This window comes from Cannabis sativa, chromosome X, assembly GCF_029168945.1.
Source record: "Cannabis sativa cultivar Pink pepper isolate KNU-18-1 chromosome X, ASM2916894v1, whole genome shotgun sequence".
NCBI classification, from domain to species: domain Eukaryota; kingdom Viridiplantae; phylum Streptophyta; class Magnoliopsida; order Rosales; family Cannabaceae; genus Cannabis; species Cannabis sativa.
Window position 1 is genome coordinate 80,635,506 of NC_083610.1, and position 60,310 is coordinate 80,695,815.

The window sequence follows — 60,310 nt, forward strand, 5'->3', positions numbered from 1 at the left end:
TTCGTGTGAACCAATCTAATTGTGAGTGATTTGTTTTTGTAACGCCCTAATCTATAGGGACGTCGTGTGTGTAATTTTATAAACTAGTTTAATACTCATAGAATAATTAATTATTAAAAACCGTGATAATATTAAAAACTTGACTAAAATAAAACACTAAAAACGGACATTATAACGGTATAAAAAGTGTGTTCCGGGAATCCCTGTTATAAAAATTGTTGCTAAAGAAATATATACGACAACTATTTAAATATAAAATTAAAATATACAGCAGATACAACCAGTCCAAAACAACTCCTGGCAACTCGGCACGCAGGACGGTGAGGTCAATATGTACATTGCTGGAGAAGACTGCCACCTCATGGTTGATCTAGCTTTTCTTTGCCTTTACCTGCACCACATAACACCCGTGAGTCACAAGGACTCAGCAAGAAAAGTAATAATAACAATCATATAGTTTATTATTTGAATATTGTCATTCATACACCATAAGAATCAAACCATCGCACATTGTTCATAAGATGAAATCCAAATCACTACTGGTATTTGCCACGAATAAACATCAGTATACAGATATTTGGTAATACAAAACCATTATACCAATAATAGAATTCATATTCATTTAATCATATAAATAATATATATGTTACCTTATAAAGCAACCATCTTCATAACATCACGTTGCCTAATCAGGCAAGTAGATGCTTTAATCTGATAATCTTGTATTGCATCGCCTAATCAAGCAAGCTTGTGCCATAGCCTAGCACCCACATGTCTCATAACTGCATCACCTAATCAGGTGAGCATGTGCCAAAAACCTGCACCCATATATCATATAATTGCATCACCTAATCAGGTGAGCCCATGCCACAATATGGCACCAATATATCGCATCGTCTAATCAAACGAGCCCGTACCTACGCCCGGTACTTATCATATGTCACTGACGCTTGTACTTACAACCAGTACGTCGCCAGGAAAATCGCATCACCTAATCAGGTGAGCCCGTACCTACACTCGGTACTCATCATGTATCACTAACGCCTGTACTTACGCCCAGTACGTTGCCAGGAAAATAGCATCACCTAATCAGGTGAGTCCGTATATCACATGCATAATATTATCACATTATCAATACTCAACCAATCAATCTTTTCAATATATAACAATATTAACTATATCTCAATATTAATCAATTCATAAAAATACTAATTGTATTACATACAACGTACTATGCAGTACAATATACTTTTCAATATATAACAGTATTAACTATATCTCAATATTAATCAATTCATAACAATACTAATTGTATTAACGTACTATGCAGTACAATATACTTTTCTTACCTTTAATTCAGGTTCATACATTTCGGCCAACCCAAGTAGAGACCTATCCCCAATGATCTTGGCCCTATGTCACAACAACGATAAACCAATAAGTGTTTATCCCAAAACACTGCTTATATTCACATAAGACAATTTAGGGTTTCCTACCAAACCCCGCGGTATAAATACACTAAAACAAAACTTATATCTTTGCTCTAAAACATACACCATATTTTAGAGCTCATTGCAAGCTTCGAAACGGTATATAGAATGTCCAAAACGGACACCCGAGTCAAAAGTTATGACAAAAATACGATTTCTAATCTCTTAAAAATTTCTAAAAACTATAAAACTCGAAAATCCCAATTTTGCACTTACCGAAACACTACCAAAACTTATCCAAATCACTCCAAACTTCACAAGGTGCATACCATAAATACTACCATCCTTACGTAACAGAAATAAAAATCGACCCCTTAAATGAAAAATGCCATTAACGTTCGGACTAAGCTTTAAAAAGTTCCAAACTCGATTTCTAACTCAAAATCACTTCAATTCAACAAGAAAATATCAGAACTAGTCCCATGACTACCCGAGAACAATTCTATAAGGTCAGAGCCTTCATAACTATTCTAATTCACAAAACCCCTATATGAAACTAATTGTTTTTAAACTTAAAACGAAATTAAACCATACCTTAAGGTTTCCCTTTTTAAGGATTTGCTATCCTACTACCGGAGATTAAATCGCTAAGTTTCGGATTGAAAATTGAAGAAATTAGATATAAAGGGAGAAGGTTTTGAGGAAAGAGAAAGAACAAGGATTTATTCTTCGTTCTTCTCTGATATATCTTAAAACTTAATATATATATATATCAAAACTAACGAAACTTATCGTTTCGTTATATAATATAATAATAATAATAATAATAATAATAATATTAATAAAAATTTTATTATTAATAGTTATCTTATCATTTCTTAGCCATTAAGAAATTTCTATTTTTAGGGTATTTGGCCAACTTCGAGTATCCTAAAATACCTCAATATTTCTAAAATTAACTTATCCCAATAATTCCATCAATATTTCTAACTAACACTGTTGTGACATTTTTGGCTTCCAATCGGGTCTCCAGGGTCGTCGAACCTGAAAATATTTTTATTTCACAAATAACTCGTATTATATTCACGTATTTCAAATAAATCTCAGTAATTAACAAATTACGCTTATTTATCCACTAATCAGGTCTTCAGGGTTACCGAACCTGAAAATAATTTATTCCACATATAGCTCATATTATTACATTCACACATTCTATATAAATCTCCGTAATTTATAAATTATGCTTATTTACTCACTTATAGCAAAATTTAAATTTTATACTGAAATAAATCAGTAGGATCATAATCCCACTTATTACATGATTAACACATAATATAAATATAAACCCTAATTAATTACTATTAGACTTATCGGGATATTACAATTTTGGTGTGGGATGGACTTAGAATTGGTTAAGCGTTTATCTGAAGTTTTACATTTGGATGAAGAGGATGGACCAGTCTTACAATTGAGTACAGAAGGCGTGACTGAAGGGAAGAAAACAATGGAGTTGAGTTTAGTAGGCAAGGTTCTTGGACCACGACTTGCCAATAAAGATGAAATTGAAAGGGCTATGAAGGGGATTTAGAAGATTAGTCACCGTTTCTAAGTGAAGGAATTGAGTTCTCAGAACGTTTTTCATTTTTCCTTTGGTAGTAAAGAAGATCGACAAAGGGTCTATGGTGGGGGTCCATAGTCTTTTGATAAACAACTTATTTGTTTCATTAAGCCTACGGGAGAGGAATCTTTTGAGCACTTATTTTTTTTCTTGTGAAGTGGCGTTTCACTTGTGACGGTCCTCTCCATAGGGTATTTATCCTATTTGCAATACATGCATTTGTATTTGGGATTGGGTGAAATTCATCTGGGATCTGAAGCACAAGGGTATTAATGTTGAGGATGTTTTTCTTTATGCTTCGATCGTGGTTGAAACCATCTGGCAGACCCATAATGATAAGGTACACACTAACTATCCGGTTGATATGAAGAAGTGTATTGACTCTATTTGTACTTCTTTTGCATATTTACATGCTTCTCTTTTCTCTCCTCCTACCCCATGCTGCATGGAGGCCTGGAGTCCCCCTCCTCAAGACTGGATTAAGCTGAACTGTGATATCATAGTGGAGTTAGATAACATCTGTTTTGCAGTTGTGGCTAGGGATCACCTGGGCAGAGTAATCCAGATTCATACAGATCGGTTGGATTTTTCTGATGCGTTGTGTGGAGAAGCGACGACCTACTGCTTGGCTGTTATGGTGGTGCTGGACATCGGTGCCAAGTTTGTTATTGTGGAGAATGACTTGAGTGTGGTGATCATTGCACTTAGTGGGAAGGATCCTCATTGGGCCCTTGAGAACTATCACTCCTTTTGTAATAGATCTTCTCCCTCATTTTTTAGTTGTATTTTTTTGAATGTTAGTAGAACATGTAATTTTGCAGCCCATAATGTGGCCAAGTGGGCGTTTGCTCACCTGAGATTTGGTGATATCCCGGTCTTATATTATGGGGAACCTTTCATGTAATGACCATGAGGTCTAACTATTTATTATCTTATAACAAATACGCTTTTCTTCCAAAAAAAAAGCCTACGGGTTTTTGTGAAATATCTAAAAAAAAAAATTCAGTATTCATCTTTATGGATTTCAATCAATAAATGTCTGATTTCTTTGCTAGAGAATGGGGTGCAGGCATTGGCAATGTTGAAGACATCAAAATACAGAATGGAGTCATGAAAGTTAAAGTCCGAATCAACATCATAGAACCTCTCAAAAGGGGGTTCAGGGCAGCGATTGATGACAATAGGACTGAGGTCACGCTTATCCTCTAATATGAACATCTACTGGAGTTTTGCTATGACTGTGGGATTATTGGACACAAATCTCTGGACTGTCCATTAAGAGATGTTGAAGGTGGTGATGCGGTTGATGCAAGACAAGATCGTTATGGACCTTGGTTGAGTGCCTCGAGTTTGCCTCCCCGTGATTGAGTTCGCTTCAGTTGAAAAATGGTGGTTCTACAACTGCCCCATTATGAGCATGGGAGAGGCCTCTTGAATTATTGAATCAGTTGAACGTGCTCGCAATAGATACTCAGGCCTGATAGAGGAGGAACTAGCCACGACATTAGTTCTGAAAGCCAGGGAACGCGAGGAAGAAGATAAAGAGCAGGTCCTGCGTTCTTCTGCTGATATTGCCCCTTCTAATACTCTTAAAAATCCATCTCTGGTAGCAAGCACTGGGGGTGTTATGACAGAGACGGTTTTCGATGACCTGCACCAGGTGGCCACGGCCAATACGGTTATCCTAGATTTGAGAAATTCGATAGTTAGTGGAGATGTTGTTGTGGAGGCTCCTACTTTGGAAGGTCAGGTAGTTAGTATGTTGACTGCCAATGCTGACTCAGCTAGATTATTCACTGCACGTGATACTTTAGTGAAGACGAATGAGACAATGATTGATAAAGGAAAAATGATTATTAATAGCACATGTGTGGAGGAAATCTCATTTGGTCAGATGCTTAAACAAACATTTGAACCATTGATCAAAGCACATTCAAAGAAGACCTGGAAAAGAAATAAAAATATAGTGGCTCGTAGAGTGGGGGGTAGCTCAAATCCCCTTAGTCCTAAACTTTTTCACCGGTTGTTGGCTCATACTTCAAAAAAGCTAAGTCCCGAAACTGGCAGTGGTAAGCGAAAAATTAAACCTGAAAAAATACAAACAGTGAATAAGAAAAACAAATCAGTTAGTCAAGTGGTTGATCATTCAGCTATGGTTGATGTTGTATTGGCGAAGTGTGCGGAGCAGACTGTTGGAATATATTTTACCAGGACCTAGATTTACTAACAAGTATGTTTTTAACATCCTAAATATGAACTTCTAAAACGATATAAAATAAACACATAAAAGGTATGAGAAACCTTACATTGGTTGCAGCAGAATTAAATGACTCATTTCGCTCAGATCTCTAACCCTTGTATCCTTTTTGTAACAGAGTATCACCAAGATCTGAGCTTGACACTCCTTTAGTTGTTTGGATTTTTCACAGTCTTACACACTATAATTAAGGACTAACTTGCTATGGGTGGGCATGCACTCAATCACTAAGGCTCAAATTTTTGATTGCGAAGAAGACTAAGGAATCGAATTAGAAGAGAGAAAAGAAGAAGAAGAAGAAGCCTCAAAACACTAGTTGTCTGTCAGAATGAAAACTAAGTTTAAAGCTATAGAAGCATTAGTTGGATAGTGAGACCTTACTCTTCTTTTTATACTAATTCTACTAGGGGTTAGGATTGAATTATTTAGAATAAAAAAATGATAAAAATAGAGCAAAAATAGCACCTAGTGGCCGACCCCTATGTAGGTCCATTACTAGTTAGATTTTTTCCACTTTTCAAAATCATTTATCTATTTTTCACAAATACTACTTTTTGCACTTTCATTCCTATAAATGCCAAAATTATTTATTTAATAATTAAATTAATTATCAAATAAAATTGTCATTTATATTATTTATTAATTAGACTCCATAAAGTCTCTTAATTAACAAATAAACCCTAAAATTTTATTTCTTCACAATAAAGCTATATCTTAGTGAAAAATTCATAAACTAGACATAGTCTAATTTTAGAATTATAATTGATTAATTAAAATTAATTAGCTGAGTCTTACAAGCAGTTTGTCTTAACTAGTAAGGGGACCATGGGCCTATATAACCGAGCTTCTAATAAGAAGACCTAGCATTTACCAAGTAAATTCTCTAACTTATTAATTCCTCCTTGCACCACTATAGATTTGGAATTGCACTCTCAATTATATAGAACGCTCTATATGTTCCACGATATAGATACACTATGAGATTATCTATTTGTTATTTTCCTAATAATCAATGATCCTATATAGATGATTTACATTGACTAGGGATTAATTTACCGTTACACCCTTCAATGTATTTTATCCTTAAAACACTTAGCTACCTATAAATGATATTCCATTAAGCTAATATAATCACTGAAATGAGTACTCAACCATTTATCTATGTTAAGCCAAGCTCGAAAGAAATCATCGTTTAACTTCTATATTCGGATAGAAGCTATAGATTTCGTATCTATGATTAGCGCTCACACTCAATTGAACTACCATGTCCTTAACCTATATGTCACAAGAAGAACCATTTGGTCGACTTTAACGAACAGATTTAAGAACACAAATAATGCAACTGAACTAGAACCTAACCATCTCAGGATTGAGATCACTTGATCTAGGATCAACTAAGTAATATTGAATTAAATAGATATTACGGTAAGTTTATCATATCTAGTTCAAGTTCAATATCAGTCCCTTCCAATGCATACTCCATGCATCCAACCCAAGCTTACTTTAACCAATGCACTGGAAAAAGGACATAACACTTATCCAAAGTGCAAGTAAATTACATTATAGATTATCCTATCAGTTAAACCATGTGTACTGATAAATCATAGGAATACATTTAATCACACGATGTTGATTACTTTCCACTGTGCTGACGACACAATAAACAAGAATATCAATGTGATAAGGATTTGGATGAATTTATAAATCAAATAAACACATAAATGATCACATGAACCAAATAACACATTAAATAAATAATAAAAATAAATCTGTTTCTTTATTGATAATTGAATAGAAAAAGATTACATTGAAATAGAACTTTATTTAGGGCACAAAGCCCAACACAGACTTGCCAAGAGCAATAAGTCTCCTTCGTTGCAATGCTTGGGGATTGGGAAACCCCGGTGCGTTGTCTGCCTTACGAGCAGTGGTTCGTAAGTATTCTCTAAGTTCGGTCTTTCTATCTGAGACTAAACTTTATGGTAGTTAGGCAGAAGGTGTGAAGAGACAGATTAATTTTCTTAATAATTTTCATGTTGATTGTAGTTGTAAAAGTAGTGGTTTGCTGCTATTATGGATGGATGATTTGGATGTGTCGATTAAATCATTTACTAATGGTCATATTGATGCACTGGTGAAGAGCCTAGTGATTGAGTTATGGAGATTCATGGGGTTTTATGGAAACCCAAATTCTCAGCTTCGTAATGAATCATGGAGGCTGCTTGAGAGGCTTAATGATATGTTTACTTTGCTTTATGGTGGGGATTTTAATGAGATTCTTGTTCTGGGGGAAAATAAGGGAGGCATTGTGTAACGTCCCCGCTTCAAGCCTCCATTGGGCCCTTACACCCACGGAATAATGGCTCTTATACACGAGTACGTCACTCTGGCTGCTTCATGGACTGATGACTGACCCTACAGACCAACACGAGTGTTTCTAGCGTGCTTTGTCCTCACTCGCACGCAACCTGGGAAAACTTCCCAAGAGGTCACCCATCCTGAAATTGCCCCAGGTTAAGCAAGCTTAACTGTGGAGTTCTTTCGAGATGGGCTACCGAAAAACAAGATGCACCTTGTTGATATAGGTAGTACCAATCGATCCATTTAACCTCTCTTCAACTATGTAGTCTGATACCTACATAGCCTTAGAATCATCACACTTGACATTCCCCAGGCGATGTGGGATTGCACAGCTTACCCGATATTTCCCCTTACGGATCACGGGACTACTGACTGTCACAATCACCCCCTTACGGGGTCTGACGTTCTCGTCGACCACACTTCCAGCTGGGTCAAGGCTCTAATACCATTTTGTAACGTCCCCACTTCAAGCCTCTATTGGGTCCTTACACCCACGGAATAATGGCTCTTATACACGAGTACGCCACTCTGGCTGCTTCATGGACTGACGACTGGCCCTACAGACCAACACGAGTGTTTCCAGCGTGCTTTGTCCTCACTCACACGCTTCCTGGAAAACTTCCTAGGAGCTCACCCATCCTGAAATTGTCCCAGGTCAAGCACGCTTAATGTGGAGTTCTTTCGTGATGGGCTACCGGAAAACAAGATGCACCTTGCTGATATAGGTAGTACCAATCAATCTATTTAAGCTCTCTTCAACTATGTAGTCTGATACCTACATAGCCTCAGAATCATCACACTTGACATTCCCCAGGCAATGTAGGATTGCACAGTTTACACGATATTTCCCCTTACGGATCACGGGACTACTGACTTAATGAGATAAATCCTTAATGGATTTTCACCATTAGACATACATAATAGTGTTAGATCTTGAAAGATAAATATTGTATATGCAGCATCTAGCTGTTCATCAATGGATGACATCTTAGACTAGTATTTTTACAATATGAAACAAGAAGATTGTATAAATAAGATTACTTTGACTCTCGCTAATCGAAACATCGTTGGATTCTTATTTATAAACGAAATTATCCTAATTCCTCTTAGCTTATTCATTTCGAATTAGCTCAATAACATATCATTGGATGAATGGTCTATATATCATTTAATGTCATTCTATTTTCTCTCTTCAGAAATTAAATGACGCATATGATTATAATCCTGAAATTCTATTCCCAATTGATATAAATCCTCAATCTTAGAAATCTCCTACTTGTATGGGAAAATCTAACTTAGAGTTTAAATTAGTAGTGGTGGTCCAAGAAAGAATTACTCATTATATTTGGTATAAATTTAAGTCTTTGACTTTAATTTTAGATTCCAAACAGAAATTTTCTTATATTTCTAATTCCAGAATACAATACAGTTACACTTTCACAAGTGTTTAATAACCATTTTCTTTCAATGGATTCAAACTGTATGGAATATGAGTTTAGTATTCTGTGACCAGGATCCACTTGCACTATTCTAAGAACTCTTTGATGTAACTAAACCCAAGTCATCAAAAAGACACAACCACACATTTTTTAATCTATGGCATTTGTATCTTGATCATAGTGGTATTGACAAGATCAATCTCTGCAAAGAGTTAATATGCCTATATCCACTGAAAGTAAGTTCATCTCATTCGCAGATGGATGCACATTCAAGGGTGGATATGAGTTTTCCGTTGTATTCTTAAAACGATCACTCTAGATTATACCTTATGCAAAGAAATTTGAAATGTTTGAAAAAATTCATAAATTTCTAGCAATGGTTAAAACCATTAAGGTAAGTGGTTAAAGATCTTGCGAACTGATAGGGGTGGAGAAATAGTTAGTAGATATGCAGTTCAAAGATCATTAATTTGATTTTTGAACTATATCCAAACTTACCTCCCCAGAAATTTCGATTTGCATATTGATGATTAGTTACTAGTCGTTGCCTAAATCCTTCTATGGTAATACAATTTCAGAATGATGTAATGGTTGTATACTTAATGTAAATCATTACTAGATTCATTGATGACCTAATCAAAATCTTAAGAAAAGCTAGAACTATTAACCATGGTTTGTTAGGTATTCTAAGTGATTAGGGGTGGACCATCCCATAGTCAATAGATAAGAAAGTGTTTGTTTAAACAAATACTACTTTTCTAAGAAAATGACTAAGTCTGAAAAGTAGCAAATAAAGGGGATATTTTTTTTTCTTGATTCCAAAAATGTTCTATCATCTTATTCCATATGATGATCCCACTGTCTCTGTTGTTTTGACACAACCGAAGAGGTCAATACCATTTAGTTTTCTTAGACATAATTCACGGTACCTGATCGTAGTGGGAGAGTTTCTAGAAACTCACCTTCTTATGACTTGGAAGACACTAGTGATTAAAATCCATTGTGAGTTTAAACAAGTAATGGATTGTCAAGATAAGAAACTAAGAAGAAAAGCCAATAGAACTATGGTTTAATTCATTTACATGGAGTAACCTAAACTTTCTATTACAAGGACATAAAAGGAAATTTCGTGTATAAGTCTATTCAATGGACTTAACAAGACTTCCTGTTCCTAGTATTATAGGTTTGAATTTATCTAAACCTATGGCTTGTGGTATACCTGGTAATTACTTACTCTGATGCAAGCAACTTACTTTAGTAAGATGCTGAAGCATTTTCTTTCTAATGGCAATCTATAGAAGCTTCTCGACTTCTAGGCATAGATTTTATTTATCTAAGGAAAAGTCTCAACTATTCCAGAAAAGATAAAGCCATGAAAGAATTTCTTAAATCAACAGTGAGAGGTCTCAGATATGCTTTAGTATGCCTTAGACCAGATACCTGCTGTTGAGTGGGAGTAATGAGTAGGTATCAGATTAATCCAGGAGAAGAACATTGGAAGACAATCAAGTAAATCTTAAGATTAAGAAGAGGAACTATATGTTAGTCAATAAGGGTGTATTTAAAACTCTTAGACTACACCACATCAGATTTTGAGACTTGCCTTTGTTCTAGAAAGTCTGCTGATAAGATGGTGATTACTCTGGGGGTGGAATAATGATTTTGGAGAAGTGTAAAAACCTATCTGAAGTCTCTAGGTCTACCAGAAAGGGACTGAATGTTAAAGTTGCAGGAAAGGTACTTATTCAGTCTAAGGAAAGTTCTATACATTTTTGACACCATTCCAAATTGCCTTAACTACTAGTGTTGATTTCCTGATTAACTAAAAGTAGTTGCCAAAGGTATAGAATCCAGTATCCCAAAAAGAGTAGACATATAGAGAGGAATTTCACATTATCAATGATTTTGTGATTAAGGAAGAGTAATGGTGGATAAAAGGTTGTGTTTAATTCAACCTTTCAGATCCTATTACGAGGAGTTTACTACTACTACACTTGATTTGTATATCAAGGTGTTGAGATTATTTGAAATGCACTTTTTGTTTTATATTAGTGCAAGTGGGAGTTTGTTGGGTTTTATGCCCTAAATAAAACTCATTTCAATATAATCAAATTTACTTATTAATATAGATCAGAAATAATATTTAATGTTGCATGGTTCACATGATTTATTTAATGATTATATGTACATAATGTATGAATTCATCTGAAACCCTTTTCACATACTTGATCCTGTTTATTGTGCTGTCAACATATTGGAAAGTAAACATGACTATGTGAATAAAGTTTCCTAGATTTATCAGACACAGGGTTTTACTGATATGATAATCTACAACAGAGTTTACTTGCATTTGGAGAAATGCTATGTTCTTTCCAGAGCATTGGTTAAAGTAAAGCTCAGGTTGGATGCATGGAGTATGCATCGGAAGGGACCGATATTGAACTTTGACTTAGATTTATTAAACTTACCGTAATATCTATTCAAGTCAATATTGCCTAGTTGATCCTAGATCAAATGATCTTAATCCTGTTATGATTAGGCTCGATCTCAAGAGGCTATTCGTGTTCTTTGATTTGTTAGTTAAGCCTACTTTTAGGTCAGGGTGATACGTACATTTTGGGAACACGGTAGTGCAATTGAGTGGGAGCGCTAACATAAACATGGAATCTATAGCTTCTATCTGGCGAATAGTAAGTAAAGGATGATCTCCTTCGAGCTTGACCAAACGAAAATAAATGGTGGAGTACTCATTTCACATAAGCTGAAATATCATTTATACGGGGTTAAGTGTTTTAAGGATAAAATACATTGTAGGGTGTAACGGTAATCTAATCCCTTTACAGTGTAGATCATTCATATAGAGGATCATTGATCAAATTAGGATTATAACAATGGATAACTAATGATGTGTCTATATGGTGGAACATATAGAGCATTCTATATAATGAGAGTGCAATTTTAAGTTCTATGCGTGGATTCAACGAAGAATTAATAAGTAAGTGAATTTAGGTTATAAATTCTTGATCTTCTTATTGGAAGCTCGGTTATATAGACTCATGGTCCCCCCACTAGTTGAGATAATATTGCTTGTAAGACTCATATAATTGGTTTTGATTAATCAATTATAATTCTCAATTTAGGCTATGTCTATTTGTGAATTTTTCACTAAGTAAGGGCGAAATTGTAAAGAAAGAGTTTTAGGGGCATATTTATTAATTATGATACTTTGTATGGTTCAATTAATAAATATGATAAATGACAATATTATTTAATAATTATTTATAGTTATTAAATAGTTAGAATTGGCATTTAAATGGTTGAATTTGAAAATTGGCGTTTTTGAGAAAATGAGTTGCAGAAATGATAAAACTGCAAAATTGCAAAAAGTGAGGCCCAAATCCATACTGTATAGGGCCGGCCACTTTTATAGGTTTTTTCATCTGATATTTTCATTATTTTAATGCCAAATAATTCAAACCTAACCCTAGTGGAATGCTATAAATAGATAGTGAAAGCTTCAGGAAATTTACACTTAACTTTCACACTTTCCTTCAGAGAAAAACCTGAGCCTTCTCTCTCTATACCTAGCCGCCACTTCTTCTCTTTCTTCTTCCTTGAAATTTCGAACCTATTAGTGATTAGAGTAGTGCCCACACACAGCAAGTGATACCTGAAACATAGTGAGGAAGATCGTGAAGAAAGACATTCAACAAGAAGGAGTTTCAGCACTAAAGAAGGAGAGAAAGAGATCCAGATTCAGATATTGATAATGCTCTGCTACAGAAAGGAATCAAGGGCTAGATATCTGAACGGAAAGAGTCATTATATTCCGCTGCACCCAATGTAAGGTTTACTAAACTTTATATGTGTTTATTTCGTAATCGTTTTAGAAGTTCATATTTAGGATGTTAATCAACATACTTGTGAGTAGATCTAAGATCCTGGTAAAATAATTTCCAACATGACTGTCACACATTGAGCGTGGGTTCAATGCAATGACAACTTTCCAACAAGTACTTGATAAATGCTTGGTCGAGGATTTGGGCTATGAAGGCAAGCGATTCACTTGGATGAATAAGAGGAATGGGGGTGCACATGTACAAGAGCGACTAGATCGCTTTGTTTGTAACTAACAATGGTGTGATTTATTTCCCATAGTAAAAATGCTTAATGATGATTGTAATTACTCGGACCACAGACCTATAGTTACTACTGTTCTTGAAAATGTGGTGCTGAGCAACCATCAATCTCAAAAGCCTTTTCGATTCGAGCCCCATTAGCTGAAAGATGATGAGTGTCATCAAATTGTACTCAATTCTTGGGTTCTGCTTATTGCTGTGTGTTGTGAAAATTGCGTACGCTACGCAGTCAAACAAGTAATAAAGTGATAAGTAAGATCGTCTCCATAGGGATTGCAAACAAAATTTGATGTAAAACTAACTAATTACAACTGAAAGTAAGAGGAAATAACATGAAAATGGTTGAGCAATGATTCAAAATTAAAAATGACAGTAATTAAACTTGCTAAAATTAATACTATTGTTGCTAAAAAAATTGCTTGTAAGAAAAAAATGTAATATGGTAAAAATGGCTTGAATAGCTAATTCTTTCTAGTTAGGTTTTCTCCTAGGTGTTACAGCATCGGTTCAGCATTACTTCAGCATTTTGCGCAGAGATAACATAAATTCCTCTAGGCTTGTGAGAATTTTCCAACACTCACAAATTTAAGTCTACCACTTAGATCAATATATTCCTATATCAAACCAGCAAGCAGAACACTATTTAAACATCAATTTTTTAAGTTATGCAAGGTAAATGAAATATTTCTATTCCACTTACAAAGAAAAACCTAATTCTAGGTTTTCACTTGCTCCAATCAAGTTGAACTACTAGATCTAGCCCTTCCGGCACAAGATCTAGCTTAGTAAATTATTATTCATGGCAAAGGAACAACAATCAAATAAAAATGAAACTCACTTGAATGAACAAAGGCAAAAAAAAAAATGCTAAAGTAAGCTTAAAAATTAATCATACCCAACATAGAAGTTCATAACCATTCAAGCCTCAAAAGTCTAGCTCATATTCAAGTAAGAAAATAAAATCTAAAGTAAAAAATACTCATCCATGGCTGCTGCCATTTGTTTACAAGTTAACAAGTTTTAATATCTAAGTAAAAGAAACAAGAAAAGAGAAAGAGAAAGAAAACAATTAAGAGAGGGTAAAAGAAAAATCAAACACTAAAACTTGGACCTCCTTTTCTCTTCCTCATCTACTGTACTTTTTCTGCATTTACTTTTCTTCCAAAAAATGCAGCAGCTCCTTCATTACGTGATCAAGATGTGATAATGGTGTGCTTAGCTTTTTTTCTCCTTTAGTTGTTGGGTCCTTAGGGTACAAAATCACACCCTAAAATTAGAAGCCCAATCTTTTTTGCACTTTGGCCCACTAGGTTCAGTCCCCTTTTTACAAAGCTTCCAGCTGGTCTCATTTTTAGTGACAAATACACTCCTGCTGATGTGGACAAGTAAATTTCGTGTTTCCACGTCACTGCCAGAATGCTGAATTCGCTTCAGCAATCTGCCCCAATTTCAACTTTTGTTCTCACGTCTTCCTTGCTTCCTTCTCTTTTTCCTACCAATTTAATCCTTCCTTTTTCAACAACAAACAAGCACAATTAATTAGAAAAACACACCGAACAATATCAATTTTTACAAGACTTAAAAATTAGTTTACTAAATAGAAAATGAAACTAAAACTAACTAAAATTAAGCAAACAAACACATTTTCACTACTCTTCTCACAATACTTTTAGTTTAAAAGCATAAAAAAATAACTCTATACCATAGAGTTATCACTGTGTTGGATAGCCAGGAAGGAATTGATGAAGTTTTCCAGCAGTGTGCAACCCAATTAACTGCCTAGAGTAAAAATAAGTTTGGATCCATTCTAAACGAGTGGCTAAAATCATATTATGGACTAATATAATTATAGGCATAATACTATATTCACAATTATTAACTATGTGTCTGTTTTTATCAAAAACCATAATAGAATAGTTAATAGTTACTAAATATATTTGAGGCACATGAAAGCACTCTTATACTATAATTGACCCATAGTTAGGGTCGGCCCAAACTTTGGACAGCTTGAGCCATTGCACAATACCTCCCATTTTTAAAAACCCATTTTTTAGAAATGTTTATTATTATTATTATTATTATTATTATTATTATTATTATTATTATAAATATATTAAAAAAATTATATTTAAAAGTTTAGAATATATCTTTAACAAAAGAAAAAAAGTAAAAAACTAGCAATGGAGGTTTTAATATATAAAATTTTTTTTTTTTTTTTTATAAAAGTCTAATTTTAATCTTTTGCACAAAGTCTCCAAAATGATTGGGCCGGCCATGCCCATAATACACCTGTAATAATGTATATTAGCCCAATAAATTTAATAACCATAGGATTAGATAGTGATATATGTATATATAAAGGGTTAATGGATTTTTAGTAAGATGAATAGTAACTGGTGAATAGAAAAGATGGATTGCTCCACAATTGTCTTTCTTTCTCTCTCTTGCATTTTACACTCAAATCTTGCTCTTGCCAGTATGCTGGTTTTAGATATTTTGCAATAGCTCAATGTGTTGGAATAAATAATATAAGAGGTATATTTTCTTAATCATTAATGCTTTAAATAAATATTTGATCTTGGTTTGTATACTCATAAGCATTATTGATGATTATTACTTGATTATTGAGGTATATAATGTTTATATGTGTTAAGTTTTATCAACAATACACACTATTATTAATGAGTGGTCTGGTCCCCTACTTTCAATCATATTTATTTTCTTCTATGCATGAAAATGATACTAAACAGACAGTTCTATATATACTATACATAACATATCCAAGCTTATTGTATTTGCCATTTCCATATGTGACACGTTATTTTTGGGCTAGAGACTTCATCATTTACACCTTCACCTACTATTTTCATCTAACTCTAAACTTTTGTGGTCCTCTCACCAATGAGCCTTGACCCAATTTTGAAAATTAAGAAAAAGAAAGAAATTAAAGAAAAAAGTATTAGCCATGTATTCCAACATCTAATAAGTTGAAAATGAAGCACATTGAGATGATGCTCATGTCCATATCAAGACCACCAACCATTGCAAAATGTTATTAATTACAAAAATTAACAACAATTACAAAATGTTATTATTCGATTGTAAAATTAGTTCAATCATTACAATAAAAATAAATAAATAAAACGAGTCAAAGCTAGCTTGAATGTTAATAACATTGAGATTAGTACGTATTAGAATTTGAAAAATTATTTTCATTTTTTTTCTAGTCTTCTTATTTCTAAAAACACTACCATTTTTGGTATTGTTATTGGTGATTGTAAGTGTGTTCTTAATGACTTGAAAAATATTGACTCGTACGTTTTGTTAAACGGTCAATTAATATGCATGGTAGCTCATAATCTTGCTAGAGTTTCTATTTTATATTTTTAATTTGGGTGATGTCCCAACTGAGATACTTCTTTATTTGGTAGCTGAATTTGCTAGTTAATAAAATTAATTTTCCATTAAAAAAAACACTAGAATCATGATTAATTGAAAAAGATTCTTCTCAATTGAAGGGCCCCAAACATTTGAAAAATAGAGAGTGTGTAGATCATTAGTTTTGACAAAATCATGTGTAGAATAATACTAATGTTGAAGAAGAGGAGTAAAAGGACACTTATCTTATGTTCTACTTTGGCATTTTTTTTAGAAATGTTCTACTTTTTATCTTCTTATAATAAAGGCCTCTGATCTTGCAAGGGATACACATGTATTGTACCCTATAAAACTCAATCTAACCTAACCATGTTATTTAGTTTTCATTTAATTAATCACAATATTTTGTCATGCATACCCACTACATTTCCCTCTTTTAATTCTAATTAATATCATTATTATAAATACATACCCACCAATTACTAAATTATAAAAAGTCATTCTTATTGTTTTTAATTAGGGTTTAATTCTCCACCAACTAACATAAAAATACAAGTAAACCCTATTGTTAGTGAGATACAAAACTTTAGCCTAATTAGTCAACTTAGTCTTTTGGCATTTTCTTCTAAACTAATTGAATTTCTCTAAGGTTTTCCCTTCTTACTTTATATGAAGGAAATAATTGATTAATCATGGCAATAATAAGATATGATTAAGACTTGAGCTTCACTTACATTAAATATAATCTTTAGGAACATATAAGTATTTTCAGTATATTTTTTTTACATGACAGTGTATAATATAGTTATAGCTATAAGAGCATCTCTAATAGATAATTATAAATGTGGTGTATTGTTATTTTCTTAAAATATTTTGTTAAAATTTAACTTTAATGGTGATGTAAAATGTGTATCAAAATTGGTCAAAGCTAAAAATTATGCTAAATTTGGCACAAAAGATGATAACATGGGCCAAATTTTAGCCACAATAAATAACTTTTTTTAATTACCTTTTTTTCACTCATTAATATTATCATTAATAAAAAAATATTTTTATTTGTAAGATATTAAAATAATATAAATAAAATTAATTATTTTATACATTTTCAATGAGCATTAATGGTAATATTGACTTTTATAGTTAATTTTTACTCTGTGCATTGGAACACAAATACAAAAATCGTGCCAAATATAACTTTATGGTATATTTTGAACTAAATTTAATTCAAAATATACACCGTACATTAGAAATGGTCTAAGGACATATGCAATAAGTGTTTTAGTCATAATTTCAAAATGTGATCTAACTACATTATAACTATAACTTATATTAAAAATACATCTAAATTTATTGCGAGTAATTTGTAATGTTGATAACACTACCAAAAAATACTACTTTTAGTGATAATATAGAAATAATTATTTATGTTTAGTCATAATTTTTTATTACTTTAGTTATAAATTTTATTGTGACTAAAATTATTTATTTTTTTTTTTTGTAGTTTATTGAAGTTGAAACCCATTGTTGTTGTAGTACATGATCAAGCTGTAAGCCTGTAAAACAGTTGTGGCATAGATAATTAAAATCGAAAAATAAAAGGTCATACCATAGTCCCCACTCCACAAGAATCTGTTTGCTAATATTTTAACAAAGGGGAAGAAAAAGTCACCTCCTTTGCTAAAAACTAAACAAGAATTAGCCCCACACCTCACATTCACTCAAATGAGAGTATGAAGGAATATCAACCCTTTTTTTAAATTATTTTTTACTATGTAAATAAGTTTAATTTTTTAGAAAGAAAAAGAAAATAATTATAAGTGAGAGCTTTATAAGTCGTGTCCAAATAAGAAAAGAAGAAAATGTAACATAACAGTTATTAAAGTAGTTTTCTTTTATGGTCCATCACTCCTTTGGGGATCCAACTAAGAAAGAAGCTGTTACTTTCACCCATTTGTTGTTCTGCTTAAAGAACCATCAATTATTCTATGCCACTTCCCAACACATCATGCAGCATTATTATAAAATAATCCTCTCTCAAAGAAAAAAAAAAAAGGAAGGGTGGGGGTGTTGTGTCAAACTTATCTTAGATTTTTTATGGTTACACACATTTTGGTATCCATTTCCCACTTTGACAATTCTAAAGATTAATTGCCAATAGTGATGTAAAATTTTGTTGAAGTGTCTTATAGACCAAAGTTCAAAAAAAAAAAAATAGTTGGGAGGCTTCTTCGAAAACTGTCCCAACCGCCCTAAGGCAATGATCATTCACACTGAGACAGACATGGCCTTGTGGAGGTAGAAGGCTTACGGGTCATGAACTACATCAACTAACTTTGTGTCAATTGTTGCGGTAATACAAATGATACAAGCGTTATACAAAATGATTGGGTGCAAAGTATCTCTCTCTGGGTGGCTTTTTAAGCCCACCGTCATAAAATCCCAATGCGGCCATCGGTAGAATTCGAACCTTTGACCAAAAACAAGAAAAATTGCTAATAGAGACATTTCTCCCATTACTCTGAGGTTAATTAGTAGAGAAATGCTAAAAGATATTAGTGGTGCCTAACACTTTTCTATGTGTTAATATCGTTATTGGTCTAACTAAGTATCGAGTCCCATATAATTTAATATAATAATTTTTAAGGAATATCATTAGTCAATCGCAAGGCAACATATCTAAAGGTGTTAGGTACCACTGGTGTCCAATATGGTTACATCCAACATAAAAGTATACATCATTTATGGATTTGATTGATGATATATGAAAAAGCAGAGAATTTTTATGACCAATACCTACCTACCAACATTACTTTTAGTTTTTACCAACCGTGTATGATAGATAATAATAATATGTAAGCCTTCTTCACTCATTCCCACAAACACTAATTCCAAATCTCACTACGTTTTTTGCCATTTACATTACACAATTACAAACAAGTAACCAAATGAGAGTATGTAGTAAGTGTCACCTTCCAACAAAAAACGCCAAAACCTGCGTTTTGTGACTGAATTCAGTGTCAAATAATTCGCTTAAATCAAATATGGACCACATATATAATTCAATAAATAGTAAAACCAAACAAATGAAAGGCAAAAAAAATCACAAGTTCATTGTAATATTTTGTTATTTATCACCAAAAGAGCAAAACGATTTCAAAGTTGGCTCTTTTACAAAGATACCTCAACTAAGAAAGCAGAAAAATGAAAACTAACAAATGAAAATGATGACCCCCAATTCCAATTTTTGCATGAAATGGTGTAACTTCTTCTTTGAATAAAAACTTCTGGTTCCTTCAGTATCAAAATTGACTTTTGGCTCATGTACATACACAGCATTTAAACTCAAGGTTGTAGCATTATGTAAAAAGTCAACAAAACTCTGAACAGTTCATGTTTTTATCAATTACATTATTATTATTATTATAACCACGTAGAGAGAGAGATGACAAAAACCAACCCATCGAGAGAGATTATAATTTAGAATATTACTTTAATGAATCTGCCCCACAAATGAAAATTATGTTTTTTTTAATAAAAGAAAAAAAATATATGTATATATACCTCGTGGGGGCGAGATGTCAATATCTAATCTATAATATATCACCATTGACGAAACAGCTAAGCAAAACAGTACTCCAAACTAGACTTGACCTTACTTATTGAGATCTGTAAATTATTAATATGGGGAAATTTCATTTCACTATATAACAATTTCATATTTAACATTATAATACAAGAGAGATAGGTACTGAAAATGAAAATTATTAAACTAATCAAGTGAAGATAAGAGAGAAGTTTAGGAGTAATTAAAAAGATCCATTTATTCTCACTCCCTAAACAACATTTAATATCCAAAGTTGAAAAACATACAGAGAGAGAGAGAGAGAGAGAGAGAGAGAGAGAAAGAGAAAAGATTCCCTCAGATGGAGAATACAGTAGGCATGAGAAAATGACCGACACCCCTTTCAACCGATTGTGTTAAAAAAATGTGAAGAAGAAGGAATTTGGGGGGTATGGCCAAGGAATGGACACAATGTAATAAAGGGTTTGAAAAGTGAGCAACAACAACTATATATAATTATACATATGGACTAAAACATCCCTATGATTTTCTAAATTTGCATCTCATACCACTAGAAACTTTGTTTATAAATAAATTTCGAGCTAAATTTATAATGGCAGGCACAGAACAATATAACAACTATAATTTTATATTAACTTTTGATAAACAAGGATATAACTATTTCATACACTAACAAAAAAGTAAAGGTAGAAAAAGACTATTAGAAGCTTGATTAATAATACTAAGTACATGAAAAGAGAAAACTAACTTCAGATACTCTTCTTATCAATCTTCAGGTTGAGTTACTCAGAATGGCAAGCTCTTAGAAGTTGAACTCGATGTGAGTGACTTGAAGTGAGTAGGAACTAGATCTTGTGGTAAATTGGCCCTCTTCACTATCTTCCTCATGTTGTTTTGCAAGCTCTGTTGAACTAATTGCTTCACTGCTTTCTTCTCTTCACTCATCATATCCTCCAATTCCATACACTCTGCAGAACCCATGTTTGGATTCGCCGAAGAGGATGAAGAGCCACAGATTGGTGCAGAAACTGTAGAGCCACCCAAATTCCCACAAAAACTTTCTGAAACTTGCTTTCCTTTGTCCACTCTTAGACAAGCCAAAATCCTAGAAGCCCTCTTTTGAGCCAATGTACTACCCAAGAGTGTTAATTCAAGCAAAGCCGAAACGATTCCAGCTTCAATCATGGCTTGCCTATCCCCATAAGTTTTATGAGCCAAAACCATCAAAATGTAGGATGCCTTCTCTTGACATGCAGGGGAATCATTCCAATTCAACACATCAACCAAAATAGGGAAAGCATCACGAACAACACCGATTGCTTTCCGGCCTTCAGGGGTTGAAACTACATTGCCCAGAATTGAAAGAATTCTCTCACTCACTTCCATATCTCCCAATGAACTAAACATAAATGGGATCAAATCAGTTTCCAGAATAAATGAAACATTTGATGGGAAGATTGAAAGATTGTAAAGGGCTCTCAAAGCATCTTGCTTTGCTTGTGAGCTAGTGCTATTCTCTAAATCTTTGAGAGTTTTAATTAAGAAAGGAATAGCACCAGAAGATCCAATGATGGGTTTGTTAGAATCTAATGCACTTAAACCTAGAAAATTTGCTACTATAGCTTCTGAAACTGATGGGTTTAGAGAATTCGGTGATTCTATAAGCTTCAACATTTTGTGAACTGCCCCTGCTTTGACAATAGCCCCTTTGTTCCTGAAATGTTTGAATAAAATCACTCAAGATTGAAAAAATGGATTGGAATGGGTAAAACATGGATTGAATCTAAATTTGAAGAAAGAAAAAGAAAAATCACAGCAAAACCCCCCCAAACAGAAAATAACAAAAACAATGAAACTGAAATATCTGAATAAAATTACTAAGATTGAAAATCGATTGACACATAACATACAATGAATCTAAATTCAAAGAAAGAAAAATAACAGCAAAAACACAAACAGAAAACAACAAAACATGGAATGTGCATGAAAACGAAAACAGAAATTTCCCAAAACAATGAAAACTGCAAAAACTCACACGTCGTTTCCGATTCCAAGATTGAGCAAAGCATAGAGAGAAGCGATCTGAGTATCATCGTCTTCGAAATCGAGCATTCCAACAAGTGGAGGGATCGCTCCAAGCATAGCAAGAGTCCCTCTCGCTTCCAAATCTTCCTTCGCAAGCAACCTAACTTCACGCGCCGCTTCTAATTTCCTCTCAACCTGCAAATCCCTAACCACGCGCTTCAGTTTCTCCAACGCATCAACTTTCTTCTTCGTCGTAGCAGCGTCAGCTTCACTCTCCGACCACTCAGCCAAGTTGAGAAGATCCAATAACTTCTCTGATTTCCCATTACTACCTTTACTCTTCACCTTAGCTTTCTCCACCACCACTACCTTCTCCGATTTCGAGCTCTCAACGACCACTGATCGTTCACTCTCCTTAATCGGAGAAGCTTCATGCTCATCGTTGTGGTGACGATAGCGAGAGCTACCACCGCAACTGACAGCGTCAAATATTTTTCTTCGGAATGAGGCTGCTGAAAATGTAGACCATAACCGGAAGTGTTGTCCGCCGGAGGAAACTGGTGCGGCGGCGGGTCGGTCGAGAATCAAAGAACCCACATCGTTTCGGTGACACCTAGCCATTTTTCACTACTGCATGCTACATTTCCCAGAAATCTACTTCGCAATTGAGTGACTGATACATGTGTGTGTATTATATATATATATATAGAGAGAGAGAGAGAGAGAGAGAGAGAGAGAGAGAGAGAGAGAGTAACTGAGTCGAGGAGACAAAGAAAGAGAAAGACTGAAGGAAGGTAAGGTAGTGAAATTAAGGCCATGTTTGTATCCGTTACTTTTATTTATTTATTTTTATTGTTGTTAGTACAAATTATATAAAAACAATTTTTATATATTTTAAAGTTTAAATTTCCTATAAATTTTAATTCTTTGTTTTTAATAAAATATGTATTTTTAATTTAATTGAAAGAAACAATAAAAAAATTCACGAATTTACTAATGTTGCTCCTAAATTCGCCCAATATACGTGGACCAGTCAAGAGGGGACACGTGGATCAAATTACTTGAGAAGAACTGCTAAGTCTTTGTATGACACCAGGAAGCATTATTTGCATGGGTCCCGGAAGATGTACCCGGAGTACAAGGTACTCCCGGAAGCGAGCATAGCTTGAAGGCACTCCGGGATGTGTCAGGTCTCTCCCGAGAAATCAAGTCGCATTTAATGCCGCATGGGAGGAAGCGTGTTGGGACCGTAACACGCAATAAAGTCCGACGGCACAACCCCCAAACAAGAAGGCGCTACGGTAATGATCATTTAAGTCTGGGCCGACGGCTACTGCGAAGAGTCACGTCAATCATAAGACAAAAAGGACATTCTCCATAAAAACCCTGACAAGACTTGTGGATTTGACCATGCATCACCCATGGTATATTCATCGGAAATGCCCAACTTTATGGATACTTACAGACACATATGTAAGAACAATTCTAGGGGTTACCCCACCAAAACACTATAAATACCCCCTCAAAGCTCATTTAATGGGGTCGGAGAATCTTGGTTGCTAGAGAGCAAAGAGAAAAAACTCACCAAGAACATTCTTTGTATTAAAGAGAGAAACATTCTCCCAAGTGTAAAATCTGTATTAAAGATATCCATTAATAGCAGTGGCTCGTGGACTAAGGCTCATTAACGCCCCAACCACGTAAAAAGTCTTCATCTCGCTTTCTTACAGCTCATTATTATAATCATATTTTACGAGTTGCCGAAAACCTCGGTCAACAACTAAAATATTGAAGTAAATAGTTTTGAATAAGTTAGATATTTTGGTATATTCTCTATTTATTCTTGTATATTTGAGAGTCTCTTTTAATTTTATTTTTGGTAAATTATTTTTAGTGTTTTTAAATAAGTATGACGTACATAATAATTTTTTTTATAAAAAATTAATCTTATTTTTGGTAATTTTTGTAAGAATTTTTTGAAAATGTTCAAGTAATATTAAATAAGTATAATGTAAATAATTATTTTTAAAAAATAGACTAAAATTTTATTAGAAATTTTTGTAGTAGAACCCCTAAAAGGTCGATCTAGTAGATCCTCTATCTTTTTCGGTATCTAAGAAAATATTTTAGTTAAAAAATTTTCATGGTCGCATACATTATAATTATTTAAAATTACTTGTAAATTTTCAAAAAATTCTGAATATTTTAAAGTACCAAAAATAAGTTTTAAAAAGTTACTTATCAAGTATAAAAAAAATATAGTCGTGAGTGCAACAAAATATGTAAATTTTACTTTTGACAATGTAAACTACTTTTTTTTTTTGAGTGAACAATGTAAACTACTTATTTTTTGATAAATTTACAAATAATCATAAATAGCTACAACATATACAATAATAAAAAAATTAGACTTAAATTTTTTTTAAATGGTAAAAGTTTATTGAAACATTTTTTATGTTTTATTTTTTAAGTACATGTTTACTATATTTCAACAAAAAGTGCATGTTTTCTATAAATTATTTCAACAATTTTCACAAAAATAAACTTTATTATTATTATTATTATTATTATACCAAGATTAATTAAGAATTTTATCTCTTGAACTTTAATATGTACTAAATCATACTTTTTGAATTTTGAAGACTGTTATAAATTTCTCTTGAACTATTGAAATTATTAAATTTAAAGACTTTTGTCTAATTTTAATAATAAAATCTACCATTAATAAAAATTTAAAAGTATGATTTATGAATATAGTTAATTCACAGAACATAATTTAATAATTTAGTCATGAAACATCCTAATTAATCTTATACCAATATCCAAACACGTTATAAGTTTTTTTATTTTTCTTAACCGAAAGCAGAAACAAACAGAATCTGTTATTTTTATTTTATTTAAAAGAAAAAAGAAAACATTTGTCTTAAAAAGAAAAGTAAAAAAAATAAAATAAAATAAAAGTTACATTGGAAAAATGAGAGAGAATGGAAAAATTGGCAGTGAGCAGTAGATGGAGTTGTAGAACAAGCCACGTCCCCTCATTATGTTTGCATGGGGAAGTGTGCTTCGATTTATACAGTGTACAACACTCCCACCGTTACTACCGTGTCATTTCATCTCTGTGGCCATTTAGCTCGGTAAGTTGCTTAGCGCGTGTCTCACACGCTGGGTCCATTCTGATTCTGATTGGTGGGAGTTTGGTAGGTGGGGTGGAGGAGAGCGTATGGTGCCCAGTTTGTCTGGTGTGTCAAAATGCGTGCAATGCAACCCTTCTCTAATTTCGATGTGAGAAAGGAGAGGGGTCGGCAAAATCCAAGGGTTGACTTTTGACTCTTTATTGGACTTGGACCGCTTCAAGATTTGGGCTTCTCTAACCTAAAAGCCCATACCGCTTTGTCCAATTCCATATATTGTAGATTATTATAAATTATTTATTTATTTATTTGGAGATTATTTCACAAATACATAAAAATAATAAAAAAAATACAGTTGGAGGAAATTTTAAATATTTTTATAATTTTTATGAATTCTTTTTATAAAAAATATATTTTTTTTATGATGTACTCTTATTAATTTATTGTTACTTTTTTGTTATCTGTATGTTATTTTTTAGGAAAAAAAACAAAAAAATACAAAAAAGAAAAAAAAATTACAAAAATACTATGGGCCGGCCCATTAAACATTTATACAGTCCACATACAAATATTTACAAAAATATCACATGCACTAAGCCTTCAGCTGTACAAAGCGAACGTTGAAGATGAACATACCTCGATCGTTTCAAAACCGCAAAACAACCAAAATGAAACCAAAATGAGGAAAATACAACCATTAATTCTGGTGAAATCAACTGGAAAAGAAGACCTGCAATGGTCTAAACAGAAAATGACGAAAAAAAATCAGAAAAACTGTGAAGAAACTGAAATTACACATTTGTTTTCTGTTTTATTCGATCAAAACAACTCCCCCTAATATCGAAATCTAGATTCATAAAATGTAGATCTGTAACAAACAGATCTGGAGCTCCCACCAAACCCAAAACAATGTATGATGTGAAAATTTTTAAAAAAACCTCATGAATAATACATCTACGTTATATACAGTTGCATTTTGATTGATTACTGGTTTCCAATATAAATATATTCTTTAAAAACAGAATAAGAAGAGTAAAATCGAATTAAGGTACAACTAGTTACGTATAAGTCTGTTTATTTTTTGTTTTGGTTGCCTTATAGTTGGATTATCGTTTTATGATAGTTTATATATTATGCAAGTAGCAAAACCATAATAAAACTAAAAAACAATTGTAAACAAACTAAAATACAGAAAAAACTCTTTGAACATCAACATCCATGATAAATCAAATTGTTACCCATTTATGATATAAAAATGGACAGAAAATAACTAGACAAAAACATATTAAAAAAAACACATACAGAACGTGTTTACACTATTAAAAAACTATGAAAAAACTAATACAAACTGAGAATAGATCAAATGAAGAAACTAAAATGAAAAACAATAAAACATCTGGAAAAACAAAAATAGAAAGAAAAAAAAAAGACAACAAAATGAAACAGAAATTAAGACTAAACAAACGAAAATGAAAAACCTATAAAAAGAACAAATAAATTAAACTAAAAAAAATAGAAGCCCTAAAAAACCAAACAAAACCAAACGAAATGCTAAATTGAAAAACCTAGAATAGTACAAGCGAAAAACACAAGACACACAAATGGCAAATACAAACAAATTTTAAATAAGGACGAAACCAAAAAGAAACTAAAATCAAACCTTATACCGAAGACCAACTCCATCTTGATTATTTTTTTGAGCATCATCTTGAGGAATTTTTTCATGGGCAGCCACCTTTGATTTCTTCTTTGGAGGAGCTCGCCCATGTTTCGACAATGGAGGAGCGAAACCAGAGTCATCCTCCTCAACAACAGTTCGTTTACCCTTGTTCCTATTAGCTAAAGATTTCAACTCCATTTTAGAATTTTTTGTTTGAATAGGGGAAGGAGTTGATGAAGAACAAGTTACAGCCACATCTATATATGGATTAAGAGAAAAATTAAAATATGAAAAATGATTATGAGATTCAGTTAATGGGAGTTGAAAAAAAAATTGAAGAACGAAAAAAAGAGGAAAAATAGAGTTGGGATTGTGGAGAAAAAAATATTCAGCTATGGAGGTTACTATTTAAAAAAAAAATTGAAAAGAAATGGAAAAAAAATGAAAAAAAAAAGAAATGATGGATGGTTGATTGATAGGGGTCATAGGTCAGCACGTAAACCGATGCTTTGAATGAGTGTGCATGTGGTAAAATAGTAATAAAATAAAGAAAAAGAGGAAAAAAGTTGATATAACCGTGTAGTGGTATTGGTGTAATAAAGATTGCATTTTGTATTTTTGATGTAAAAATTTCTATTTTTTATTGTTGTTTTGATATTATTTTCCTATTATTTTTATGTAGTTTTCGAGTTATTTTTATAAAAAATATATATATATAAAAATTAAACATAAAAATAATTTTTTTTTAATAAAAAATAGTGTTTGATATATAATTATTTCTTTATTTCATAAGGGTGGATTGTTATAATTATAAATTAATGAAAAAATATATAATTCTTCTTTCAAAATGATCTTTTCGGTATATTTTTTTATTAGTGGAACGAACCAAGAGGTGTTTTGGTGGTGGTATTCTATTGGAGAATTCGACGGGTTCGAATCTTGGTGGGCGATTTCGCAAGCGAAGGTTTATGGACTGACCTCATCTTCGACATTTCTTTGATTGAGAATCAACGAATGAGAAAAAGATAGGAGTGAGAGAAGTAGGGCTGAACATCGGGCAAGTTTACCGGGTTTCGGGTTTACGGGTTTTGGGTTCAAAAAAATGAAACCGAAACCGAACCCGAATATATAAGGCATGTGTTGGCGGGTTTCGGTTGGCTGGATTGACTCGGTTGGCAGGTTGACCCGGTCAACTCGATCAACTCTTTAAAAAAATTAATTTTTTATTCAAATAATTATTTCTTTTATTTTTTTATTTATTAAATTAAACATATATAATGTAACAATTTGTTCATCAAATCAACTATTGAAGAAAAGAAGCATTAATCAATCCAACCAACCAACAAACAAACAACTTATTCATCAAATCAAACTTCATCTTCGCTTTTCTTTTTTTTGCTGTTTCGTTCTTTTCTTTGGTTGAGATTCTAGGCGCTTAGGGTTTCTGTTTTCAGATCTTGGGTTTGGGAGTGCTGATCGTTTTCTTGCTTAAAATTGATTTGATATGAAATGTCGATTCTATCGAAAGGTGATTCTATTCACATCAGAGAAGTATGGAATGATAATCTTGACGAAGAGTTTGCATTAATTCGTGATATTGTTGATCGGTTCAATTATATTGCTATGGACACTGAGTTTCCCAATATTGTACTTCGCCCTGTGGGAAATTTCAAGAACATTAATGACTATAATTACCAGACTCTGAAAGACAATGTTGATATGTTGAAATTGATTCAATTGGGTCTCACATTCTCTGACGAGGATGGGAACCTTCCAACTTGCGGAACTGATAAGTTTTGCATTTGGCAATTCAATTTTCGTGAGTTCGACATAAGCGAAGATGTCTTTGCTAGTGATTCGATTGAGTTCACTACTTGGTGTGTTTCAGAGATCAAATTAGCAAGGTGAATTACAAAGGGTTGCGACAAATTACTAGAAGGAGTCTAAATTTGTTTAAGTCAATTACTTTTATAAACTTTGATACTTTACTAATTGATTTTATTTCATGGGCGTGACCCCGTGGACTAGTAGTATTTCAAAGAATATTGATACCACGTACAATTCTCTTGTGTCAAGTTTTTAAATTCTGCATTATTTATTTCTGGTTTGTTTCTGCAAAACTGTGTTCTGCAGTGACAGAATTACATTTTGCTACGGCATACTGTGATAGTTAAATATTTTATTGTTTTTCTGTTATAATTGGCATTTTCAACTCAATTTTTCACGTTTGAAATGAGATTTGAGCACCGATTTAAAACCGTTGGAATGCCCTTTAAAATCATGTTTCTTTTTTGGCTTGTAACTCTTGTAAATCGTTGGAAAAAGTACAATAGTGTTTAAAATTGTTGGGAATAGTCCACTATAACCGACAATTTTAAACACTCACTTAATTTTATTAGTGATGGACTCCAAAAAAAATATTTTAAGAACCGACGAGAATAATAATTTTTGTAATAGTGTAAACAGGAGTGGGCACGTCCTACATGTAATTGATCTATTAATAACCTATTTAAAGTTAATTTAATTAAGACTTTAACAAATTATATTCGTGTTAAAGTCATTGATAATTCTTTAATGAGTTGACGTGTTTAAACAATATACATTTATGAACGAGCTACACATGTTATGTCATGCCAATTCCTTTATAAACGTGTTATGTTTGAGATTTTTGCCCCCTGAACTTTTAAGGTCATTAAAAATGTCTCCTGAACTATTGAGATTGTTGAATTTAAGGTCTTTTGTCTAATTTCATTTAATTTGACTATTTCAGTGATTGTTTATGTACTAAACCATACTCACTAGACTTTGATATCTACCAAATCATGCCTCGAACTTTGACATGTACTAAATCATACCCCCTAAACTTTCATCCATGTTAAACTTTTTTATTGAAATTGGACAAAAGTCCTTAAATCTAACAATCTCAATAGTTCAAAGGGTATTTGTAACGATCTTAAAAGTTCAGGGGGCAAAAAACCTAATTAGCCATTCATTTTTTATACGATTATTAAACGGCTAGTGTTTGGATCAAGCATATACTTGTAATACATGTGTCTCGACACAACACGAATACAACCACTGAACCCATATTGCCACCCCTTGTCTAGCCACCCATTCTAATCTGAACCAGGAAAGGTAGGCTATCTTTTAATGAAGGCTTTTTAATAAAGATTTGGTTGTGCTCATATTATAAATGTTGTCAAACATAAGAGCCAACCAAGACTCCTAATAAAGCTTTATATTCACAATTTCTTATTGGCCTAATAGATAATTTTTAATTCAACAATAAGAAAAAGAAAATTACAAATAAATTTCTAAATCCTAATAAAAATTACAGGCAGCATTGAATTTTAAAAAAAATATATATATTTTTCTGCATGGACACAACACAAAGATCTAACTCTCAAAATATTATGCTTCTTAAATTAATAACACAAAATTCTTTTGTAGGTCATGTCTAAGATTCAATCTTAAAAGATTGGTTGGTTAGGTACACATGAAAAGTACCTATCAAATTGATGTTACTAGTCGGTGCTATTTTTCCATGAATCTGAAAATTTTAAATATAGCTAAAAATAAACATATAATACCAAAACGTTCTGATAAAAATAAATAATATTAAAAAAAATTATATTTTTGCATGAGGGCTATATATATATAATATATATATATATATATATATATAACATAAAAGTATACCTAACAGCAGGATTAATATTAATAATATTTGGTTTTGTTTTGTTGTGTTTATGCTGTCAATAAATAATTATAATGTGTTTTTTCATTTTGATTTGTTTGAAGAGAAGTGTTCTATGTTATATTTATATAGGGAAATTTATGGTGATTGAGTTGCATCGATCCATTAATTTATTTTGTGTTTTTAATATTTAGATAGTTTTAATTTTAATTTTTTATATGATAATTAATTAAGAAATAATTTAAATTTCAATAAATTAAAAAAAAAATTATGTGAGAAAAATTCAAAAAAAATATTAAGTAAGATATCAACATTGTTGTCTTTTGTACTCAGTTGACAGAATCTAACTTTTATAATATTTGAATGTGTGTTAATATTTTATAATAAAATAATACAAAGATATTTTATTAAAGTTTATAACAAAAGAGATATACTCAACAATATTTACAAAAAGATTTTAAGTTATATTTTAAAAAAACAATCTGTAAAGTTTTAAATTAATTCACTTTTATTTATTTATTTATTTATTTGAGAAAGGAATTTCACTAAACAACATTACCGATTACAAGAAAATGACAAGTCTCGCTCAATTGCGTGACGAGTACAAGGTGGAGAAACCTCAATCCACATAGCACTAACTTATAAATTAAATAGTTAATTTATTATTATAAACTAATTTATAAAATCACACTGCCTTTATAAGTTAGCGCATTACAACTAAGTTACCTCTTACAACTAATGAACCAAGACCTTTTTGAGAGAAGATCAAGCATGAGTACCAGACCAAGTAGTTTAACAAAGTGGAGAGTTCCCCTGGACGGCATAACACACCCCAAGCTCCAACTCTTGTGTGGGGTACAATGCCTAGTGTCACGGGCCGCCTATTTGGACACCCCCAAGTAGGTGGAACGTGCGGCACTTGCTGGCACACCGAGCTAGCAAGTCAGCCTAAACGCGCCTGCAGGCAAACAAGTTCAAAGGTTAGGCACGATACATGTCTCGCACATGTTGAGTGCAAACAAGAAGCATGAGCAAGCAAACACAAAGCGTCCCCCAAGGACCAATCTCACACAACTCACAAGCAAACATATAGACAAATGGCACGCAATGGCCCAACAAAGGCAACAAACAGGCATCACAAAGACCATATAGAAGCATACACAAGAAGCATGGATAAACATCGTTTTATTAATATATGGCCTTGATAGGGCAAGGGAGTACACAGCTGGGCCCCTATCATGCTGGTGACAAGGTGCTTCATAAGTCACCTGGTCACCCCCCCCTAAAGAGCTTATTGGGGTTTTAAGGGATTTCCAGGAACATAGATGATTTTAGCTCTGTAGACATATGTGAAGGAAATACAAATAAAGAAAGCTAAACAACAAAAGGTTCCCAACCCCCATGAGGTGCTTGGTGCAAGACTTGACTAATGATCAAGCACCAAGGCATGCTCATGTTACAAAATGGCCCTAGTGTGGGTGTGCCATGGGGCAGCACGCCACATTCTCCCCCACTTAATTGTTCGGCGTCCTCGACGAACCTGCTGCATGATCTTCAATCTTCTGTATAAACTGCTGCAAGTCCTCCGCCTTTTCCCAGCTGATCTCGTCATCAGCAAGGCCTTTCCATTTGACCAGGTACTCTTTTCTCTTCTTTTTCTTCACACGAACAGTTCTTTCGGCAAGGATTTCTTCTGGTTCTCTGCTGCTGCGTCGTTGAATGCTGATGTCGTCCACAGTAGGCGGTTGCGCCTGGATCTTCCGGATCTTTCGCAGATACGGCTTGAGGTTGCTGACGTGCAGGACCGGGTGTATCTTCATCCATGAAGGTAGTTCGACTTTGTAGGATGCTAGGCCAATTTTGGAGATGACTGGAACAGGGCCCTCGTATTTGCGTACGAGTCTGATGTCCTTGTCCCCTCGGAATCTCAATTGTTCTGGCCGCAGTTTGATCAACACTAAGTCACCTGTCTTGAACTCCAGCGGTCGGCGTTTCTGATCTGCCCACTTCTTCATTCTTCGTGAAGCTTTCTCTAAATATGCTTGGGCAATCTCTGTGTTCTTCTTCCAGTCTTTTGTAAAATTAAAGGCCCGCGGATTCCGTCCGTGGTATTCATCCACTGTGTGGGGTAACAGTGGTTGCTGTCCGTTCACAACTTCAAAAGGGCTCTTGTTTGATGAAGAACTCTTCTGAGAGTTGAAACAAAATTGAGCTACGTCTAGTAGTTGCGGCCAATTCTTCTGGTTGGCATTGACAAAGTGCCGCAAATACTCCTCCAACATCCCATTGAATCTTTCTGTCTGCCCATCTGTCTGTGGATGGTAGCTCGAGGAGATGTTCATCTGTGACCCAAGAAGCTTGAATAATTCGGACCAGAAGGTCCCTGTGAATCTTCGATCTCGGTCACTTACTATATTCTGGGGTACTCCCCAGTACTTTACTATATGCTTGAAGAAAAGTTGAGCTGTCTCTTCTGCCGGACACTGCTTCGACACCGGGATGAAGGTTGCATACTTAGAAAATCTATCCACAATCACCAAGATTGCATTCAAGTCCCCAGTCTTCGGCAAACCTGAGATGAAATCAAGCGAGACACTCTCCCATGGCCTGCTTGGGACCGACAGAGGTTCTAACAACCCTGGCGTCTTATGCCTCTCCACTTTGTCTTGTTGGCAGACGAGACAGGTCCTTGTGTAGCCCACCACATCTTCCCGCATCTGCGGCCAATAGTACCCATGCTTCAAAAGGACATGTGTCCTATGCCACCCTTGATGACCCGCCCACAACGTGTCATGACACTCACTCAGCAGCGTCCTCCTTAGATCGCCTGCCTTTGGAACGAACAACCGCCCACCTTTGGCCCACAAGAGGTCATCCTCTACCCAAAACTGAGTTGTCTTTCCCTTTCTTGCGAGAGTCATGATGTTCTTTGCAACTGGGTCCTTCTCCAAGTTCTCCTTGATGCGCTCTTTGATTGGTGTACCCACTTGGCTAGCTGACATGCCCGCTAACACCTTTAGTGCCGCCAACTCTGCTTTACGACTAAGGGCATCAGCTGCCTGATTAAGACGTCCAGCCTTGTGCTCGAAGTAGAAGTCGAATTCTGCCAAGAATTCCTGCCATCTGGCCTGCTTGGGAGTCAGTTTTGGCTGTGTGAGGAAATGACTAACAGCAGTATTGTCCGTCTTCACCACAAACTTTGACCCCAGCAAGTAATGCCTCCACGTCCGTAAACAATGAATAACTGCCAAGAGCTCTTTCTCTTGCGCAGTGTACCGCCTCTCTGCTTCGGAAAGTTTGCGGCTCTCAAATGCCACGGGGTGGCCCTCCTGCACGAGTACCCCTCCTAAAGCATAATCTGACGCATCAGTCTGTACTTCAAAAGGCTTGCATACATCGGGCAGGGCTAATACAGGATCTTCGACCATGGCTTCTTTCAGACTTCGAAAAGCTTCTTCGCACTTCTCAGACCACGTCCATGTAACACCCTTCTTCAATAACTCTGTTAAGGGTGTCGCTCTTCTCGAATAGCCCTCCACAAATCTTCTATAGTAATTGGCTAGACCGAGAAACGAGCGAAGTTGTTTCACGTTGGTTGGGGTCGTCCACTCTTGGATCGCCCGCACCTTTTCCATGTCCATACGGATTTTCCCGTGTTCCACAATATGACCCAGGAACTTGATACTTTTCTGAGCGAAAGAACACTTCTCGCGCTTTACATACAATTGTTCCTTCCTCAACTTCTGAAACACCGTTGTCAAGTGTTCCTGATGCTCTTCTAAAGTGGCGCTGTAGACCACGATATCATCCAAGTACACCACCACGAACTTGTCTAAGACATCATGGAAGACTTCATTCATCAGTGTACAGAATGTGGCTGGCGCATTTGTCAACCCAAACGGCATGACGCGAAACTCAAACGCCCCATACCGAGTAACACAAGTGGTCTTTGGTTCATCCCTTCGGCGATTCGAACTTGATAGTATCCTGATCTCAAGTCCAACTTCGTGAAGTATTTTGCCCCACTTAGCTGGTCAAATAGATCCGCGATCAAGGGAATGGGGTATCTGTTGCGCACAGTCACCTTGTTGAGGGCGCGGTAGTCTATACACAGTCTCAAGGTCCCGTCCTTCTTCTTTTGGAACAACACGGGGGCACCAAAAGGTGCCTTTGAGGGTTTGATGAATTCTGCCTCCAGCATCTCCGTTAGCTGACTCTTCAACTCCTTAAGTTCCGGAGGAGACATTCGATATGCTGCTTTAGCTGGGGCCTTTGCACCTGGCACCAGCTCGATTTGGTGATCAACTCCCCTCCTGGGAGGCAGTCTCTTTGGAAGCTCGTCTGGCATCACATCCTTGAATTCATCTAACACCTTCTTGATTACAGGTGGAGTGGGCTCCTCCACTTTTTCGTCGTACACGGTGGGAGCGATGACAAATGTTGGCCTCTTCTTCTTCAGGCCCCTCTTCAGTTGCAGGGCTGATAGTAGCTTGACTTCTGGGGGCTGTCTCACTTTGGCGGGTACCATTGAAGGATTCTCACCCATGATCAGGAGATTCCCTGTTGCTGGAATTGGAATGGCCCCCTTCTCTGCTAGAAATTCCATTCCCAACACCACATCGAAGTCATCCATGCGAACCGCTACGAGGTCAAGTTGTCCCTCCCATCCGTCAATCTTGACATTCACCTTTCTGGCCACTCCAGTTGTGGCCATGGCCTTTGAATTGACTGCCTTCATGCGACCCGCATCTTTCTCCAGTTTTAGGCCCACCCTCTTAGCTTCAATTTCTGAGATGAAGTTGTGTGTTGCACCGGTGTCAATCAGTACGCTCTTGGCCTGCTTACCGTTCAAAGTGGCTCCACAAACATCAACCCCTTCCCAAGAGCTTTCTTCTCTCTGACGTCGTGCTTCTTAAGAGCAGCCATTAATCGAACAGCACTCATGTGCGCACAGTCTTCATCCTCATCATCTTCCCCACATCCTTGCTCCTCTTGAGCAATGGATGCCTTTATGGCACCAACTTGGATTGGTGGGGGCAAGCAGCCGCCCTATGTGGGCCTTGGCAAAGCCAACACTTAAGGGGCTTCTTCCCCGTTGCAGCATCACTTTTGGAGGAAGAACTAGATTCAGGAGTCCTCTTGTCTCCTCCCCCACTTTTACTCGGCCACTGCTTTCCTGACTTCTTGCTCGCGGCATTGTTGGCACTGGTCTGAGGATTCGTCTTCTTTGGCTGCGAATTCTCAGAGGTGTAGTCGATCGATCGTTCGAGCTGCGGCTTGAGCGATGCGAGATCTGCCACACGCTGCCTTTGCAGCTCTTGTTTAGCCCATGGCTTGAGTCCTTCAAGGAAGTAGAAAAGTCTGTCGACTTCATTCATATCTTTGATGTCGAGCATCAATCCAGAGAACTTCTTTACATAGTCTCGGACTGTCCCGACTTGCTTTAACTCTCTAAGCTGACGTCGAGCGAGGTAGGCGACATTTTCTGGCAGAAATTGGGCGTTCAATTCCTTCTTGAGATCTTCCCAAGTGTCGATGGTGCATTTACCATTCTGAATGTCTTCATATTTCGTCCTCCACCACAACTTGCCGTCCCCGGACAAATACATGGTAGCTGTTGCCACCTTAGCTTCTTCAGAGTCGGTCCGCACGACTCTAAAGTACTGCTCCATGTCAAACAGAAAGTTTTGGAGCTCCTTGGCATCCCTCGCCCCTCCATAGCATTTGGGCTCGGGTGCTCTCGGTCGGCCATACTCCATACCTCTGTGCCCCCCGGTATTTGCACGCTCTGCCGCTATCATGGTGAGATTTAGCTTGGTTGACATCCCTGCTAATTCTTCCCGGATGGCTGTGACAGACACATTACAATCCTTGATCGTATCATTGAGGGAGTCTTGCAATGCAGCCTGCCCATTTTGTAGTACAGTGATAGCAGCCTGCATGTCTGCTGTTGCTTGTTCTAATGCCTTGATGCGATCCTCCATCTGAGGTGCACCTGATGTTCCGGTAGCAGCATCTCTTCTCTCGATCGCAGCTACCCTGGCCAACAAGTTAGCATAGTCTTGAGCCAACAAGGCAACTTGTTGTTGTGTCACTGTTGGCCCTGAGTTCTGATTGTTAGGGGCTAGATCCCTGACCCTCTCGTCCAGGCCATCTAATTCCCCTATGCGCCTCTCAAGCTCTTGAATCCTTTGGGTGTTGCTCACCATTATGTCGTGTTACCAAGCTTCCCTTTTCTCTTGGCTCTGATACCAACTGTCACGGGCCGCCTATTTGGACACCCCCAAGTAGGTGGAACGTGCGGCACTTGCTGGCACACCGAGCTAGCAAGTCAGCCTAAATGCGCCTGCAGGCAAACAAGTTCAAAGGTTAGGCACGATACATGTCTCGCACATGTTGAGTGCAAACAAGAAGCATGAGCAAGCAAACACAAAGCGTCCCCCAAGGACCAATCTCACACAACCCACAAGCAAACATATAGACAAATGGCACGCAATGGCCCAACAAAGGCAACAAACAGGCATCACAAAGACCATATAGAAGCATACACAAGAAGCATGGATAAACATCGTTTTATTAATATATGGCCTTGATAGGGCAAGGGAGTACATAGCTGGGCCCCTATCATGCTGGTGACAAGGTGCTTCATAAGTCACCTAGTCACCCCCCCCCCCTAAAGAGCTTATTGGGGTTTTAAGGGATTTCCAGGAACATAGATGATTTTAGCTCTGTAGACATATGTGAAGGAAATACAAATAAAGAAAGCTAAACAACAAAAGGTTCCCAACCCCCATGAGGTGCTTGGTGCAAGACTTGACTAATGATCAAGCACAAAGGCATGCTCGTGTTACAAAATGGCCCTAGTGTGGGTGTGCCATGGGGCAGCACGCCACACCTAGCAAGGAAGTGAAGGACGACACAACACCATCCCAGGAGCACAAGGACTCCCTAGGCAGCACCCCGCACAGGTGCGAAGACCAAATCAACATATTCATTTAATGTTGAATGTCTTCAAAAGAATCTCCGTACAAATTTAGAAATTGATTGGGAACACGAAATCAGAAGTGTTATTGTTGATTAACTCCCATCACCCTATAAATATTAACCCTTCATTACATTGGTTTGATCATTTTTGTAAGCAGAAACTCTCAAAAAAAAATATATTAAAAAATATTTACTATATATACTAGATGAATCATGTCTATATATATATATAAATATATTGAATTGATTGGTTGGGATTGAGATTTTACAAATCAATTTACCCATGCTTGTTGGTCTTGATATAACTCTCTCCCTCTATCTCTCACTTTCTCTCTCTATATATATAATATAGTATTCTATTTTTAATTCTATGACTCAATCGACAAAGGTTAATGTTGCCCATTAATTTTCACTCATCACCTTCCATCCATATATGAAGTTGGTCCTGGTTGGTCCCATGCAATGCATATATCTTTATATATTAATTATCCTTCTTATTTTCTTGGTTCATCACTAATATATGTTTTATATAATATACATAATTCTCTTATTATATAATAAAAAAGTAAAAAGTAATTTTAATAGACTACATATAATTAATCACAACTAGACATGGTAAGAAGATCTATTTAGTTAGATCGGGTCGAAGTTCCGATTTGACAGATCATTTTTTATTCGAAACATTCGAATGCTTATTGAATTTCGGATCAGATCTACTTCGCCCCGCCTAATTTTTTTTCAAATGAGATCTGTGATCTGATCTGGTTTCAATATATTAAAAAAACTTAATTAAAGACCTGAACTCAGGATCCAAGACCCGAGACTTGGACTCGCACTCGCACCCGCACTTGGGACCCGGCACTAGAATTGGACTTAGACACAAACATACCTAGGACCCAAGACCCGAGACCCGGGCCCCGGACTCGGGACTCAGGACCCAGACCCAGGACCTAGGACTGGACCCAGGTCGAGACTTAGGACCAGACCCGGACCGGGACCCGAGACCGAGATTCGGGACCTAAATTAGATTTGGAAAATAAAATAAAATAATACTAATACAAAATTAAAATAAATATAAAATTATAAGTTTTAATAAAAAAAATATATAAATCGAGTTGAAGCAGATCCGATCTGAATAAGTTAGGTTGCATTTGATCCAATCCGAATATTTGATCTAACGGGGGGAGGCGAGACGAATCATTAGATGATTTGAATTAAGATCAAATTCGACCAAATTTATTTACACTCCTAATCACAAGTCCAAGACAGATAGTTCAATGTAAAAAAATGTATGTAATGTATGTTAACATTTTGTATAACTAAAGAACATCTGATACTGTACAATAAAATAAACATCACTTTCTACTCTTTTTCATTCAACACAACCTATTATTATTTATGATTACGATTTCAATTTTGATCACTTCATGAGCAAAATGGTTCTACAATATAGCCACTATTATATGAATATTGGAAATGCTTACTACATATTTAAAGGTAAAAGAAGGGAAAAAAGGAGAGGAAAAGAAACTAATGACTCCTATAAACTATGGTAATTAAGTCCTAAGATTAATTAAGTTTTAAGTATTACCAAAATATTGAACCATTTTAAAAGAAAATGTGTACGTGTTATTTTCAAAAATTACTAAAAAAATATATATGTATTTTTGAAATAATAATTTTTGTTTTTAAGCCCTTAAGTTGGGTGGGCGCTAAGCTCGCGCCTAACCCGTTTTAGCACAGAGCCGGCCTAATGATAATATAGACAAGACTTAAAATAATTAAATAATTAAACTCTTACAAAAGACAACCTTTTATAAAACGAATACAGAATAGCACCACCATCCCCATATATGTCATTACTCTTAATATTGGTATGTAAACCATACTTTACAACTTCTCTTGAATTTGAACGACCAATTCTCTAGTAGATGTTATTACTAACACAATAGAATCTTCATTGTTGTGAGCATATAATTAATAAAGATCACTGATATAAGGTGTCAATTATCAGTGGTGGGAACTGGGAACATCTCTAATGGAGACAATATTTATAGTTATCAAAAGTACACATATTATCATAAAATATTATTTTTTTTATTTTTTCTCTCATTTACATAAATTTAATAATTTTTCATACAAAAATCACTTTAATAATCGACAACTCTAAAAATTATCTACCATAATCTTACATACCATTTAAATGATTGAATTTTATTAAATACTATAAAATAATATCATGAAGTAATTTTTTTGGCAAAGAAAAAAAAATAAAGTAATGTCACGTGTTGTCAAATGTAAATAATGGTAATAAAATTACATTAAAAATAATGACCACATTATATATATGACAAAAATAATTTTATGAGCAGTTTCTATTAAAAATGCTCTAAGTGATACATTATAAATAATTAATAGTATTCTATAATAATTATTACATTAAATTACATCTGTCTCGATATTTAATTATTTTAATAAAATTATAATATGATAAGTCATGCTTGGCACGCACTAATCTCTATAATAAATTAAATACTCAAACACATCATGAGCTCCTCCATCACCATAAGCACATGGTCTTCAACAATTTCTTCTTGACAATCTCTCTCTCTCTCTCTCTCTCTCTCTCTCTCTCTCTCTCTCTCTCTCTCTCTCTCTCTCTCTCTCTCTCTCTCTCTCTCTCTCTCTCTCTCTCTCTCTCTATTATTCTTAGTTATAAAATTTTAGTAATATAAATACTACTTTAATTAGCACTTTTCATTTTTTTTTTAAATTCTAAATTTTGCATATATATTTATACAATATACATAGTTAGTGATTGATTTAAATTTGTAGAGATAATTAGAGCATCTTCAATAATAGTATTTTTTAAGGATGAAAAAAATTTCCACATCATATAAAAATATAATAATTTATTTTATCTCTCATTTACATTATTTTTAGCACTCTTACTTCTTTTTTTTTTTGAATAAAATCATCAAACTTTATTTAACTGCAATCATTCATGATTACAAAAAGCAAATCGGTAGACACCTCATTGCTCAAAAGAGTACGATCAGCGACAAAATAGGAAGCTCGAGTTAACGAATGAGCAACTCTATTTGCAGACCGTCTAATAAAAATAACAGAAACACCACTCAATTGTTCTAAAAACATTTTACAATCAGAAACAATACTCTCAAAATATGACAATAAAGGAAGATCACTCCTAATTGCTTGAACCACAGATAGACAATCCGTTTCAACAACCGCCCCTTGCCAATCTCGTTGTTTTATCCAACTTAAGGCCTCCCTAACCCCCATTGCCTCTGCCAATTCAGCAGTTACAATCCCTGCCCGACACCTTGTAATAGCCTCAACAAAATGACCATTAGCATCTCTAGCCACACAAACAAAGTTATAAGTGCCATTGCTGTCAAAAATTGCAGCATCAATATTGACTTTAATGGTATTTGCACCAGGCCTAGACCAAGCCGAATGCCCATCTTTTGCTGTGAGATAAGCTGCTGTAGGAACCAGCATTCGGTCTTGAGCATTGCACCAGTTGGAGAGAGTATTCTTGGCCAAAAAGACAACAACAGCTGCTGTCGATGAAGTGTCCAACCACACCAGATCGTTTTTGGTCTTCCAAACAGCCCAACAAAGCACTGCAACATCCGCTAACTGATCTTTATCCAACTGCAGAAACATGGCTTCCAACCAACCTGCAAATGAGGTCACGGCTGGGATAGTTTTCTTCAAACCAGCAAGCTCCCAACAACTATTAGCGAAAGAAAAATCAACCAAACAATGGTAAGGAGTTTCAGCATGAAGCACACACCTTGGACAGTTATAATCAACTTGAACATGTTTAGTCCGCAATCGTGTTTTAGTGGGAAGACAATCTGAAGCCGCACGCCAAACTAGATCTTTGACTTTAGGAGGAACATGCAACTTCTAAATACCCTTCCAAATTGCAGAATTACTTTGTTGAGACACCCCATCTTTAGACAATTGTAACTGCTTATATGTTGATTTAACTGAAAAATGCCCGGTTTTTTCCCAACACCAAAACCATTCATCAGCTCTTCGACTTAAAGATAAGGGAATACTAAGGATTAAATTAGCGTCCCTGTCATTAAACAAATCACGAACCAAGTCGACATCCCAGGCAACATCTTCAGTAGACATTAACACATTTACAGTTTGATTTACTAACGCCGGATGAGAGGAGGAGACTCTCGGATCAACTTGGTCAGGCAGCCACGGGTCCAAGAGAATATTAACAGTTGAACCATCCCCAATACGACACCTAACCCCACTTCGAACCATCTCCTGAGTTTCCATAATGCTACGCCACACAAAGCTCGGATTACACCCCAAATTTGCGGATAGAAAATACCACTTCTATAATAACGAGCTTTGAAGATGCAGCTCACCAAGGAATCCGGCTGACTTAACAAACGCCAACCTTGTTTGCTAAGGAGGCTCAAGTTAAAATCTCGCAGATTTCTAAACAGCACTCTTACTTCTTAAAAGACTCTAATAGTATAACACTTTTCAAAAATACTATAATTATGAGCTCACACATTATTATTTAATATATATCCTAATTTTTACCAACAATAAGTTTTTTTACTTTAATTTTTGGCTAATTAGGATTTTTGCTCCCTGAATTTTGACATGTACCAAATCATGCCCCCTGAACTTTTAAGGTCGTTAAAAATGCCCTTAAACTATTAAAATTGTTGGATTTAAGGACTTTTGTCTAATTTCATTCAATTTTACTATTTTAGTGATTGTTTATGTACTAAACTATGATCCACAGACTTTGATATCTACCAAATCATGCCTTTTGAACTTTGACATGTACTAAATTATGCCCCCTAAACTTTCATCCATGTTAGACTTTTTTACTAAAATTGGAAAAAAAGTCCTTAAATCCAACAATCTCAATAGTTCAAGGGGCATTTTTAATGATATTAAAAGTTCAGAGGGCATGATTTGGTACATGTCAAAGTTCAGGGAGCAAAAATCGTAATTACCCATAATTTATTTATTAAAAAAATAAATAGCATCAATGCTACTGCATATTATCCATGCAAATTTCTAGAATGACATTTATATATCTCTCTCTAATGGTATAATATTTTAATATTTTACCACCTAATATGTCCACCTCAGCAAGCATCCTCTAAATTTTACCATTGGAGATGCTCTTAGGATTCATTCTTTATTTAAGATAAAAATATAACATTTTAAAATATCTTTAATATATTGCTAATATATATAAATATTATATATATATCTTTTTTTTTTAGTAAAGGGATTTTCTTCTCAAAAATAAAAATGCATTATTTAAAAAAATAATAAATATTATTATATATATTTTTTATAAGTAACAAATATTATACTTAATACAATATTTTTAAAAATTACTCTAATATATAGGGTAATAGTAATATTTTTTAGTGCAAAATGATAAAAAAAATTATCAAAATAATATAAATAAATTAAATATTTCAAAAACAAATAACTAATGAGAATATTATAACTTAAAAAGTTAATGAATCATAACTTAAATAAAAAATATATTTATTAATTATTATGTGTCTTCTCAAATTTATAAACGGTTAACATATGACAAAATTTTTGACATATTTTTTTTAACAAAAGTGCTTAAATAGATAGCACCTTAAGTTAACTTATGTGGCGAGAAAAATTATTTGTTATATATAGAGATAAAAAAGTTAAAATTGATATTATGCCAAAACTTAAATAATATTTATTTTAAATTTTTGTAAAACAAAAAGAACTTATTTTAAATTTCGTTGTAGGTCTATCAACACCTTGAGACAGCCCTGACCACTATAGGAATATTGAAAATGCTTACTACATATTTAAAGGTAAAAGAAGGGGGATTAAGATAAATTTTTATATTTCAATCCATAGATTAAGGAGAGGGAAAAAACTAATGACTCCTATGAACTATGGTAATTAGGTCCCAAGGCTAATTAAGTTCTAGGTAGTAACAAAATTGTTGGATTATTCTAGAAGAAAATGTGGTATTTTTAAAAATTATTTAAAAAATAGGGTAATTTTTATTTATATATAAATACTGTTTAATATTACCAAAAATATGAAAAAATATAAGTACATAATTATATACAATTTTATGAATACTTACAAAATATATGTTTATAATTTTAACTGTTGATTACGTTCAATATATTTTTTAAAAAATAAAGAATAAACACATAAAGTTAAATATATAAATATAAAAATTAATATTTATACAAATTAACATAAAGTTAAATATATTACTAAAACAATGTGTAATTTTTTGTTAAAGAAAAAAGTTAATTATAAAAATGGCTGCGAACAAGTTATCGAATACCTGACAATTAATCAATAACTAGTAACTGAGAGAACAGGTATAAATTGGTTACTATGACATCTATTTCCGTTATATACATAGTAACTCATAACTGATTATTGTGTCGTGTTTCTAAAAATTTTGAAAATACAATTATTTTTACATTTATTTATTTGTATCTTTTTTATCTAAAAATTTTGAAAATACATTTACATTTTAAAAAAAAAAACCATTCCAAAAGAAAAGTCTCATACTTATCATGGGCCTCATTGAGCAACGCTCCTGTGATCCAATATAATGGGCCTCTATTCTACAATAAGTCTCAAAGCCCACAAAAAATACACTGTTCAACAACACACATTGACTTCCACATAATATGAAAAATACGGATGGTAAAATCATAATTAAATACAAAGTGAAATTTATAGTTTTTTTTTTGGTGTGACTGTATAAATATGTATCTTATATTCAATGTGGCTATATAACACAAGGCGTTTGGTTAGGAAGAATGAAAATATAGGAATAGGAATGAGAATGGGAATAGGAATATGAATAGAATGGAATAAAATTTAAAATGTATAAAAAAAATTGATAAAAAAATAATTAAATTTTTTCTCTTATTACATTGGAATGATCATTTTTTTTCTTTTTAAAATGGAATAGCCATTCTATCAAAATGGTGGAAAGAGCATTCCATTAGAATGTCATTCCAATACTTTAAAATGCAACCAAACAAAAGAATGGAATGAAAATTGTTTCCTTTCCATTCCATTTCATTACCTCCAACCAAACGCCACCAAAGTGTTGTTCTTTTTTAATAGATTATAATTTATATTTAAACTCACTATATATCTCTTCTCTATGTTATATTAAATATGGATATATAATAGAAAGTATTATTTTTTTAAAATAAATTATAATTTAAATTTAAACTACTACACATACACACAATGCTTTTTTTTATCTCTTATGACTATATAACATAAAGTATTTTTTTAACATTGTAATTTAAATTTAAACTCATTACGTATATTTAAACTATATTATCATTTTTTTACCTAATCTACATATTTAGAAGAAAAAAAAATATCATTCTATTATTGTTTTCTTTTCAAACAATAAAATAGAAAAAAGTGTTTATGTTTCCTAAAGAATATATTGTGATGTTGTTACCTATAGGCTATTGTAGTTACTAAAAAATATTTGAGACTTTTTTATTTTTACACTTCAAAATAGTTTTTTTTTTGTATTTTTATGGAATTCTACATAGAAACCCCTATTGGAACTAGTGCTGCAACCTAAATTGCAATAAAAAATCGTACAGAAACCCCTATTGCAACTAGCGCTGCAACCACTTTAGAAACCCAAACCGTAAATTTTAAAAAAAAAGTTAAAAAAAAATAGTATATGGGGTAATTCCCCAAAATATTTTTTATAATTATTTTTATTAAAAAATAAAATATGTCCATGATATTTCAAAAAAAAAAATGCTATAAAATTAATTTTAATTAAATTTTATAAGGAAAAAAGTATTAGATTACAAATTATTTATTATTTTTTTTCTTTTAATTTCTAAATTAATCACAATCTAATAATGATTAATATTTTAAAATAAATGTAACAATAATAGTTATATATAAATATGACTATGGATATATATAAATATGACATTTATTTATTTATATTAAAAATACAAAATTATTGATCCAGTCCACATTTTGATTTGGGACCAAGTCTTGAATTGGAACTACTTTGTTTGGTTGTAATTTATAGATAAAGACATACACTTGTATATTGAATATCTACTTTGTAATAAACAATATGGACCATAACAAAATCAATACGTGTCATCATATAGTATTGATAGATATTTAATTAAAATTCATGTATTATTATTTCTTTTTTGAATTTAACATAGTAGTACTAAGGACAATAGGGTTGTGTACATCAAATTTTGTAAATCGTTCAAACTGAATAATTCACTCAAATTGAGATAATTCGATAAATAATGCAAACCGAATAACTAGACAAAAATATAATCCATCCAATTTTTATATTGGACAAGTTAAAAATAATATCAACTTATCCAATCAACTCGAACTAACTCGCCCAACTCCACTCGATTAAGAAGATTTTATATATATATATTTACATATTATATAATTTACATATATATATATATATAAAAAATATAAAATTCAATTACTTTTTTTATAGTAGTTAATTTTAACTTTGAATTCAATTTATATTTATTTGTTTTATTATCATAATTACCTAAAATATAATAATTAGATGTAAAAAAAAAATTAGTTATCGATTTGGATAGGTTAACTCAACTAAATTGAGCAATTTCATTGCGTGGATTATAAATTAATTTTTTTTAATTAAATGGGTTGCACTTATATTTTTGTAATTTAATTTTTACATTAAGTTGAATAAAATATAGCATAAATTAACCAAACTGAGTGACGTAGAGTAGAGATGGAAATTTATACCGCGGGGATGGATAACCGCGGGGACCCGCCCCTAATGGGGTGGGGATTCCCCATCTTGGTGGTTAATGGGGCGGTGGTGGGGGACAATTTCAATACCCGAAGCGGGGATGGGGCGGGGGCGGGGATAATACTATCCGTACCATATCCGACCCCGATATAGATATATATAATTTTCTTTGTTTTTTTTTTTAACTTTGAGACATATTTAGTTTTTATTTTCTATTAAGTTATGCTTTTTTTAAGTAGGTTTATCTTTTATCTTCTATGAATTATGAATGCATAATAAATATTTGTGAGAATATTGGTTTAATTTATTTTTCAATTATTTTAAATTAATTTGTTTTTTCATTTTACTTTAATGGATACCCGATGGGTTCCCCATAACCGATGGGTATTCCCCTACCCTGAATCCGTTGGTTATTAGACGGGGATGGGGCGGGGATGGGGGTATAAATAGGTAGCGGGGATGGGGATGGGGATTGCATTCCCCGTACATTAACCGACCAATTTCCATCTCTAACGTAGAGTACTGATATTACAATTTACAAATAATTGAGGAGCGTTGGGTAATAACTCATACACTTTCTCCTTTTTTCATTCCTTCCTAGCTTAATTAATATATTAGTTTTATTAAGTATATTAATATTAATGTACTTACTAATTATTGGAATTATATTTTTTTTAATTAAGTGCTTTCGCTGTCCATCTTTATTATTAGAATAATAATAATAAGTAAAGATTGTTGGTTCAACAAAAGACTAATAAGGTGAATTTTGAGTTAGACTTAAAAGGTGGTCCATCAAAACAGGCTCTTAAAATACACTGTTTCTCATCTCACCAAACATGCTTCATCATATCATATTACATAATAATAAAATACTTGTGTACCTTCTCACTCCAATATGGCTAATTCTATGGTACAATCTTTTATTTGGTGTGGATGTGATTGTTCTTTTTATAAGCGTTGGAGTAATTTATGGCATAAATACTTAAGCTTAATTCTCAATTGCAAATAAATACTTAAGTTTAATTTTTAGCGGTAATAATACCTAAGTTATAATTTTAAAACTTTTGTAGGTACTTAACTGTTAATTGTTAAATAAATTATCACGTGACAATTCTTGATTGGTCCAAGTCATTAAATTTTTATTTTTTTAAAAAAATTAATTTATATATACCAATAAGAAAATAACACGTGGATAATGATATAATATTTAACGATTAGGTAAGGTACCTACAGAGTTCCAAAAATATAACTTAGGTATTATTACCGCTAAAAATTAAACTTAGGTATTTATTGGCAACTGGGAATTAAACTTAAGTATTTATGATACAAATTACTCTAAGCCTACTAATTAATTGTTTGAATTTATTTTTAGCAATATAAACAATTTAAATTTTTTTTAAAATATACATATAGTTCTAAAAAGTTAAATTGAAGAACAAATTCACAATAAAAATATACCGAAACAGTCTTTTAAACAGTGTATCCTAAATATTTATTTAGGCTAATTATGATTTTCGCCTTATAAATTTTTATATATATCGAATCATACTCCTTGAATTTTTTAGGCGTTAAAATTTTTTCTTAAACTATTGAGATTGTTGGATTTAAGGACTGTTGTCTAATTTCATTCAATTTTACTAATTTGGTAATTGTCAATGTACTAAATCATGTTCTGATTTTAATATCTACCAAATCATATACCTCAAACTATTACATGTGTCAAATTATATTCTCTTAACTTTTATCTATTTCTTAACAAAACTCTTTAAATTTAATAATCCAATAAATATTTTTAACGATCTTTAAAATTTAAGAAGCATAATTTAAATGTTTAGTACATTTCAAAATTGGAAGGACATTTATTTATTTAAACACCACACATTGTATAAATATATTCTTTTTCAAACTTGAGGCTTGAAAAGACCAGCATGTCATGCTAAATAATTTTATATTATTCTTTTTCGTATATATATATGTCTACATGATTTTCAGAAGGCGAACGAAGCAGGAAAGGTACGGCGTCGTTTTGTACTGATCGAGTAAAACGGCGACGTTTTTGGACTAACGTCGGCAGACATCACTTTACTCATATTATCGTCTCTGTCTTGTCTTCTCAAATAAGGCCACCCTACTAAAAAGGCGTATATTTCCTTTCCCTATTTCTCTCCCTCTCTCTCTCTCTCTCTCTCTCTCTCTCGCTATATTTCTGGTTCGTTGACCTATGATTCTGTAATCGGCGAAGCCAGAATCTCGATTCCACACTCTAGATCTATTCGTCTCCGGTCCCAATTTCACGAATCTAAGGTCGAATCGCTTTACTTTCTTTCTTTCTTTCTTTCTGTCTTGATATTATAATCACTTTGGTCTTTCTAGTGTTCCGACTACGAACTCAGTAGTCTATTATTCTTAGTCGTGTCTGCCTAATGATTCGTTTCGTTGATTTTGTTTCAGATCTAGTGGAATCTAGCTCGACAAAGACTTTTGTTTCGAGTTAATCTGCGAGTATACAGTTCAGGTTGTGAAGTTCTTGTTGACTGTTTTTTCTTTACGTATCTGTATTTTTTGTTGTTCGTTTGAGCTCTGTAATAGATCTTGGGAGAGAGGCGGTGTCGTTTTCTTTTTTTTTTTTGGTGTTTCGTTCTTTTCTTTGGTTGAGATTCTGGGCGCTTAGGGTTTCTGTTTTCAGATCTTGGGTTTGGGAGTGCTGATCGTTTTCTTGCTTAAAATTGATTTGATTGGAAATGTCGATTCTATCGAAAGGTGATTCTATTCACATCAGAGAAGTATGGAATGATAATCTTGACGAAGAGTTTGCATTAATTCGTGATATTGTTGATCGGTTCAATTATATTGCTATGGATACTGAGTTTCCCGGTGTTGTACTTCGCCCTGTGGGAAATTTCAAGAACATTAATGACTATAATTACCAGACTCTGAAAGACAATGTTGATATGTTGAAATTGATTCAATTGGGTCTCACATTCTCTGACGAGGATGGGAACCTTCCAACTTGCGGAACTGATAAGTTTTGCATTTGGCAATTCAATTTTCGTGAGTTCAACATAAGCGAAGATGTCTTTGCTAGTGATTCGATTGAGTTGTTGCGTCAGTGTGGGATTGATTTCAAGAAGAACAACGAGAAGGGTATTGATGTGAATCGCTTTGGTGAGCTTTTGATGTCATCTGGGATTGTGTTAAACGATGGTGTTAATTGGGTGACATTTCACAGCGGGTACGATTTTGGGTACTTGCTCAAGCTATTGACCTGTAGAAGTTTACCCGATTCACAAGCAGATTTCTTTGATTTGATCAATATCTACTTCCCAATGGTGTATGACATCAAGCATTTGATGAAGTTTTGCAACAGCCTCCATGGTGGGTTGAATAAGCTTGCTGAGTTGTTGGATGTGGAAAGAGTTGGTGTGTGCCATCAAGCCGGTTCTGATAGTTTGCTCACAGCTTGCACATTCAGGAAATTGAGGGAAACATTTTTCAGTGGCTCCACTGAGAAATATGCAGGTGTGCTATATGGTCTTGGTGTTGAGAATGGACAGAGTACTAATTGAAAGATAATACAAAAATCTTATGGCTAAAAGATTGATATGAATATTTGTAGACTATTCTGAGTGTGAGAGATTCAGTCTTCTTCTTTGTACACTTTGGTAAAACAAACCCTTGTGTTAGTTCTTAACATTTCTTCTTTCCTCGTTTGTAACTGAAACCTTAACTGGTTCTTGTAGCTTTGAGTTTTTGTACATCTATATTAGTGTTTCAATAAAAGAAAAAGTTTAATTGAGTTTCCTGTTACTGACTCTGACCCTAATACAGAAAATATTATCCGTGCAAGTATTTTCTTTTCTTCTTTCTATACTCTAATTACAGTGAAAGATATGCTTGTTTGTGATTTCTGAATAACCCATTTTGCTCTATGAGCTAAGCTTGTGTCTCTTTGTACCAACATACACGTAAATTATATTCTAAAGCTTGTTGAAGTAATTAAAGCTTAGTACTTTGAATCTTTGATCAATCTTTTTGGATCCAGGATAGATGAGTAATATTATAACTTGCAGAGATCTGTAAAAACTTGTCTGTACTCAGTACTGACCTGACCACACACCACACACATTGAATATTACATCTGAACTTGTTGATGTATGTACTATAATAATATATTGCCATATTATTTAATTCAGCTCTCTAATACATATTTTTAGTTTACTGAGTTTACACTCATTAACATAAACCTTTTTTTTGTTTAGTACTAAGCTACTAGCCATGAAGTAGAGGTACTCATTTATGTGAAGAAAGAATTGCTTCTTGAGCTAAAATTTCAATAAAGAAAGTAGAAACCCAAGCCAAGCTGCTCCCTTTTGTTCTTTTGTATAATAAATTTCTCTAAATAAGATAATAACAGATGAGTGACAAGATCTTAATTTAAAAAAAAAAAAAATAGGAATTAATAGTCATTTATAAATGTATCAAAGATACTGTAGCAATATGTATAAAGTAGAATCAGATAATGTTTTTATTAGCCATTTGTTTTTGTTGTACATATTTTACCATTAGAGAATATTATTTATGACAAACCTATTTGTAGTATGAATACATCAAAACACAAACATAAGTTCATCCAGGATTTTCTTCAAAACTATGAGAATTATATATTTTAATAAAGACAAATAAGTTTCTTCTACTACAAATTATGACACTTGTAGAGTCGTACCTTTTGGACAGAAAATCTTTAATGAAATTTGATATGTTATCTAAATTTGGGTATCAAGGTATCAAATATGTATATATAATTTAAAATTACATTTATGAAATGACTAATATTAAAATATAAAATACCAAATTAATATTTCGATAAAACAGGGTACCAACTACCAACTATATATATTTATTGACTCTAAATTATAAAGATAAAATGTAGACTTTCAAATAACACTAATTTTTTTATTTGAAAAAAAAAAAAAGAAATCACTAAAGTATAAAAAATAAAATAATTGTAAAAGTAGGTCATTAAATAATACAAATATTGTACTAACATGAAATTCATAATAATATTCCAATACAATACAAAAAATGGAAAGATTGGCACTTTACATTGAAGTTGTATATAAATTTTCATCATATATTCAGAACGAAATTAGTTAAATTATTATGATTGTTCAACTACTTAAATATTTAAGTTATTTTTGTGACAGTGAAAATACTTTCTATTGCTTTCAAAAAAAAAAAAATACTTTCTATTCATAATTTTATGTAACCATTTATTCTATTGTTAAGTATCTATAGTGTTAATATTTATTATAATTTAATACTTTCGCCGTAAATAAAATTATAATTTAGTACTTTTTTCCATAAATATTCTTTAAATTAGGTACTTTCACTACAAATATTGTTCTTTTCATTAGGTATAACTACAACAAAAACAGATTTTAGCGTTATTTTACAACGTCCAATTCTAATTGAGGAATCGATGTTATTGCTTGTAGGTTGTCAATATCGTCAATAATAAATCAACGCTATAGTTTTCCAATAACTCAATTGTATACCTAAACGCCAATATCACAACCAACGCTAAATACATAGCAAATTATTAATTTGTCTAATATGAAGCTACAAATTTTAGCGTCAATTATACGGTAGTTAATTAGGTTTTAACGTCATTTATAAATTATCGCTAATGGGCTAACTTGAAAAATATACATAGAAAAATAAGAGGAGGTCATATAATCACTAACTAAAAATCCCAACTCATTCTCTCCCTCTCATTCTCTTAGGCGCCACCTCATTCTTCTCAATACTATAAGGGTAAATGAGATGAGAGAGTAAGTCAATAATGAAATGGCATATATAAAAGGGCAGCATAAATATCTAACTTTAACCTTTAATTCTAATTGTAAATAAATTTTTAAGTTTAATTTTTTATGATAATAATACTTAAATTATAATTTTAGAATTTTTGTAGGTAGCTAATTATTAAGTGTTAAGTAAATTGTCACGTGGTAATCTCTGATTAATCTAAGTTATTAAATTTTTATTTTTTTTTAAAAAAAAAATAGTTTAAATATACTAATAAAAAAATGAGATATAAATAATAACATAACTTAGTTACCTACAGAGTTCTAGAAATATAACTTAGTTATTACCGTAAAAAATTAAATTTAAGAATTTATTTACAACTGAAAGTTGAACTTAAATATTTATGACGTGAATTACTTTATATAGAACCTATATTACAACTAATACAACTCCTTTGACTTTCAATCATTATTATCCAATTTGGTTTCATCGAGTTTATTTGGTAGGAAAAAATTATTCTATACATTTGAACTCAATAGATCCAAATTTAATAAGTGTCAATACATATAAAAAACATAAAAAAATATATATATTTATTTTTATTTTTTTAATTATATTTTACATAATTTTTATAAAATTAAAGAAAAAAATTGGGAGCCATGACACCCTCGGCCCACGTATGCCATTGTAAAATAAATAAAAAAAATTGGAAAAGCTTATTTAGACAACGTATAAAATAAACATATAAATGCAAAACTAATAAGCGTTTTATTTTGTGCCTATGGCACTTTCATTAATCAAAAATAAATAAATAAATAAATAAAAATAAGCGTTTTATTTTGCAAATAACTACGTTTTTTATTTTTTTTATATGAAAATTAGAATATTTGTCACCAAAATATCAAAGTTATTATGTTTATAGCATTTAAGTTATTTTTTAAAGGCAAAAATATCATTTCGTCAATGTTTTGGTGTCATTTGTTTCTATCGTTAAGTTTGTTTGCGACGCAACAATATAAATATACTACTAGAAAAAAATAATTAGGCATCGATCTATAACCGACTTTATTGAAATTAGTGTTAGTTCCGCAACCAATGCCTATTCTCGACGCCAATGGTCTTCGCATTAGTATCAGTTTGGTCTAGTTAGTAACCGACTTTGCTAATAACTAACGTTATAAACCTCATTAATATCAATTTATAAATGACCTTGTGGACCTCATTAGTGTCGATTATAAAGTGACCTAAATACAAGTATTGGCGACAGTTATACAATGTTGCTAATAAAAAAAACAAATTCACTTTCAAACAACACTAACTCGAAAATACAAAATCACCACCTCTGATTCTATTTTTTGTATTACAACAAACAAGATCTGATCAATATCATCACATAAAACCTACACAAAACATATATAATTTAATAGATTTATAATCCTAAGACAAATTAATAAAAAAAAAAATACTAAATCTAAATATGAAAAATAAAATGAGTATAGTAGAATGAGTAATAACTTGTTGTGTGGTAGGTGCCGTGAGACAAAGAGAGCACAACCGAGAACAAGAAGAGATGGAGTTGTCGTGACCTAGAGCTACACTAACAAGAGAGAAGTTAAAAAACTGTATTTTTGCAAATGCCAATAATTATACTAAATTTCAATAAAAAAAAAAATACGACTGTAACAGTCTGCAACAGCAGAATGTAATTCTATCACTGCAGAATACAGTTTTGCAGAAACAAACCAGAAATAAATAGTACAGAATTTAAAAACTTGACACAAGAGAATTATACGTGGTATTAAGCTATTAAGCTATTATTTGATTGTAACTCCAAACCGTGCTGGATAGTCACCCATCACACGACTCTCAAACCCAACCTGTGGAGAATCCCGGGGGACAAAGTCAAAGCGCTTGATCCTTTGCCCCATACTTTGAGATGCTCCTCCCCGCTGATCAAGAAGCGACGTTGCTCGTGATAGGCTTAGCTTTAAGTCGCTATCGTTCGGTTCGAATAAGTCAAGTCCCTTCGGTCGATTCGCTCAGGTGGTATTCCCTTATCTTTCCTAATGTTCAGAGTTGTTCTGGTTTGAGAAAAGAGCACCGGGCGAGCGCCCTGAATGAATAAGAAATGGACACCATTACGCTACACTAAAAAAAAATTAGACTCCCTCTAGTGATTTGCCGCAACCCTTTGTAATTCGCCTTGCTAATCTGATCTCTGAAACACGCTACGTAGTGAACTCCCTTCAGCTATTGATGTGTGCTTACTTCCTCCTGAAATAAGGCTTAAACAAATTTTTTTCCCGAAGATATATGCTCACTTTCTCCCGAAATGAGACTTGGAAAATTCTTCTCCCGAAGACCCACACTTGCTCAAAGTTTCTCTTCAACCTATTCTATGAATACTATGAGATCATAATAAGAAAACTAAAACCTAGTTCAACACTCTAGATTTTTACAAATGAAACACTATTCTCACAAAGAAAGATACGAAAATATGAGACTAGAAGAGATAAATTCATTTAGCTGCTCTCTAAGTCCTATTTATAGAACATAGCAATCCTATAAACAACCACAAAAACGATTTTCCAGCTGTACAAAACTTCCTTAAAAAATTTCATGATTTGTAGCATCGGAATCAGGCTCTGCAGCAGCAAACCAAGACTAGAAAGGAAACTTTCCAAAATCGACCAAGATCACGAAATTGGACTTCAAACCTGTCAAATAAAGTTTATTTGATATGTTCTAATAAAGACAAACCGAAATCATCAATTGGAAAAAGGGAAAATCAAGTTTCCCAAATTTAGACAATTTTTCATAAGAGAATTCTTTCTCTTGCAAGAAGTTTCCTAAACCAAAAAAAGGACAGCTGAAAAGGAATCTTTCCTTAGAAGAAAAGAGTAATTAGAGGCACAAAATTAATGTAAAAAAACAATTTAAATGCTCAATATAAATGTACATTAATTAAAAAAATATATATAAAATATTGACAATTAAATTGCCAAAAAAAAACCTAACAAAAGTGGTGGTGGTCTTGTTGGACTAGTGTGGTGTGATCATAGTTGTTCTTTCATCGTGGTTCGTGGTGGAGAGATCAGAGTGTGTGTAGAGTGAGCCACGATGGCTGGAGATGAGAATAAGTGAGGGGTGAATGTTCATATTTAAGGGTCAGCCCGAGATCACATAGTTGTGATCTTCAAAGGGTTGCCAAGTGAATATGATACATTCATTATCTCATCGAACACTCAACTTGATGGGTACTTAGTAGCAAAAATTGAAGCTTTATTTCTTGCTTCTGAATTAAGAATTGAAAAGACCGATAAGAAGATTGATCTAAATGTTAACCTTGCTGCTATTGACACTGGACTAGATCTAGAGAATCAATGGTCTTATGAAGCTTTTCTTGCTCACTTCAATCACAATTTCAGAGGTTCAAACACACCTCGAGGTCAGTTTCCCTTTAATTCTCCACAATATTTGTCATATAATTCCTCTGGTTATTATAATAATAGAGGATCTAATTCAAGATTTACTCCTCGAGGGGGATCAAACCATGCTAACAATGTAAGAGGAAGTCAAGCTACTCAACATGGAAGAAGGTTTCCAACAACTCAAAATAAACCTTAGTGCCAACTTTGTCACAAATTTAGTCACTTGGCTCTTGAGTGTTTACAAATTCGACAAGAGTTTTACTGGTGTCTTTCCTGCTCCAAATGGCTCAAAATCAATGCAAGCTCATGTAGCTCGATCAGTCTTCCCAAGGTGGAGACACTGACTAGTACCCTAATTCAGGTACCACAAATCAGTGCACATATGATGTGAATAATATGGTGCAGAGTGTTTAGTACAATGGTCAATAGAGACTCTATGTGGGAAATGGATTAGGTTTGGAAATTCAACACACTAGTTGTACTTTCCTTAAGTCTAAAGCTTCAAATAAGACCTTGATTCTTAAAAACTTGATGCATATACCAAAAATCACCAAAAATCTTCTAAGTGTTTCTAAATTTGCTCTTAATAATAATGTTTTCTTTGAGTTTCACCCTCTTGTTTCTCATGTTAAGGATCAGAAGACCAAAGCCATAATCATGACTGGAACTCCCCACAATGGCCTATATACTTTTGATCCAGGATAATTTTAGGTGCTGTCTCCATCTCCTTCATCTTGTCCTACTCCCAACTTCTTAGTTCAAAATCATGCTTGCCTTGTCACCTCTGGCTCTAGCACTTTTAATTCAAATAACAATACTTGTAATCAGTGTAATAAGTCATCTCTGTCTACCTTTGATTTGTCAACCCCGATACCCCAAGCGAGATCCCAAATTGCGAGAACCCCAAGTTTGACTTCTTCGAGCGTCAACCATCTCTGCCATTATCAAATCTTAGTGGATTTTTTTTTAAAAAAATATGAATGTAGGGTGGATTTTATTTGGTGAAAGAGCTGGATCTAATATTTAATGTGAATTTTATTTGTGATTTTAATTTATGATTTTTTTTTTATAATTTAGGATATTAATATTACTGGGGGGATAATTTTATTTTTGTGATTTTAGGTTTAGTGAAAATGTTGCAGTGGCTATGATGGTATGGTGGAAATAATAATGGTGGTGATAATGGTATTGTGGTAGTGATAAGGGTGGTGGTAATGGTGTGACAATGATGGTGATAATGGTGGTAGAGGTGTGACAATGGTTGTGGCGGGATGGTGGTGTGGTGGTTTTGGTGGTGGTAATGGCAGAATAAAAAAGGAGGAAGCAGAAGAATTTTTTTTTTTTTTGGGGGGGGGGGGGGGGGTTCTCGTACATTCCAAAAAAAAAAAAAAAATTAAGAAGAAAGGGTTGAAAAAAAGAGGGTAAGAAAAGAAATTTTTATTTTTTTAAAATTATATTTAAAAATTTCAATTAATTTTTAAATTATTACGTGGACTACGAAAAATTTGTCACGTAGGTAGTCCACGGTAGTACTTAACTGAAGTTTTTAAACGAAAGTGTAAAGAGCAAAACAGAATGTGGGTTCAGTAGTTTTTGCCGTCAAAAATTAAATTTATGTGATTAAGTGTTAAAATATATAAAATTCAAGTGATTTTCCTGCCAACATCTCATGAAAGAAATAAATAACCGCATAAAGTGCGGTTTCATTTTCTAGTTTGAATATAAGGCAAATTCTTTTTCTTTTTAAAGAAAGGCATGATATGTTTTGTTGCTTCCATATTGTAATCTCTAATTTCATTTTTAAACAATTTTTTTTTTTGTAAGATTTTTAAATAACCTATTTAAGTCCAAATATATGATAAAAGTAGAAAGATATCTAAAAACCTTAAAAAGTAGAAAGATATCTAAATCTAAAAACTTTAAAAAGTAAACAAAGATTGTTTTTAAACCAAATTAGGATTGAGAATTTAATTGAAATCATTTTGATAATTTTAAATTTTTTGAGCAAGTATGTAAAATTATGAAATTTGCCTAACACATATAGATGGAAAGTTCATAAACCACCTCAATTATGTGGCTCACTATTAATTGCAAAATGATATAATTATATATATTTTTAAAAAATATTGGCCTAATTTGATACAGATACATTTATTGGGCAATTTTATGGTGTGGAAACACTTTTAGCAAATAAAAATTTGCCACATCAGCATGTTTTTGTAAGGTGAGAAGTATTATATTATTTATTTTTGAGTAATTGACGGCATAAATACTTAATTTTAACTTCCAATAGCAAATAAATACCTAAGTTTAATTTTTGGCGGTAATAATACCTAAGTTATAATTTTGGAACTTCGGTAGGTACCTGATTAAGTAAATTGCCACGTGTCAATACCTGAGTGGTCCAAGTCATTAAATTTTTATTATTTTAAAAAAATTAGTTCAAATATACCAATAAGAAAATGACACGTGGATTTAATGGCTTAATATTTAACGGTTAGGTACCTACAGAATTCCAGAAATATAACTTAGGTATTAATACCGCCAAAAATTAAACTTAAGTATTTATTTACAACTAAAAGTTAAATTTAGGTATTCATGCCGCAAATTAGTCTTTATGAGTAATTAGCCTATTAAAATTTACTTATATTAAAAAATTTACTCTTTATGAGTAATTGGCCTATTAAAATTTACTTATATAGTAATTGGCCTATATACATACATTTTTTTTAGAATTACCTTATATACTATTTTTAATTTTTTTTTTTAAATTTACAGTTTTGGTTGTTTCGGCGGTTGCTCCTGTAGTTTCTATGTGGGTTGCTGTGTGGATTTCAGTTGCAATTTAGGTTACTCTGTTAGTTTCTATATGAACTTCTATGTGAATTTTCGTAAAAATATATATAAAAAAAATTATTTTTAAGTGTAAAAATAATAAAAAAAAACCTTTTTTAAAAGAAAATATATTTTTTAAAATTAAAACAAATTACATTATTTTTTTTTTTCAAAAGTCAAATTACATTAATGTTAAAATATAGGAATTTCACTGTACTACTCTAAAATAAAATTTTATAACAATGCAATTTTAGTATAAGTAAATTTTCATATAGCAAAATCAAATTAAAAAAAAATATTAAATAAAATTTTAATAAAAGATTTATGTTTCAGTTAATTATTATACTAATGATATAAATAATGCATGTAATGTACACTTGGGTTATATTTAGTATTGTCCTAAAGTGTATCAATTTTAAAACTCAATTCAATAAATGCATTTCAGATTGGAGTATGCACTCGATGTAAACAAAGTACAAAACTCAATTGAATAAATATATTTTGAAATCTGCACCCTAATATAACCAAAATAAATAAGATCTACAAAATAATATGAAATATGAAGAATGGTATCAGAGCTAACATGCTATATATAAAAGCTAAAAATCGTTTATTCAAGTACAAATAATTTACTTGTAAATATTTATACATGCAGTATAAGTTGACATGTATAAAAGAAAATAATGAAATAATGAGAAAAAATAATTTATAATAATTTACAATAATTACTTTTAATATTAGATTATACTTGGTTAACACAATGATTATATTATAAAGTGAGCTAACACATGTTTAAAATTATTAAGTTATAAAAACACTCATATTGATATACATTATTAGCATAATTCTAATTTTAACTTTTATCTTTTAATTGATAGACATTATTTAGTAATTTTAGTGTATAATGATATATATTATTTAAAAATATTTTTGTTATAAATTAAGTAAATTATAAAATAAGCGAACAACTATATGATATGATTTTTTTTTTATCATAAATAATTTTATATGTACATATTTGCTAAATAATATTTACAATAAAAATACCCCAATTGATGTAAATTATTATTTATTTTTTTATTGGAAAACAAAATTTTATAGAGAAAAAAAGCTCAAAATAGAGCAAATAAAACCAGTTCAAATGACCACAAGTAGGGCTGAACATTTGGACCCGCAAACCCAAAAATCCGACCACCCGCCCCAACTTGCTGCCGAAAAAACTGAAAAAAAAAAATAAAACCCAGACTGTTAGGTCGGGTCTAACCCGAAAATGCATACTGCTAAATAGGATTCAGGTGTGAATCCGAGACCCGAATACTATATAAACTAAAGTACAAACATTAAACTCATATAATATTATATATTCTTTTAATACTTATAATATTATATATTCTTTTTAAATATTTTTTATTCTTAATACTTAGTCAGTTAAAAGTTAAAACCAAAAAACAAAAACTTAAAAACCTAAATCCTTTCGTATCCCTATTCTCTCTCTTTCTCAATTTCTAGGTTTCTTCCAAATTCCAGTCGTATCCCTCATTCCCTCGTTGACCCTCATCTTCTCTCTTTTGTCGGCGTGTTCTTCACATCACAACGGGTGGCTCAGTCCGACAAGTTCTTCTCCTTGTTTCCTGCTTTGATAGTTGTAAAAGGTTCTGTTTATTTCATTTGTTTTAA

General features: G+C 32.9%; 3 protein-coding genes across 3 annotated transcripts; 2 read left to right on the forward strand and 1 right to left on the reverse strand.

Annotated features, from left to right (window-relative positions):
• Positions 1 to 20,815: 20,815 nt before the first annotated feature.
• Positions 20,816 to 23,138, reverse strand: LOC133031706 (U-box domain-containing protein 12-like). Its single transcript, XM_061105264.1, has 2 exons — positions 22,241 to 23,138; positions 20,816 to 21,919 (listed from the first exon to the last, which is right to left on the reverse strand). The coding sequence occupies exons 1-2, from the start codon at positions 22,849 to 22,851 to the stop codon at positions 20,992 to 20,994; spliced, it is 1,539 nt and encodes a 512-aa protein (XP_060961247.1). The 5' UTR covers positions 22,852 to 23,138; the 3' UTR covers positions 20,816 to 20,991.
• Positions 23,139 to 28,533: 5,395 nt separating this feature from the next.
• On the forward strand, positions 28,534 to 29,191 carry LOC133032395 (probable CCR4-associated factor 1 homolog 10). The gene is made up of 2 exons (XM_061106324.1): positions 28,534 to 28,928; positions 29,158 to 29,191. The coding sequence occupies exons 1-2, from the start codon at positions 28,534 to 28,536 to the stop codon at positions 29,189 to 29,191; spliced, it is 429 nt and encodes a 142-aa protein (XP_060962307.1).
• Positions 29,192 to 48,471: 19,280 nt separating this feature from the next.
• Positions 48,472 to 50,365, forward strand: LOC133031707 (probable CCR4-associated factor 1 homolog 6). Its single transcript, XM_061105265.1, has 2 exons — positions 48,472 to 48,866; positions 49,014 to 50,365. Exon 2 carries the CDS (start codon positions 49,304 to 49,306, stop codon positions 50,126 to 50,128), a length of 825 nt encoding a protein of 274 aa, XP_060961248.1. The 5' UTR covers positions 48,472 to 48,866; positions 49,014 to 49,303; the 3' UTR covers positions 50,129 to 50,365.
• Positions 50,366 to 60,310: the final 9,945 nt, after the last annotated feature.

What these genes read in the sequence shown, in the direction of transcription:
- LOC133031706 (XM_061105264.1), bottom strand. Translation starts at nt 22,851, where the DNA reads ATGGCTAGGTGTCACCGAAACGATGTGGGTTCTTTGATTCTCGACCGA. An exon ending in CTTGGAATCGGAAACGACGT is followed by an intron (nt 21,920 to 22,240) that starts GTGAGTTTTTGC and finishes CAAACATTTCAG; the next exon opens with GAACAAAGGGGCTATTGTCA.
- LOC133032395 (XM_061106324.1), top strand. Translation starts at nt 28,534, where the DNA reads ATGTCGATTCTATCGAAAGGTGATTCTATTCACATCAGAGAAGTATGG. An exon ending in TCAGAGATCAAATTAGCAAG is followed by an intron (nt 28,929 to 29,157) that starts GTGAATTACAAA and finishes TGTGTTCTGCAG; the next exon opens with TGACAGAATTACATTTTGCT.
- LOC133031707 (XM_061105265.1), top strand. Translation starts at nt 49,304, where the DNA reads ATGTCGATTCTATCGAAAGGTGATTCTATTCACATCAGAGAAGTATGG.